The following is a 66,321-nucleotide window of genomic DNA, read 5'->3' on the forward strand; positions in this document are numbered from 1 at the left end:
ATTGATGGAGAAATAAGATACTTTCATGATAAAGAGCACCTTAGAAACTTCATGAATACCAAACTGGCACTCCAAAAAATTTTAAACAATACCCTAGGAAAAGACAATGAGGATCACAACCCCAGGAAACCCAGCAGAATGAATCCACTGGGCATGACAAATTAAACGCAAAGGGGGAGAATCCAACAAAAAGAAAAAGTCATGACAAGGCTTTTAAAACTTTTAACTTCATCTCCCTAATGAGTGTATAATTTAATCTTGTTATTGTACTGATTAGTATTTTTCTGATTCTAGAGTTGCACACCATTCCTTGTGCTATACTGGCTATTTATCATCTTCTTATGTCTACTTTTTAATTGAGTTGTCTATTAATGAGCTGTAAGGGTTCTTTATATATTCTGGTCATAGGTTATATGCATTGTAAATATGGTCTGTTTAAGGACTACTTTTCATTTTAATGATGTCATTTAAAGTTCTAAATATTGATGGAATCTCATTTATCAATTTTTTTCTTTCATACATCATGTTTTTTGTATCCTAGGTGGTTCTTGCCTACCCTGAATTCATAAATATTTTCCCTTATAATTTCTTCTTAAAGTTTTATATTTTTAGGCTTTCTTATTTAGGTTCATAGATTCCTTCAAGTTATTTTCATGTATGGAAAAAAAGGGCTGAGGTTATTTTTTTATATATGGATTCCAGGTGTTCTAGTGCCATTTGCTGAAAACGCTATCTTTTCCTCTGCTCTTGAATTGAGTTTATATTCTATAAAATGTTAATGTTAAATAATCTTTCAAAACTCAGTGGGTCATATATGTGTGGTTCTTTTTCTAGATTCTCTGTTTTATTCCAATGATCTATATGTCTTTCCTTACACCAACACTGCCTTGATTACTGTAGCTTTAGAGGAAGTCTTAAAATTAGGTATTAAACATCTTCCAACACTGTTTTTATTTCTTTTTCTTTTTACTTTTCTAGGTCCTTTGTACTCCTACATAACTTTTAAATTTCAATATCCACTCCTTCATTTATAGCAAGTATACACAGACCTGAATTTTTATATATGCCTTGTGTTTTCTAATCCTGCTAAATTCAAGTACAAGTTCTAGGGGCTCCTAGAGATTTCTTAGTATTTTCTCTGTAGATGATCATTTCATCTACATATAAAGATTTTGCTTCTGCCCTGCCAATCCTATCCTAGTTGTGTCATTTTATTGCCAGACTATTTTGGTTTAGGCCTATGTTTCAAAGTTTAATGGACAGATAAAGAGTAAGCGTATCTGCCCTTGTTCCCCACCTTAAGGAGAAAGCATTGTATCTTCTCCATTCATATAAGGCATTCTCACTGGAAGTATGGAGTACATGTCTTTAATCTGTTGAGAAGGTTCTGTTCTACTTCTAGTCTCCCGATAGCTTTTACCATGAACAGCTGTAGAATTTAGTCCAATACTTTTTCTCCAACTACTGACAGGATCATATGTCTTTTTCCTTTCCTCTGTTAAAATGATGACTTTTGGGGGTGAATCTTCCCATGCTGAACCAACACTGCCATCCCTATAACAAAACCACTTTCTACATCCTGCCAGATCTGACTTCTAATAGTTTGTTTTGTTAAACAAATTTCTATCTATGTTCATACTTTTTTCTTCTATTATCTTTATCCAATTTTAGGACTAGCACAATGTTGAGTTCCTAAAATGAGGGGAGAAATGTTCCTTCTTTTTTCTGCTTTAATTGTTTGATATAATTTATCAGTTAAAATGTATATGAGCCTGCTGTTGTCATATAGGTAGGTTTACAAGCTAGGAATATACTTTCTTTAATAGGTGCTATTCAAATTTTATATTTCCTCCAGAGTTAGTTTCATTAATTTGTCTTCCAAGGTACTTCTTAGAAGTTGTCAAATTTATTTCAAAAAAGATTTTTGTAATATGCTTTCTATATCCTTTTAAATTCTGTAAAATCTGTGGTAATGTCTCCTAGATCTTAATATTGTAATTTAAAAAATGTATAACTGATATTGTGTAACACGAAGAAAAGGTCTAAAAGAGCAGGGGAATTCTGAGGGGTAGGGGAAGGGAAAAAAGGGAAAGGAAAAAATATGAGAAGAGGAAAAAAAATGGAAAGAAGGTCTTTGCAAATAGGGAAGGGTGGAGGGCCTGAAGGGAGGGCAAGGGAAGGGGAAAAAAATAAGAACCAAGAGACTCATGTAATGGTACAAGATCCCAATGATGGATGTAACTGTATTTTATACCTAAAATGTACCAATAAAGTTAATGGGGGAAAAAAATGTAGGTAACAGTGTCCAAAACACAGAGGAATGGATTGAACCCAGTGTTGCCAACTCTTCTGAGAGAGGTTGGAAATCAGGATCTTTAAGTGGTAGTTCTTAATTTTTAAAGGTGGCCCACTAATTTGAAAACACACACACACACACACACACACGCAAACACTGAACAGGCTTAAACCAGTTTGGTACTGGAGGTGATTTGCTTTCCAGGGGGGACATATGTGGTCATCACAACTGGAGAGGTGGTACTATTAGCACCTAGTAGATAGAAGTCAAGGATGCTGCTAAAATTGCACAATGTCCAGGACATCCCTACTCCCCCACTCATGATCTGGCTCAGAATCTCAGTAGTACTGTTGTTGGGAAATCCAGCTAAACCTACTGTAGCTGTGGATGGAACCTACTGATGGCATCATCAATTTCAGGGAAAGAGCAGATGGACTGGAAGCTCCAGGATGCCCTCTTTCCTCCATGCTTCCCCAAATGCCCATCCACTTCCTTTATGTACTAGCAGACATGACTTTTTACTACTTGCCTTACAGCCCACCTCATTAAATAATCCACAGCCCTCATTTTCATGTATGTAATCACCCAGGTATAAAAGATGCCCTCTTCAAAGAGGCAGGTGGAGACCAGCCAGTCACAAGGGTATTGGAGAAAAATGGGATGCCTTTCTCATCTTGTCTCTGCGGGCTGCATACCTGGGTTGGTGAGTTTGTGTCTAATCAGTCCTCACCCCCATGACTGCCCAGCCTGGTTCTCTAATTCTTGCCAGCTGAACACAATTTCCCCCTCTAAATGGAAACATGGCATCAATGAGTTCTAAGCAGTAGCAGTATACACCCTGTGCATGCCTCATTCCTACATGATTATAGGAAACACATTTCCAAAGTCTTTACCTCATTAAAATGATTTGAAAGATAGGTAATTTTGGATCAACCTTTGTTGTGTTGTTATATGTCAAGAGCAACTGTTTTTGGTTCAGTGAACTAGAACAAAGTAAAAAATGCCTACAAAGCCCAGGCAGGTAGTGGGATGGTGTGACGCAGGCTACTGAAACAGAGAGCCAGAACTGCAGTGAACTGGGTTAGGTGTATGCTCCTTGGGTCCCATCACTGCTGTGGAAGGGAAGGTGGCTCAGTGTGCCAGCATCTTCTGCCATTTCACTAGAACTAGAAATCTAAGTTTTTAAATAAATGTATGAGTTTTACTACACTGGCCAAGACTTCTCTAAGACTGCTCAAGTCATCCAGATACAGTGTGTGAGTTATTAGATGGTGGTCTCTGTTTATATTCTTGGGACTCATCTGCTTCTTGTACCTGAGAGTCATTCAGCCCAGAAAGTTAAAAATGAGCCCATGTATTACTCTATTTTGCATTACTGTAATGAAATTCCCAAGGCAAGCTAACTTCATAAAGAAAAGAGGTTGCTTCAGTTCACAGTTCTTGAGGTTCAAGACTGCAGCATCTGCATTGACTCAGGTCTTGTGAGAAGCTCATGGTGGGCAGTAGGACCAGAGGGAGAGACTATCTCTCACCCAACAGGGAGCCAGAGAGATTGGTGTCCCACAGTCAGTTCCAAAGTCACCCTCGCAGTTTTCCTAAGGTTGCCCCACTATGCCTTACCTTTAAAAGGTTCCCTGCCCTCCCCACACTGACATTCTGGGGACCAAGTTTCCAACACATGAAACTTTAGGGGACAAAAAATATCCAAACCATAGCACCCATGACAAGAAGGAAAGGGAGGATGGTTCAAGGTCTGCCATTTTTCAGGAAAAAGTGATTTCACTACCCCCGAAATAAATACTCCTGGTCCACCTCATCAATATCATAATGATCCTTTGTATGTACAGAATCCTGTGTAAGAACCTGATCATGTCACTTTGCCTGCTTCTCACAACACCCTGGGGAGCATTGCCCTCTATGTGCAGGTGAGAACTCTGAGTCTTGGTGACTGTGTGACTGACAAAACCAGCATTGGAGTCTGGGTTGCTATGATCCCATATTCTGAGTTTTCTTCCACTGCCCTATGTGGAACATGGATATAGTTTGGAGACATTTTTTCTTTATAATATGATGACCCTCAAGAGAGCTGAAGATGTTTCTCTATCTTAGAAAGAAATTTTTACAGTTTTGAGAGAGATCAACAGTATAGTGAATATTTAATATTTTAAAATTTTATCACAGTAAAAGTTACATTGCCATTAATCACCCTCCAAAATACTTCCCCTTGCTTTGATTACACTTATCCCACCATTTTTTCCACTTCCTGAAGCAGTTCTGGAAGTCCTTTCATGAGTGTCTTTAGTCACATTGTTGTGGCTGCCTCAATGTTCTGAACCACATCTGATGAACAAGGTGGATGAGGCACATTGTGATGTTTTTATAGGCCAGCCTTTCTGTTGGATGGCACTTGGCAGCAGCATTCACTGTTTTTTGCTCACACCTCATCAAGACATTCACAAAAGAGGACTTTGAGAACTGCTTCTGAAAGTGGCAAGAATGACGGGGTAAGTTTATTTGAAGAGAGAAAGAATCTCTTGATGGGGAGTAATGCAATGTGTCTTTTACTGTAATAAATTTTAAAAAATTGAAACATTCACCATTCATCATATATTTCGATCACCTCTTGTAGAGCAATAGAATCGCTCCAATTGGGTGGTCATATGATACCCAGGAAAGGCAAAGGAACAGCAAGTACAGAGCTAGTCAGTGCCCCATTTTCCTGAGTGTCTGTCAACCATGACTGAGTGGAACTTGTACAAAAACACCCCAACTCCCTCGATCCCAATTCTTGTGGGACCTCTGGATTGAGGCCCAGTTGAGCAAGTAGGATATCAAAAAGTAACTTCTTTGATAATATCCTGCATTGTCTTCTTTCTTCCCCCATCTTATTATGTTCACCTCTCACATCAACTCTGCATATGTGAATTCTTGTCTCAAGCTCTGCTTCTGGTAGAATGCACACTAATACCCAAGGAAACCTTCAGTTCTTTGGAATTTTGCTCAACTTTGATTATATTTGCTTTTATTTGAACTCATCTGGTTATGCCACCCACCTGAAGCCATTTGCATTTATTTTACCAAGTCTTATGAAATTATTGTGTGGATTGTAACAGAATTTGGCACTAGTTTTAATTCAAATTCAGTAGGAGAACAACACAAAAACAGGAAGGGTGGATGATAAAGATCAAAGAGATTTGAGCAAGGTGAAGATACTTGTGCTACCATAATCTCTAGCGCTTTCCTGTTGGTTGAAATATGATTGATTGTCTACAGAAAACTGTTGGCCATGATAAGGGGCTTTTTTCTTTCATCTTCTTGTTTCATTTTCTTTCTAATAACTTTAAAAGAAGAATTCTTTGGCACTGAAAATTACTTGGGATTGTAAAAAAAAGATCCAGGACCTTTTTTCTATTTCTTTTAATAGTCATTCGGGGGCATAGTGTAATTGAATTAAGACACTTTCAGGGAGTGAATTATAGGATAATAATTCAGACTTTTCCATTTAATAGGATCTGGCCTGTGGCCTTGGGTCCACTAGATCTGAAGGGTAAATTGCTGCTCCATAAGTCACCAGCTTCCATTTACAGGGACTCTGGTTAAAGAGAATTAACATCACCATCCAAGTCAGGCCCAGGCAAGCCGAGACTTGAGAGTAAGGGATGAGGGGAACACAGAAATGGATTTGTAACCTAGGCTTCTCACTTCAAAGAGGTCAGACATCAGAGAATAATGTCTGACCCTTAGTAAAGACCAGTGGCCTCTCAGTGCAGCAGCTCTCTGAGTGTTTCTCATCAAAGAGTGGCATGCATGAGCAGAAGTCTCAAGCATTCCATCCTTTCAGACCTGATCAAACCACTAATTAAGATTTAAACTGAGCCAGAATGTGAGCAGAGTTTGATCAGGTCCCTGTGTACCGGAGGGAGAACGGACAGTGCCGTCTAAGAGGAATCTGTGTGTCCCTCTTTCTCACTGATGTCTGAAATGTCGCCATTTGCAATTTGTTTTCTCGTGTTAAATGTTGACATCCTTCTATTTCCTCTTTAAAAAGTGGACACTGGACGCAAGTTAAGCGTTCTGGTCCTTAACCTAGACGTAGATTTGAGTTCAGATCTACACTTCACATTGTGTAAAATGTGTGAAATCTTGAGGGCAAATTGCTTTCTCTTTCTGGGTCTCAGGTTCCTCATCTGTAAAATGGGAATTAAAATAATGCCAAATTCTTAGGGTTCTCATGAAGATTACATAAAAGGACATGACACTGAGTAAAATACCTGGTGCCATATAGATGTCAATAAGGAGTAAACGTTACTATTGAAAAATTTCCTTCAGAGGACAATGTACATGCCAAGAACTGCATAATTGACTGTTCTTTCTTTAGATTCTACAGTGTGTTGTTCTAAGAAAATAAAAGGTAATTAATTCAATATGGGCCCGTAAGTACCTTTTTTTAGCATGACACTAATGGATAGTTTGCTGCCTCTGGGGTAAATCTAATTTCTCCGAATTTCTAGAACCCTAGAGGCAATCACCTCAAATCCTGAGATCTCATCAAATTGAGGAGGTCATTACCAGCTGACAGGATGAGTTTCCATTTTCACTTCCTCTCAGACCTCTTGCCTATCATTTTCCAACCTTCTGCTATCTGTCCCAAACTTTTACCAAAAGATACAAAGAAAATGCTTATAATTCATTACAGTTCATTAAAATGAAAATAAAATTTATTTTGCATCAAAATGAAAAAAATATGACTCATTTATTATTAGCATATAAATGGCATTTTTTAATGTCATTCTCCCTCAAAATCACTTACATTTTCAGTGATCACAGCACACAAAATTAATTTTTGATAGCCTTTTGTGATTTGGCTGAAATTCTTATTTCTTTTTGTGCTTTAAACAGCAAACTGTATCCACTGCTATTCATAGCAAATTTTAGATAATGAAGCAATTAAAAATACATGGATTTAAGATCTTATCTCATTTTTCCTTTGGCCTATTTCTGCTTCATTATTCATGAAGGGATATGTTTAATTCAGAGTTAGTAATTGCAGATATATCTAGTATAAATTGTGCTTCACATTCTTTACCCATTTCAATTTATTTTAGCAAATAGATCTCTATTTGACATAAAGTCAGAGAGAGAGGAGAGTATGACAAAAATGCAGAAATCTGTGTGTGTATATTGATTAGCATATCCAAACAAGATCTCAAAAATGTTAATAACTACCTTTCCCTGGGATTTACTAGGAGCCAGGCACTGCGCTTTTATTATATATGGAGTTTCATTCACTCTAAAGAGCAGTCTTAGTTCCAAGGAAGTAGTTAATGCTCCCATTTCTTAGCTATGGAGACTGAGGCTCAGAAAGTTTGTAAAACAGGCTGGAAGTCACACTTTTAGAAATGACAGAGAATCAGGATTGGAACCCGTTTACCTGCTCATAGAGCTTGCGTATCGAGCCATTCCTCATCTTTAGACTGTAAGACTAAATGATCAGAACCTCAGAGAGGCTTATCCAAGGCTGTTGAAATCGTCCCTCTGTTCCAGCTGACAGCTGTCCTAGTTCATAAAATCTCTGGTCTGCAGAGTCTGTGACTTATTTGGTTTCTATGAACCCTACCTATATTTTAGTAATGTAACCTAGAGAAATAACAGGACAAATATTAAATATTCAGTTTCTAATAGTAAACTTCTTGTGAAATTTTATATGCTAGTAAAAGAAAAGAAAGAAAAAAATAAGGAAAAGAGGTAGAGAGAGAGAGAGAAGAAATAGCCTTAAAAATTTCTATCATAGGTTAACTACATTCTGATGCACTTATTCAGCATTGTACTTTGAAGTCATCAAAAGTTATTATGGAAATCTTAATTTACTAATAATTCCAAAAATGTCTGTAGCCCATTGTTAGGCAAAGATAGCAGGTTTATAAAACAAAAGGTGCACTGTACTTCTATTTTAATAATAATAATGACATATATATATCTACATATATATGTCTATTTGGGAGAAAGGGAACAAGAGCAGTTAAGCCCAATAGAAATATAATTCCAGTTCTATGGTATTTAAATTTTTCTAATAGCCATATTAAACCAGTGAAAAGACAAGTGAAATTAATCTTAGGGATCTATTTTACCTACCCCTCCACCAAAATCTTACCATTTCAATATGTGACCAGTCTAAAACTGATTGAGAGGTTTTCCTTTTTTGTGCCAAGTCTTTGGAACCTGCTGTTTGCATTATACTTCCCTGTCAGTTGGGACTGGCCACATTTCCACTTGTGTCAGCGACTCACACATGGTGCCAGCCAGGCCTAGAAGGTTGTACATAAGCTCACACATCTTTGGCTATGTGATGATGATGATACGTTTTTTCTTCCTTCAGCATTCTTGTTAAACAGCATTGTTGTTAAACAAAGCAGATCATCGATACAGCAATATGACTATTTCCAAGAGGGAGAGAAGTATTCTCTACATCAGATAAATCGCTCTCCACAGTCACACAGCTAGGGCTGTGGAATGAGGATTTAAATACTGCACTGTAACCGTGGAGGCTGAACTCTTTGTCACTTTGTCACTTCTGTCCTAAGTGGCAAAAGGGTCATGACTCAGGGAGTGTCACAGCCTAGCTCTCTCTACAGGGCTGGGACCCTCAGCCTCTCGCCTCACTGCTTCCGCTCCAACTGCCAGGCCTCGGAGCCCTGAGCGCCCCTGGTCAGGGCTGACTGCAGTCTCCTTCCTGGTCTTCTCTAGGTGCAGGTCCCAGGGTCTGCCCCAGTCAGTGTAATACTGCATGTTCTGCTTCTCTGTAGCAACCATATCACCCTAGTGACTTCATTGTACTCTGAGGCAGTCATGAGGACACTGTTCCTGGACAGTGAACTTGAATCAGCAGGGCAGGGCAGTACTTTTGCTGATTGCCTGACGCCATCATCAGACCACACTGATGCCCATGCGGAGCTCCTCCACACTAGGTGTGGGATGCAGTAGAGGGCAAAATTGACAGGGCAGCCTCCCCGGCTCATGGCACATGGGTTCTGGTTGTGGAAGCAGAGAAAAGGCACATGGATATGCAATATGTCAAGTAGTAATGAGAGCTACAGAGAAAAAGGAGGAGAAGACAGACCCAGGTGTTGCTAGATAGGATGATAGGGAAGGTATACATATCACAAGGTGACGGTGTGTACAGGCATGATGAAAGTGAGTGGACTGTGAAGCTATTGGAGAGACAGTTATCTAGCAAGTCCCAAGGCCCCGAGGCAGGAATGAGCTTGGCATGCTTGAGGGGCCACAAGGGGCCATGAAGCAGAGCTTGTTCCACCAGTTCCAGGAGTACAGAGTTCAAGTAGAGCAGAGTCGTTTCTACTGTGCAACCTCAGGGTATTGCCATTGTTGGGACAGAACCCTTCTTAGTCCCCTCAAAGCTCTGATGATGACAAATACATTGGACAATGTAAAGAGAGGCTGACTTTTTCTCTGGTTTAACACAGTGTAGACAGAAGAGAAGAGCCCTAAGAGATAAAATGTGAGTGGGAAGGCAAGCCCCAGAGGAGCCCAAGCTAGCTGGAAGGGGGAAATCCCCAAAGGAATGCGATCCCTGGGGAATGCACAGTCTTTGGGTGACACGGGGTGGGGTGCAGGCTGCCTTTAACTTCTTAATTTGTTTGTTCTTAGTAGATGCGTCTAGTGGTTTAAAGCTAATTTTCAATTTAAAAAACAATCTGTACCTAATAATAGATAGCCATACAAAGTGAAAGAATGCTTTCACGAATGGGCTTTTTCAAGTAGTGAATTTCCTTGGTGTACACAGACCACTACCTGGATAGAAGAAAGCTTGACTTACACCACCTCCTAGACCAGTGCAGAATCAAGGTTGGTCTTTTGTCCTCACCATGTGAATGATCATTTCCAGCATTTCTTGTCCCCCATTAATTTTATTGGTACATTTTAGGCATAAAATACATTTACATACATCACTGGGAACTTGGACCTTATATGAGTATCTTGGTTCTTATTTTTTTCCCCTTCCCCTGCCCTCCCTTGACCCCCTCCACCCTTCCCTATTTGCAAAGACTTTGTTTCCATTTTTTCCTTTTCTCATATTTTTTCTTTTCCCTTCTTTCCTTTCCCCTTCCCTTCCCACTTCCCCTGCTCCTTTAGACTTTTACATCCTCTACAAAATATCAATTATAGATTTTTTAAATGCTACTATCAAGATCTAGGAGACATTACCACAGATTTTACAGAATTTAAAAGGATATAGAAAGCACATTACAAAAATTGTTTTTGAAATAAATTTGACAACTTCTATGAAGTACCTTGGAAGACAAATTAATGAAACTGACTTTGGAGGAAATACAAAATTTGAATAGCACCTATTAAAGAAAGTATATTCCTAGCTTGTAAACCTACCTATATGACAACAACAGGCTCATATACATTTTAACTGATAAATTATATCAAATATTTAAAGCAGAAAAAAGAAGGAACATTTCTCCCCTCATTTTAGGAACTCAACATTGTGCTAATCCTAAAATTGGATAAAGATAATAGAAGAAAAAAGTATGAACATAGATAGAAATTTGCTTAACAAAACAAACTATTAGAAGTCAGATCTGGCAGGATGTAGAAAGTGGTTTTGTTATAGGGATGGCAGTGCTGGTTCAGCATTGGAAGATCCACCCCCAAAAGTCATCATTTTAACAGAGGAAAGGAAAGAGCCATATGATCCTGTCAGTAGTTGGAGAAAAACTATTGGACTAAATTCTACAGCTGTTCATGGTAAAGGCTATCAGGAGACTAGAAGTAGAACAGAACCTTCTCAACAGATTAAAGACATGTACTCCATGCTTCCAGCGAGAATGCCTTACATGAATGGAGAAGATACAATGCTTTCTCCTTAAGGTGGGGAACAAGGGCAGATATGCCTACTCTTCTTCTGTCCATTAAACTTTGAAACATAGGCCTAAACCAAAATAGTCTGGCAATAAAATGACACAGTTAGGATGGGATTGGCAAGGTAGAAGCAAAATCTTTGTATGTAGATGAAATGATCATCTACAGAGAAAATACTAAGGAATCTCTAGGAGCCCCTAGAACTTGTATTTGAATTTAGCAGGATTAGAAAACACAAGGCATATATAAAAATTCAGGTCTATGTACACTTGCTATAAATGAAGGAGTGGATATTGAAATTTAAAAGTTATGTAGGAGTACAAAGGACCTAGAAAAGTTAAAAGAAAAAGAAAACAGTGTTGGAAGACGTTTAGTATCAATTTTAAGACTTCCTCTAAAGCTACAGTAATCAAGGCAGTGTTGGTGTAATGAAAGACATATAGATCATTGGAATAAAACAGAGAATCTAGAAATAGAACCACACATATATGATCCACTGAGTTTTGAAAGATTATTAAACATTAACATTTTGTAGAATATAAACTCAATTCAAGAGCAGAGGAAAAGATAATATTTTCAGCAAATGGCAATAGAATACCTGGTATCCGTATATAAAAAATTAACCTCAATCCTTTCTTTCCATACATAAAAATAACTTGAAAGGATCTATGAACCTAAATAAGAAAGCCTAAAAGTATAAAACTTTAAGAAGAAATTATAAGGGAAAATGTTTATGAATTTAGGGTAGGCAAGAACTTCCTAGGATACAAAAAACCATGATGTATAAAAGAAAAAAAATTGATAAATGAGATCCCATCGAAATTTAGAACTTTAAATGACATCATTAAAATGAAAAGTAGTCCTTAAACAGACCATATTTACAATGCATATAGCCTATGACCAGAATATATAAAGAACCCTTACAGCTCATTAATAGACAACTCAATTAAAAAGTAGACACAAGAAGATGATGAATAGCCAGTACAGCACAAGGAAAGGTGTGCAACACTAGAATCACGAAAATACTAATCAGTACAATAACAAGATTGAATTATATACTCATTAGGGAGATGAAGTTAAAAGTTTTAAAAGCCTTATCATGACTTTTTCTTTTTGTTGGATTCTCCCCATTTGAGTCTAATTTGTCATGCCCAATGGATTCATTCTGCTGGGCTTCCTAGGGTTGTGATCCTCATTGTCTTTTCCTAGGATAGTCTCTAAAATTTTTTGGAGTGCTGGTTTGGTATTCATGAAGTTCCTAAGGTTCTCTTTATCATGAAAGTATCTTATTTCTCCATCAATTTTGAAAGATAGGTTTGCAGGGTACATCAATCTGGGTTAGAGGCTGTTTTCTTTAGGTCTTGAAATACATCACTCCAAGCTCTTCTTGCCTTGAGGGTTTGCATTGAGAAGTCTGCTGTGATTCTGATGGGCTTTCCTTTGTATGTGATATGTTTCTTTTCTCTCACTGCTTGTAGAATTTTGTTCTTCTGTTGGGTTTCTGGAATCCTTACTATTATATGCCTATGTGTAGATTTTTTTTGATCAAGGCTAGTTGGAGTCCTATATGTCTCACATCTGTATGTTGAGTTCTTTTCCCCTGCTTGGGAAGTTTTCTGCCATCACTTCTGTGAACAGTTTTTAAATGTCATCTGTACGGTCTCCTCTTTCTTCATTGATGCCAACCAATCTTATGTTATTCTTCTTTGCAACGTCTAGCAGCTGCTGGATTGATTTCTCATGTTCCCTTACAATTTTAAAGCAATTTTTCTTTTCCTGGTCACTAATTGCAATCTTATCTTCTATATGTGAAATTCTATCCTCACATTGGTTCATTCTGCTGCGTAGACTTTCAATGGAGTTTTTAATCTCTTGGAAATCTGTTTGCATCTGTTTTATGGATTCCATTTGTTTCCCGTGTTGGGATTCCATCATGTTCCTCAGATCCTCAATTTTTTTTATCTGTGTCCTCTTTAGATTTATCAATCATGTCTTGCACTATGGGCACAGTCTTTGCTGTTATGTGAGAAATTATTTCTGATTTCATTTTTTTCCAAATCCTCTTTTGTTGCCAGTTCAGGGAGTCCAGGTGCTTGAGTATCAGATTGTTCCATCTCATTTCCCTTTGGGGTTGCTGTAGGTGATCTGGAAGTCTGTTTTTGTGGCTTGTTTACTTGTCTTTTCATTTCCATGGGGGAGGGGGGGTATACTGCTGGCACCCGTGCGGCTCACTTCCTCTGCCCTAGGAGCAGTGGAATGGTGGTGGGGAGCCTCCTCCTGGGCGCTGGGATTGGCTCACCTCCTCTGCCCTAAGAGTGGTGGGATGGTGGTGGGGAAGCCTGCTTCTGGGCACTGGGATTGGCTCACCTCCTCTGCCCTATGAATGGTGGGATGGCAGCAGGGAGTCTCCTCCTGGGTGCTGGGATTGGCCTCCAGCATTTCTTTTGAGGAAATAGATCTTGGCTATAGGAAGGATGGTATCCAAAAAGTAGGTGTGGTTTGCTTTGTATACCAAATGTCCACACTGCCAGAAAACTATGCCAACCAGATGTCATCTGATATCCTCCCTCCTTCACCCAGAGTAACTCTCTGTTCCCATGCATAGGAATTATAGCATAATAAGTCTGGTCACTGACTAGTGTGGGAAATTTACTGTACATCCTTAAAGTCTCAGTTTCCCCTACTGCAAAAGCAGGGAGAATGAAGATAAATACGATTGCACTGAAAATCAAATGAGAGAATGCTTAGCAGAAAATCTGGCCCACAGTAAACTCCAAATAAAGGTTAATATTCAATACATGAAAACATCTAGACCATTGGCAGAGAGCTACCTGGATTTTGTTTTATTTCTTTCCTTTTTTTTCCTACAGAAAAACGACAGGGATCCACTCTCCTAGAAATTACACTGTGTTCAATGACGTCCCATCAGGAGTAGGCAATGTTCCGCATCCTGCCATTGGTATCAAATGGTTCCATGTCAGACAAGTCATGGCTTTTAATCTCCCTTTATTTGCCATGTCTCCTGTCAGTGACCTTGACTGTTGCCAGCTGCCTTCTGTTCTGCACTTGCCTGATAAGTGTGTTTACAGCTTTTGAAGTCGTGTCTGCTGAAAACCACATCTGGTTAGCCACCTCTCCACAGACACACAATGAAATACGAAGGCTAATTCAGTGGCGTACACCAGCCATGTCTCTTTCCTCAGAGAATTCCAGTCAGAGAGAAGTCAGCCGATGATCCTGGGGAGGAGAGGAATGCCCAGTAGGACTGTAAGTCCTCGTGAACCTGGCAAAGATATGGAGTAGGAGAGTGAATGAGGGCCCAGGATGGGCTGAGACGCTTTGAGCATTTGTACTTTTCTGTAGGTTCCATCAGACCTTTCTGTGTTGAGCCAGGTTAAAATTTCTTAAATTAAATAACTTTTCCAAATTTTGTTGTCTCTACTGGCAAATGTGACATGTATATTGATGTCGCAGAAAGTTTAGCATCGTGAGAGGAATGAGAGAGACATTTTATACTTGTGACTAGCAACACCATTATTTAGGTACCAAATAAAAGTACCTGCTTCCATTTGTCGAACATCTACTATATGCTAGGTACCAGTCATAAGTGTTTTACTTGCCAGGCTATCACAACTTGATGTAGCAGCTTAGCTATCTGTCCATTTTATAGATGTGGAAATTAAAGCTCAGAAAGGTAAAGTAACATGTCCAAAAATGGACAGTCCTTGTCCTTAGGACTTGGATTGTTCAAAATTTTTGAATATTATATATGTGAGAGGGCTACACCTTCCTATTTAGTTTCTGGGTCATGGGCTGCTTATATGTGTGGCTGCTGGATATTGTCCACCTACTGATGTATATCAGTTTATTCCACAGCCAAGCAGTAGAGCCAAATTTGAAGTTGGATCTGGTTGATTCCAGCTCAAATGTTTTTAATCACTGTAATGTCTTCAACCACAGTTTCTGATATAAATAATAGGGTCTTCCCAGGAAACTTTTGCTGTGGCAAGAGGAGCACTTGGCTATAGAAGTGCTTTGTTTAATAAACATTTTATCAACATATAAAATATGGACCCAAAATGCATAAGTCTCAAGGGAACAGCTCAGTGATCTTTTGCAAAGTGATTGCTCCCAGGGAAACACCACCTGAGACACAGCGTATTGCTAGGTCCTCTGGGACCTATGCTCCAGCTTTGTTCTTGTCCAAGACTACCTATGCTCCGCTGACCCTTTGCATTTTTACATAATCACGTAGCCATGTTTCACTACAAAAACCTTGCTGAGATTGTGATTGAGTTGCACCAAATTGATAGATTAATTTGAGGATTTTGTTAAGTGGGTTTTCACTTCCCTAAGCATTAAGGAAAACTCACTGGTGTGGTCTTTTGGGCCTGTAGTTGTGGTGTGTGCATGATGATGGGGAGGGTATGTGTGTGGGAGAGGGAGTGAGAAGGGATGGATTATAATATAGATTCAATTTTTTGATTACTTAGAGTATTCAGATTTTCTGATGTTTAATGTATCAGTTTTGCTAAGTAGTTTTTAAAGAAAAATTTCTGTTTCAACTACATTTTCTGATCCATTGGCATAAGGCTGTTCTGCAATACTTGAAGGAATTATATTTTGTGTTGGAAATGTTCTACATCTTGATTGTGGTACTATTTACACAGGGGCTTAAGTCACTAGGTTGCCCAGGCTGGGCTTGAACTTTCAGTCCTCCTGGCTCTGCCTTCCTGAGTGCTGGGATTACAAGTGTGCATCAAGACTCAGTGAATTGTGCATTGAAAATGGGTACATTCTCTTATAGAAATTATACTTCAGTGAAGTTGGATGAAAAACATACAATACTACCATTTTTCACCTATAATTTTAGAAAAAATTAAAAGTCCAATAATATCTAGTGTTGTTAGTATTGTACTATGTCCTCTTTACTATATCTTATTTTAGGATGTGCTGCAAGAGAGGATATACATTGCACAACCAACTGGAGGAAGAATCTAGAAATATCTTTCAGAAATGAAAATGTACAAACTCTGTCTCTTAGAAATGTCACCCACAGGTACACACTGGAGGGAGACTGTCCCACGTACACTCAAGGAAATAGTCTAGCATTTATTGCAGCTCGGTTTGGAAGAGAAAGAATATTACCACCACTCAGATGGAAAACGGTGATAAACATACCTGGCATAACAGCTCTTAAATATAGCAAATTAGAACCATGCATTTGAACTTGGACAAATCCCCTGAACAAATCAGTTGGGAAGAAAGTTGCAAAAGAAGAATTGCAGTTGATGTTACTTAGATGTGATTTTTAGAAAGTGCTATTCCCTTACTTTTTCCCCATTGTAATAAATATTTTCACGGGGAGCGTGGAAATCCAGAGTAAAGATGTCCTTGCAGCTAGATGCACCCGGTCTGTGCAATGTCAGTAGGAGGGGAAGTGTTGGCTGAAGTTCCCAGGGGCCTTCTTAAAGTACCGCTGACTTCCCAGCTTCTCCACCCCCTCCTTCCCCTTTTATTTTGCGTTGGTTTCCTGTGGCTTCTGTTACAAATTAACACAATCTGGGTGGTTTTAAACAACAGAAATGTATTTGCTCACAGCTCTGGGAGATTTAGAAGTTGGAAAGCAAGGTACCAGCAGGGGCATTCTCCCAGGCGGCAGTAGGAGAGAATCCATTCCCTGTCCTCCAGCTTTTAGGGTTGCTAACCGTCCTGGGCATTTCTTGGCTTGAAGACAGTCCCTGGGATGTCTGCCTTCAATGTCACATGTGCTTTCCTGGTGTGTCTAAGTCTGTGTCTCTTCTCTCTATTAAAGATGCTAATCATCTTGGGTTAGGACCTACTCTGATTCAGTATGGCCTCATCTCAACTTGATTGCATTCAAGACCCTGTGTCCAAATAAGCTCACATTCCCAGTTACTTGACTATAGCTTTCAGGGAAACACAATTCAAACTGAGATGCCTTCCCTTCCTTCCTCCCTTCCTCCTGCCCTCTGTTCCACCGTCCCTCCTTTCTTCCTTCATCTCCTCTTCCCTCTCCTGTTTCTTCTCTCCTTGGATCCTTTCTGTTGGTTGGAATGTGGATGTGATGACAGGAGCTAAAACAACCATCTTGGACCACAGAGAAAATCTGGAAATGAGTCCACACAGGAAGGAGCTACAAGATCAAAGAAAGCTGGCTAAGATTATAAAGAAGCTGCAGTGGGTCTATACTATCTACCAAGACTTTTATTTTATTTTTTTTCCTAAATATTTTTATTGGTACAATTTAGGTATACAATACATTTGCATTTCTCGTTGGGTGCTTGTACCTGTACATGATGTATCTTGGTTCTTATTTTTTCCCCATTCCCCTGTCCTCCCTTCCCGAATTACAAAGCCTTTGTTTCCATTTTTTCCTTTTCTTATAATTTTTCCATTCCCTTCTTTCCTTTCCCCTACCCCTCCCACTTCCCCTACCCCTTTGAACATTTTCTTCCTATTTCAAATTATCAATTATTCATTTTAATCACGTTAATGCTTATTTACACTTTCAGCTTCTCACACCAGAGAAACTATTTGGTATTTACTCATGTGTGTCCTGTTTATTTCACTTAAGGGTATGGCCTCAATGTGCATCCATTTGTTTCTTTTTTGAAATGTACTTAATCATTTTATTTGGCAAAGTCCAACATCCCTTCATGATAAACTCTAATGAAAATAGGTACAGAACTCTGATAAAAGCCATACATGAGGTGTTAACATATACAGTGAAAGATTAAATTTAAAAAATTGTGCTAAAAGGCATATTGCTTTTAATCCCCCTTGAAGTACTTCCCCTTACTTCAAAAACATGTATGTCATCATTGTTGCCACTTTCCAAGCAATGTTGGAAGTTTTCTTTTGTATCTTTATAAGGTCTGATCAAAGATATGGTGAATGCTGTTTGGGTGTTCCTCTTGAAGACAATATATAATTGAGTCTCTCTTTTTTTTAAATGGAGTCTGTGTCTTTTCATTGAAAAATAATCAAGATGTATTACATATATGTACCAATTCTCCAGTGTGAATATAGCTATTAGGTGTGTAAACATACACTAATAATAATAAAAAATTTAACCATTTTGCATTCATAGATGATACGCTTCTGGTGTAAGATGACCTAAGATGACCGATGGCCAGTTTTTGGCCATATGTCACTCTCTGTCTTAGTCCTATCTGGACTTACTGAACCAGGTCATGTTTCAAGTTGCTGTTTACGTCTATGGAGGCTTGCATTCCTGGCTATCGTGTCTCCATCTTGAGCCCCTGGCGCTCTTCAGATTTCTCTTTAGTCACAATATGGATGTTATTTTCATCATCTGCACTGACCCCTCAAGGACCCAGTCACTGTCAGACTGTCTATTAATTTCTATCTAATTTATTTATATTTATTTATTTATTTATTAATTGGTACATTTTAGGTATACAATACATTTCCATTTATCATTGGGTGCTTGTACCTGTACATGATGTATCTTGGTTCTTATTTTTCCCCCATTACCTATGAGCCCTTCACCCCCACCACCCTTCCCTATTTACATAGACTTTGTTTCCATTTTTTTCTCATAATTTTTCCTTTCCCTTCTTCCCTTTCCCCTTCCCCTCCCACCACCCCTACACCTTTAGACCTTTTCCACTTTCAAATTATCAATTATTCATTTTAATCATTTTCATCTTTATTTACACTTTCAGTTTCTCACACTAGAGAAACTATTCAGTATTTACACGTGTGTTCTATTTATTTAACTTGAGAGTATGGCCTCAAAATGCATCCATTTAGCTATAAATGACTCTAGTTTCTCATTCTTTATGGCTGAGTAGTACTCCATTTTATAAAAAAACACATCTTCTTTATCCAGTTTCCAGTCGATGGGCACTTGGGCTGTTTCCAAGCTTTTGTTATTACAAACTGTGCCGCTATAAACATAGGTGCACATATATCACTGTGGTATGATTCTTTTAATTCTTTGGGGAAGATACCCAGTAGGGGAATAGCTGGGTCAAATGGGACCTCTAGCCCTAGTTCTTTGAGGTATCTCCATACTAATTTCCACAGTGGTTACACCAGTCTGCACTCCCGCCAACAGTGGAGAAGGGTTCCTTTCTCTCCACACCCCTGCCAGCATTTGATATTGGTTGATTTCTTGATAGCAGCCATTCTTTGTGGGGTGAGGTGGAATCTCAGTGTTGTTTTCCTCTGCATCTCTCGAATGACCAGTGATGTTGAACATTTTTTCATATATTTATTTGCTGTTTTTACTTCTTTGTCTGAGAAATGTCTGTTCATTTCAGATGCCCATTTTTGAATTGGGTCTTTGAATTTGGGGGTCTGATTGTTTTCAATTCTTTATATATTCTAGATAGTAGACCTTTGTCTGAGGTACAGCTGCTAAATATTTCTTCCCCACATTGTAGGTTGTCTCTTACCTCTGTTGGCAGTTTCTCTTGCAGCGCAGAAGCTTTCTAATACGATTCTTTGTGTTAGCTCCCGCGGTACTGAAGATTTGTTCATTAAGTCTTTTCCTATGCCAATGTCATTGAGAGTTCTACCTAACTTATCTTCCAGCAAGTTTAGTGTTTCTGTCTTGATATTTAGATCTTTAATCCACTTTGATCTTAGTTTAGTGCATGGTGATAGGTATGGGTCTAGTTTTAATCTTTGGCAGGTTGAAATCCAGTTTTTCCTACACCATTTATTGAACAGGCTATCTTTTCTCCAATGAGGGTGGTTGGCTCCTTTGTCAAAGATAAGGTGGCTGAGTATGTTTGTTTCTGCATCTTCTAATCTATTCCACTGATATTCAGGTCAGTTTCTTTGCCAGTACAATGCTGTTTTTATCACAGTAGCTTTGTTGTATAGTTTCAATTTGGGGATTGTGATACCCCCAGCCATGTCTCTGTTGCCTAGAATTGCTTTTGCTATTCTAGGTTTCTTCTGCTTCCAAATGAATTTTTGGATTGTTTTCTCTAGTTCTGTGAAGTATATTGTTGGAATTTCAATTGATATTGCATTAAATCTATATAGTAGTTTGGGAAGTATGGCCATTTTCAGTATATTGATTCTTCCTACACAGAAACAAGGGATATCTTTCCATTTCCTTATATCCTCCTCGATCTCCTTCTTCGGAGTGCTGTAGTTTTCAGTGTAGAGGTCTTTTGCTTCCTTTGTTAGGTTGATTCCTAGATATTCCATTTTTTTAGATGCTATTGTAAAAGGAATTATTTCCCGAAATTCTCTCTCAATGGGTCTGCTATTTGCATATAAGAAGGCTATTGTTTTTTGAGTGCTGACCATCTACTCTACTGAATCTGTCAATTAAACCTAGAAGACTTTTGACTGAGTTTTTTTGGGTCTTCTATGTAAAGTATCATATCATCAGCAAATAATAACAGTTTCACTTCTTCCTTTCCTATCTTTATTCCTTTTATTCCTTTCTCTTTTTCTAATTGCTATGGCTGATGTTTCCAGAACAATATTGAACAGGAGTGGTGATAGTGGGCATCCTTATCTTGTTCCTGATTTTAGCGTGAAAGTTTTCAGCTTTTGACCATTTAGTATGATGTTGCCTGTTGGTTTTTCATAGATAGCCTTAATCAGGTTGAGATAAAGACCTTCTATTCCAATTTTCTGTAGGGTTTTTATCATGAATGGGTGCTGGATTTTGTCAAATGCCTTTTCTGCATCTATTGAGTTGATCATATGGTTTTTGTCCTTGACTTTGTTAATATAGTGTATTACATTTATTGATTAAGTATGTTGAACCATCCTTGCATCCCTGGGATAAATCTGACTTGGTCAGGGTGTATGATCTTCTTGATGACCCTCTGTATTCTGTTTGCCAGTATCTTGTTGAGGATTTTTGCATCTATGTTCAGTAGGCAGATTGGTCTGTAGTTCTCTTTTTGGGTTGGTTCTTTCCTTGATTTTGGAATCAAAGTAACATTTGCTTCCAGGAATGAATTTGGAAGCCTTGTTTCCCTTTCAATTTCCTTGATGAGTTTAAAGAGTAATGGCAATAGTTCTTCTTTAAATGTCTTGTAGAATTCAGCAGTGAAGCCATCAGGACCTGCGCTTTTCTTTGTTGGTAAATTTTTTGTTACATTTTCAATTTCACTCATTGTTACTTGGGTGTTTAGAATTTCTATATCTTCTTCATTTAACTTTGGCAATTCATATGTATCTAGGAATCTGTCCATTTCTTCTGTGTTTTCCATTTTATTAGAGTACAGGTTCTCAAAATAGGTATTGATGATCCTCTGAATTTCTGCTGGATCTGTTGTGGCTTCACCTTTTTCATTCTTAATTGCATGGATTTGAGCCTTTTCTTTCCCTTTTTTGATAAGGTTGGCTAAAGGTTTATCAATTTTATTTTTTCTTTAAAAAGAACAGCTCTTCAATTCTTTGAATTTTTTGTATCATTCCCTTAGTCTCTATTGTATTGATTTCTCCTCTGATCTTTATAATTTCCTTTCTTGTATGAGCTTTGGATTTGTTATGCTCTTCTTTTTCTAGGAGCTTGAGGTTCTGCATTAGGTTGTTTAACTGAGTTTTCTCTGTTGTCCTAATATGGGTATTCACTGCTATGAATTTCCTGCGTAGATCTGCTTTCATTTTGTCCCACAGATTCCTGTATGTTGTACTGGCATTATCATTTACTTGTAGAAACTGTCTAATTTCTTCTTTAATTTCCTCTGTGACCCATTGGTTGTTCAGGAGGGTGTTATTCAATTTCCATGTGTTTGTGGGTGTTTTGCGGTTTCTTATGTTATTGATCTCCAATTTTATTGCACTATGGTCTGATAATATACAGGGGATAACTTCAATTCTTTTATATTTACTTAGATTTGCCCTATAAGCTAACATTTGATCTGTTTTGGAGAATGACCCGTATGCAACTGAAAAGAATGTGTATTCTGATTTTGTGGGGTGGAATACTCTGTAAACATCTATTAAGTCCATTTGTTCAATAGCTTGGGTCAGTTGTAGAATTTCATTGTTAATTATTTTTCTAGATGATCTGTCTATTTGTGATAGAGGGGTGTTGAGGTTCCCCACTACAATTATGTTATTGTTTATTTAGTTTTTCATGTCTATTAATATTTGTTTTGTATAGTTGGGGGCATTCATATTTGGTGTATAAATATTTATGATTGTCATCTATTCCTCTTGGATTGTTCCCCTCACAAGGATGTAGTGACCATCTTTGTCTCTCTTAATTAGTTTTGGTTTGAAATCTACTTAGTCTGCAAATAAGATTGGTACCCCTGCTTTTTTCTGGGTTCCTGTCATGTGGAGAACTGTTTTCCATCCTTTTACTTTCAGTCTATGAATTTCCTTTTGAGTTAGGTGTGTTTCTTGTATACAGCATATTGCTGGGTTTTGCTTCTTAATCCATTCTGTCAGTCTGTTTCTTTTGATTGGTGAATTGAGGCCATTAACACTGATAGTTATAATTGAGAGATATTGACTCATCCTTTCCATGATGTTTTATTGTTGTTGGCTCTTTTATTTCTTATTTTTCCTCCTTTCCCTTTAGTGCCTTACCTTGCATAGTGTCTTCTCTCTGTTGGCCCTCATGGAGTTTTGACCTTCATTGTCTTTTTCTAGGATATTGCATAAAATTGTTTGGAGTGCTGGTTTGGTGTTCATGAAATTTCTCAGGTCTTCTTTGTTGTGAAAGTATCTAATTTCCCCATCGATTTTGAAAGATAATTTTGCAGAATACAACAGTCTAGGTTGAAAGTTATTTTCTTTTAGGGCTTGAAATACTTCACTCCAGGCTCTCCTTGATTTGAGGACTTATATTGAGAAATCTTCCATGATTCTGATGGGCTTTCCTTTGTAGATGATTTGTTTCTTTTCTCTAATTGCCTGTGGAATTTTATTCTTCTATTGGGTTTCTGGGATCTTGACTATTATATGTCTAGATGTAGATTTTTTTTGATCGTGGCTAGGTGGCATTCTATATGCCTCACTTATCTGTATGTCGAATTCTTTTCCGCTGCTTGGGATGTTTTCTTCCTTCACTTCTGTGAACAGTTTTTTTATGTCATCTACACTCTCTCCTGTTTCTTCATTGACTCCAATCAGTCTTATGTTATTCTTCTTTTCATCATCTATCATCTGCTGCATTGATTTTTCTTGGTCCCTTACTCTTTTAAAGAAATGTTTCTTTTCCCGGTCACTAATTGCAATCTTATCTTCTAAATCTGAAATTCTGTCCTCACATTGGCTCATTCTGCTGCATAAACTCTCAGCGGAGTTTTTAATCTCCTGGAAATGTTTCCATCTTTTTAATGGATTCCATTTGTTTCCTATGTTGGGATTCTTTCATTTTCCTGAACTCCTCTCTAGATTTATTAATCGTGACTTGCACTATGAGCACAATCTCTGCTGTTATCTGAGAAATTATTTCTGATTTCATTTTTTCCAGATCTTCTTTTCTTGCCAGTTCAGAAAGTCCAGGTGTTTGAGTATCAGAGTGTTCCATCTTGTTTTCCTTTGGGGTTGCTGTAGGTGATCTGGAAGTCTGGTTTTGAGACTTGTTTAAGTGTCTTCTCATTTGGACGGGGCCGGGGGTGGTGCTGCTGGCACCTGCACAGCTCACCTCCTGTGTGCTGGCAGGGTGGTACAGTGGCATGGAAGCCTCCTCTTGTGTGCTGGGAGTGGCTCACCTCTTGTGTGTTTGTGGGGATCTTATATCATTTTCTTAGTTTCCATGGCATTGATTTTTGCTCTGATCTTTACAATTTCCTCTCCTGTATGAGCTTTGGATTTGTCATGCTCTTTATTTTCTAGGTGCTTGAGGTTCAGCATTAGATTGTTTATTTGAGCTCACTCTGTTTTCCTAATATGGTCATTCACTGCTATGATTTTCCCTCGTAGAACTGCTTTCATTGTGTCCCATGGCTTACTGTATGTTGTATTGGCATTATCATTTCGTTGTTGAAACTGTCTAATTTTTTCTTTAATTTCCTCTGTGACCCATTGGTTGTTCAGGAGGGTGTTATTGTACTTCCATGTGTTTGTGGGGGTTTTGCGGTTTATGTTATTCATCTAAAATTTCATTGCACTATGGTCTGATAATATATGTGGGTAACTTCAATTCTTTTACATTTACTTAAACATGTCCTATAAGCTAGCATGTGGTCTATTTTGGAGAGTGACCCATGTGCAGCCAAAAAGAATGTATATTTAGATTTTGTGCTGGAATACTCTGTAGACATCTATTAAGTCTATTTGTTCAGTACCTTGGTTCAGTTCTAGAATTTCATTGTTGATTTTTTGTCTAGATGATCTGTCTATTTGTGACAGTGGGGTATTCAGGTCTCCCACTAAAATTGTATTAGTGCTTATATGGTTTTTCATGTCCATTAATATTTGTTTTGTACAGTTGGGGGCATTTGTATTTGGTGCACCTATATTTATGATTGTCAAGTATTCCTCTTGGATTGTTCCCTTCACAAGGATGTAGTGACCATCTTTGTCTCTCTTAATTAGTTTTGGTTTGAAATCTACTTTGTTTGCAATAAGATTACTACCCCTGCTTTTTTCTGGGTTCCAGTCACATGGAGAACTGTTTTCCATCCTTTTACTTTCAGTCTATGAATTTCTTTTTGAGTTAGGTATGTTTCTAGTATAGTGCAAATTGTTGGATTTTGCTTTTTAATCCATTCTGTCAGTTGACTTCTTTTGATTGGTGAATTGAGGCCATTAACACTGATGGTTTTAATTGATAAATATTGACTCATCCTTGTCATGATGTTTTATTGTTGTTGACTCTTTTATTTTTTATTTTTCACCCTTTCCTTTAGTTTATTCCCTTGCCTGGTGGCTTCATTCTATTGGGCCTCATGGAGTTGTTAGCTTCATTGTCTTTTTTTAGGATATTGTTTAGAATTGTTTGGAGTGCTGGTTTGGTGTTCATGAAATTTCTCAGGTCTTCTGTGTTGTGGAAGTATCTAATTTCTCCATCACTTTTGAAAGATAATTTTGCAGAATACAACAGTGTAGGTTGGAAGTTATTTTCTTTTAGGGCTTGAAATACTTCACTCCAGGCTCTCCTTGGCTTGAGGGTTTGTGTTGAGAAGTCTGTTGTGATTCTGATGGGCTTTCCTTTATAGGTGATTTGTTTCTTTTCTCTAACTGCCTGTAGAATTTTGTTTTTCTCTTGGGTTTCTGGGATCTTGACTATTATATGTCTAGGTGTAGATTTTTTTTGATCATGGCTGGTTGGAGTCCTCTATGCCTCATTTATCTTTATGTCCAATCCTCTACCTCTGTCTGGGAAGTTTTCTACTATTACTTCTGTGAGCAGTATTTTAATGTCATTTGTAGTTTTTCCTAATTTTTCATGGACTCCTATCAGTCTTATGTTATTCTTCTTTGCATCATCTAGGACCTGCTGGATTGATTTTTTGTGGTCCTTTACCATTTTTAAGAAATCTCTTTTTCGTGATCACTGACCACCATCCTGTCTTCTATCTCTGATAGTCTATCTTCACATTCACTCCATCTGCTGTGGATACTTTCAAAGGAGTTTTTGATCTCCTGGACATCTGTTTGAATATGAGTCATGGATTCCATTTCTTTCTTATGCTGGGCATTCATGGCTTCCAGCATGGCTCTGAGTTCATCTATTTTTTTAATCTGTTTCTGCTCTAGAGCCTCTAATCATGTCTTTCACTCTGCTCACCATCTCTGCAGTTATCTGGGAAATTATTTCTGTTTTGAATTTTTCTAGAGCCTCATTTATCTGTTTTGTTACTTCCTGTGCTATCAGTTCAGGGTGTCTAGGTGGTTGATTACCAGACTTTTCCACCTCATTTCCCCCAGAATTTGCCTTTGGTGGAGTGGAAGTCTGGGTTTGTGCCTTGCTTAAATGTCTTCTCACTTTTGTTTTTGGTACTGTCCTTGGTTTGATTCCTACCAAGACTATTATGAGAGAGAAATAAATATTTATCTGAAGAAAACTTGTCTTCCAATTATTCTTTTTTTCGCTTGAAACAGGACATCTTAAAGCACACAGCACTCACACTTTTATACATGTAACTTATTGGACTGTAAGTGTGAGCATACTACTCTGAGGGAGGGAGGGAGAGTCAAATGAGAAAGGGTTCTCAGAGGAAACTTTAATTTTTTTCTGTCATATTGTAGTTCTTTAATTAAGAGATAAAGCAAGGACCTGGGATTTATCTCAGTGGTTTTACCACCTGGTGTGCAAGTGCAAGGACCAGAGTTCAATCCCTGGTACCAAAAGAGAGAGAGAGAGAGAGAGAGAGAGAGAGAGAGAGAGAGAGAGAGAGAAAGCAAATTGAATGAAAGTTTAAAAGCTGTGAATTGTAGAAGGTGAGATTCATTGTCACAAATAATGATAAAGTTAATCTCTAAATTCTGACTGTTTAAAATGTGTCCCTCAGAACTCCAGAGAGGATATTTCTGCACCTGTTACTCCACATCACATGAATCAGGGATTTCCCAAAGGCAGTGGCTGGTGTTGAACATCTCTGAAGATACTGCTTCCACCTACCTGGCAGATCCTTCTCCCCTTTCCCCCCCAGACACTTCCTGTGTGTCCCTGGCCTCAGTCCAGAGGTTACTGTCTGATGAGCGGTGTCAGTAAATATTTAGAAATTTGGGGAGAGTTAGACTCTTACCTATCAGATTCCAAAAGAAGAGCCCAATGGAGGATTCACTTTTCATGCTTGTTTATGTTACAAAAATATTACTTTCTGTTGTAAAACAACAACAACAAAGACTAATACTATAAAAGTGTATAAAAGTAAAATCTCTGTCCTTTATTGACTCCATTTCATCCCAGAGGCAAATAGTTTAAAGACTTCAATATGTTGAAACCATACTATATTATACCAAGATAAATAATAAACATCTACTGGTAGGGAAGGAGTTTCTTATGTGGAACTAAAGATAGAAACTATGAATAATGAGATTGATTTCTGTCTGAGAAAAGACTTTCAACTTTAAAATTCTACATAAATGAAAAACTGGATATATATTCACAACATACGAGATGGACTAGAATGACAATATCCTTAATATGTAGAGATATTTCAAAGGAAAAGGCACAACAGGCAATTTTAAAAAGAAAAAGTAAGTATAACTGATACACAAAATTAATAATAACAATAATAATAATAATAATAATAAATTGACAGAGAATGGTAGAAGAAATTTGTACATTTACATAGTGCCAGTAAACTGAAAATTGCCATGTCTTTTTGGGAGAAAAATCTGGCCTTGTATAGCAAAAGCTTTAAAAAGATGTTAAGATTGTGAGTTGGACTCAATGATGAAACTTCTGGGAATCTATTCTTAGAGAGTCATGATATAGTGTGCACAAAATTAGCTATAAACATTTTCATCGCAATGTTATAGTAGCAAAGAAAATGTTAAATAACCTGTGCCCAAATTAGAGTCTTCATTAAGCAAATTATGGTATATTCATGCAACAGAACAGTATAAAGATCATTAAAAGTATTTAATTTCTTAGGAAGATGTTCACAATATATTAAGAATAAAATGAGCATATTTAAACATTGTATATATTATACTTTACGACTTTTAAGAAGGGTATACATACATTTATGTCATACAGACAAATCGTGGGAAGAATATACATCAATATATATAGTTGTGTGTGTGGTTGTGTTGTGTGTGTATGTGTGGTTGTGTGTGCATACCATACTGTGTGCATGCATGGCTGTGTGCATACCCATGTGTGTGTTTGTGGTTGTGTGTGCATGCACAATTGTATGTATGTGTGGGTTGCTTCAGCGTGCAGTTGTCCTCCCTTATCTGCAATTTCACTTTGCATGGTTTCAGTTACTTGTGGTCAACCATGATCTGAGCATACTAAATGGAAAATTCTAGAGATAAATAATTCATAAGTTTTAAATTGTGCACCATTCTGAGTAATGTGATGAAATCTTGTGCTGTTCTGGCCTCTTCCATGTAGGGCATGAATCATCCTTTTGTTCAGAGTATCCATGCTGTATATACTACCTGTCCATTAGTCACTCACTGGACATCTCAGTTATCAAATTAACAGTCAAAGTATCATTATAATGCTGTAATTGCTCTATTTTAATGTGAGTTATTATTATCAATGTTTTGCTGTCTCTAGTTTATAAATTAAAGTTTACCATAGGTATGTATTTCTAGAAAAAGGCATAGTATTTATAGGTTCTGGTACCATCACAGTTTCAAGCATCCAGTGGGGATCTTATAATGTATTCCTTGAAAACAAAAGGGAATTACTGTGGTGGGATTATGAGTGATTCTCATTTTCCTTTTCTTTGTCAATATGTTTGCAATGAGGATAAAGTTAGAATGGGTCAGAGTTGGGGCACGTTGTCCTTGGGGAAGCCTTCCTCTTCCGAGTTCCTATAAATACTCTCCGAATGTTTTACCCATGCACATCTCAGGAGACCAATAAGCTGAACCCTAACTATGTTTCCCTGTCTGTTTTTTCTTGCTGGACTGAAAATTTCTTAAGGAAAAGAGATGTCTTGCTTCATGCCTGTAATCTCAATTTGTAGTTTAAAAATGTTAATTGAGTGGTGAATTAAGAATATCCTGCAATTTGATCTTTTAAATAACATTTATCAGCTTCCCACTGTTGAGTCAATATTTTCCTGAAATTGAAAATCATAAATAAGCTGAAATGGGTTAAGTAATTTCCTCAAACTCTGAGCTTGCAGATAGAGACTGAGGTTGGGAGAGGGTGAAGTGAGGGCCAATGTCACACAGAGGCTTAGGGCCAGGCCAGGGCTGGAGCAGCCTCATTCCTTTCCTTTTAGAGTTTTCTGTCACACTGGGTTGCTTTCTGAGCTTCCGGGTTGCCTTTGCTATGTGGAGACATCTGACAGTCTAGAAAGGGTCTAGGTAGGGCAGGAATGAGCACTGAGAAAGAGAGAAATTTGGATGTCAACAAGAAGCAAAGCTCAGAGATAGATTTTATGATGCTGTGTGTGTGTGTGTGTGTGTGTGTGTGTGTGTGTGTATACTTTATTTGGAAGAAGATGCAAGAAAACTGCACTTTAGGCTGCGCAATGAATTCAGCCTCTCTCAGAAACTGACCTCAGCCTGCTTCTTTCCTCTCCCTAATGTGCCTTGATGCTCTCCTCCCACCTCCTGAATTTGCTGGGTCACTGCTTCTCTGCTTCCACTTGGTTTCATCTGAATAGCCACTATGTTAGCAAGTGAAGTCAGGCTCCCATCTGGGGGTCCCAGTCAGTTGGTTTCTGAAAATGGACCTGTCTTCATACTTAATCTAGTCTCTGTGTACACAACCTCTGTGCAAACAGCTGGAAAATGAGTTGAGTCAACCGAGAAGCTAATCTGTACAGAGGTTTCCATTTGACACATATTTTCTTATTTAATCCTCACAACCATTCTGTGAAGAAGAGCAACTATCCCCATTCCTCAGCGGAAAACACTGAGTCTCACAGAAGAAAGACAATTTACTCCAGGGTGGCTGAGGCCAGCTGGGAAGCTGAGTGTCCCAATTGCCAGGAACTTAAATTTGCCCTCTACTATCTGGCAGGTAGGACTTAAGATACACTTTGGATGCCTGACTTGGAAAACGTGAGTTTGGTGTTTCCAGAACACTCAGGAACAAGTAACTAAAACTGAACCTGCCTCTCAGCCTTTTCTCTAAAACTTTGATGAGAAATCCAACAGCAGTCATCCTTAGGAGGCCCTTGGCCCCTCTTGGGGGATTTAAAAAAATAAGGCAAGACACGGTTCTGAGTTTCCTGAAGGTGCCATTGTTGATCACGCTTTCTCAGCTATGTCACAATGCTGTGGCCCACAGATGCTCTCAGAAGTTGTCTTTGTGGACCCTCGACTCAGTTACACATCTCCACCCTGACGCTGATAGAGCATTTTCATCAGCTCAGAAAACCCTGTATGTCCTGTCCCATTGTACTTCCCCCCACAGATGGAGCCACTGTCTGACCTCACTCACTAGTTACAGGCTTTGCTTCTTTCTGACATTCACATAAATTCAATTGTGCAGCAGATACTTCTTTGTTTCTACCTTCTTTTGCGCAACATGTATTTGAAAATCATCTATGTCATTATATTTTACCACATTTATTCTTTTTTTCGATGACTAGTATTGCATTATATGAGCATACACAATTATTTCCTCCCATATTCATAAAGCTTGGCATTGTTTTCAGTATAGGACTATCATACATTAAGATTCTATGAACATTCTTATACAAATCTTTTTTGGGGCCATATGTACTCACTGCTGTTGAGTGTAATCCTAGGACTGAAACTGGGATTATCATCTTATTTAATTTTATTGGAAACTGCCAAATTTTGTTCTTCAGAATAATTGAAGTATTTGACACTTGGGCTGGCAATGTATGGGAGTTCTAGTTGCTCCACATCCTTACCAATATTTCTATCCTTATTTTTAATTCCAGCTTAGTCCACAGAAAAACAGAACACTTAATTTTTTCATTAGAGTTTTTGTTTTTGCTCATTTGTTTCAACTATTTCTACTGATGACATATACAGCACTCAAAATTTTAGTTATGGTTTTCCATTTCTACTCTGTATTTCTCCCTCTACTTCTCCTTCTACCTTACGCCAAACCTTGTTCATTTTAGGACTGGTTGGAAAAGTAGAAAGTAATATAAATCAGGTAGCTGACTCCTATGACATTCAAACTAAAATGTGTAGTTGAGAAGTAATTATCAGAAAGACTTAATTGTAAGGCCATGTTGTACAATGGAAAATTCTGAGACACTGAACTTGGATGGAGCTGTCTCCTATTATGTGACTTTAGACAAACATTTGATATCACTGGGTTTCAGATTTATTGACTATGAAACCCAGATAGTGAAAATTAAATGGCATTAAAGGGTGTAGAAAGATACACCACAGACTAGATATTTCCTCTTGAGTACATTTCAGTCAGGTTTGGCCGTATAGTGCTGTAGAAACAAGCAGCCTTCAAATCCGAGTGGCTTAGCACCCTGGAAATTGATGTTTTGCTCATACTGTGTGTTGAAAGTTGGTTGTTGGAGCTGTCTCATCTGTCACTTAGGAACCTAGGTTTAAAGAAACTTCACCTTGACCTCAGGCTGCACAAATGATAGCACTGAGTGTTAGCTGGGGTAAGTTCAGGTTTTAAGTCACTTCTTCAATAAACTTGTGCAGTGGGAACTAACTGGAGCTACAGGTACAGAGATACTGTCTGTGCTTCCAGGAGTTCACAGCCTAATAATGATGACAATGACAGTAAGAAGTGCAGCAACTAAGAGCTGTCAAGCACAAAGCCAGTCTTCGAATTAAGAGTGTTTTATGCTACATGTGTTTTCCCAACCACAAAACTCAAATGGGCGAAAACAGAACTTTATTTTCCTATAACTGAAATTAATTTCACTCTCAAGCACTCACCTCAACTCTGCAGCAGAAAAGTGAATCAGAGGGATGTAGTCACTTGTGGTTGTAAAATGCAGCCTCTCCTGGATACTGTTCTGTTGGCCCTTGCATTCCTTTTCACCCTTCTCACCAGGCTGGGGTGACGTTCCCCGTGTGAAGCGGAAGCTGAAATACTGGAGCATACCAGACTGTGGGGAGAAGTATCGTCTCTGTCCTTACTGTGTCCACCTGATGGAGCTCTGTGTCCCTTTGCAACTTCTGCTGCTGACCATGGCTCTGTAGAAGCATTTAGTTTTCATGTAGAAGCATCGACATCCTCAACCTCAAACCATGAAAATGTTTTTGATCTCCTGATTCTTACAGCTACTTTTGTTCCTTTTTCAGAAGCTTGAGAACTGCCTTCCTGGCGTCACACTGGTATGAGCAGGATACACAAGGCTGCCGTCCATCCTATCCATCCATCAGTACCCTTAGCCATTCCTTCCCAGTGGTTGGGCACCATGCTGGATGCATAGCTTCTCTATAAATCTCATAGACCGCAGGGATATGCATCAGTGTCTCTTCTGCTCCAGGATAATCCCTACTTATCAATGGTTCCTTTCACTGTCCCAGACCATATTTATTGTTAATTTAAGGTCAATATATAGAATCCTAATGGTTTCAAAAATTCTTTAAAAAGATTCTCTTTAAAAGATGAACCAATCAGTCAGTGTTCTAGCTACAGATGGAAAACAATCAATACTGTTTTGTAATATGGATAATAGCTGTGCAAATTTGGGACTGAAATATCAGTAAAGGCCTGAAGCTAGAATCAATATGAATTAGGATTCTGTGTCCATTCATCACAAAGGCTAATCAGTTGTTGGCTTTGAGCAGAAGACTCATACCTTGATTAGATCTGTCAGTGCTAAGGAGTAAATTAAAATCTGTTTGTGCTCCACTAGTGTGTTTGAATTTCAAATGATCTGAAATCCTGGTATGATGAACCTAGAAGTTTTCTCATATTCAAAAGGAGGGCACTGGAACAGATAGCTTTTTTCTCCCAGCTATGCAGTATTCTCTTTGATAATAAGGAAGTAAACAGAATCTTAATTCATTTCTTTATGACTTAATTTTTCTGCATCAGGAAGGAATCACAGCCAGTGCTCAGTATTTAAGGAAAACATACATCTATAATTCATCTATATTCAGTCATATACTTTATAAATGTGAATCCAAAAGATACTCCCCTTAATAAGCAAGGAGGAATTTATGAGCTTGTTCTCACTCACCTCACTACCATTATTTATCTCATATTAATGGCTTTTCTACCCAGCATACTGTCCTGAGCCTATTAGCTTTTCTTTTAATGGCATCTTTCAGATTTGAGGCAAGGCTTTGGGGCTCTCAGTGCATTTGTAATTTTTCCATTGATTATGAATACCATGATTTATGTTATGGGGATGTTATGGATCATTTTGAGTCTAGTTTTGGCTCCCAGTTGGATTCAAGGTATCTGAATATGTCTTATGGATTCTACAGCATCTATGTAGATGAACCAATTTTCACGATGGGATAGAGTTGTAAGAAGCACTCGAGAAGAAGGTTTAAAAGGCTGTTATGTTTTGGGAATAGACATCCCTAGTCCCGCTCTCTCCCTCTATGGTATTGAGCCGGTTCCTTAAACTTTGGGGGGCTTGTTTGCACATCTACAAAATGAGAAACAAATATTATCAATGTTTTGAGGGTTTGATGTAATAGTGCATGTAAAGGGACTCAGCATGCTTCCCTGTACAGAGCAAGTGTCCAATCAAACTTAGCTTCTGGTGTAACATCTGCTCCATACTTGATCCCATGACCTTGTACCCAGGCATTCCATCAAAGACAGCTGCAAGAAGAACCCCAAGGAGCTGTTTGCACAGTGGATCATATGAGATGTCAAGGTGAGTCCTAGAGGTCCTGGAACCCAAGGGCCAGGAAGATATGAGTTATTACTCTTCATGATCTCATTTGTCTCTCAGACTGGTGAGATTTAGGAGAGCCCAAGGGACACATATTTGCTTCTCAGTACTCATACTTTCCCATTTCCTGGTGTTGTCCATATTGATAGAATGCCCCAGGGCACCCCACATACTCTTCAGTAAGACTAATAGCTGACATTTGTGAGCATGTACTTGGTGTCAGGAACCATCCCGAGTGCTTTATATGAACATTTCATGGAATCCTCACAATCGTCTTTTGAGGGAGGGTATAATTTTATAGACGAAGGTATGAAGGTCCAGAAAGGTGATATCACTGGCTTAACATCACATAGGCATAAAAGAGGGAGCTAGGATTCACATCTTGCCTGTGTATAGCATTCTAACTCAGTCACCCCATTGTTGACCTGTCCCATGCCCCCAAAGCTTCCAACTTTCCACCAGCTAGTTCTGCCAATGAATGGAATCCACTCATATTTGATGCTGCAATTTCAATATTCCAAATGTTCTAACTTACACAGGTTGTGGCTGCTGAGGCCATTACTACATCCACACCCAGCAAAAATGCTGGAGAAACCATACTTTGCTGTTCCAAAGTCCTTCACGTGTCACATCAGCATTAGGGCTCCCCAAGAGCAAGGATTTATAAATGATATATTCATCCACTAGTTAACACATCTCATCTTTAACTGAGGCATCTTTTGCTACCTGACTTTTACACTCTGCTTTTGCAACCTTACCTGGTATTCAGGCAATGGCTATTACCCTCCAATTACCCTCTACTGAAGGTTCTAGTATCCTCATCCTGGAAGAAAAAGCTACTGGGAAAGAATGCCCTTTGATGGTGACGGATTGCCACAATGATGGTTTCTATTCACCTGCACTGGATGGATTTTCCTCCACCTGCTGGAAGAAGTGATCTCATTCTGCAAATGCACTAATGATGCATAATTATCATCGCTGCAAGCCTTCTACACATCTGGGCAAATGGCTCCAGCTTCCATGATGATTCTCCTATTTTACCCAATTCTGTGTTTGAATGGTTCCATACTGCCCCTGGTAGCAGTAACAGTTGGCTTCTAGGTAAATTTAAATATCCTGGCTTGGTACACCTGGCTTATAACATGTGAAGATATTAGCAATCACCATGTAAGTTTCAATCATAACTTTGCTCACAGGAGGGAGATATTCTTGGTTGAATATTTAATTCCATTTTGTTAAAACTTGAAGTCATCTTAAAACAGCCCTGCCTGACAAAAATATCAACATCAGGAATTCATGAGCAATGGGACCCCAAGGTCAAGAAGAGGGAATGTGTAGTCAAATCCAGCCTTGCTTGTCACAGCAGAGTGGGGCTTTGGGAATCATTAAGCAGGCTCTGGGAAAAGTAAAGGAGATAATGCTCTTTGTATTGAAGTGATTTTACTCAATGCAAAATGCTTTTGGGAGACCATATTTGGTAATTTCCACCCATTTTGCATGTCAAATATAAGCATCCAAGTCTTCAGATGTAAATATGAAACACCATTCTTTATTTTCTGTATTTCAATTCAGTTTCACCCCAAGACCCCAAATAGCTAGGTTGGTTTTTTAAAAAAAATCTTTATTAATGAGACTTCCTTATCCCTAGGAGTTATTTAGGACTTACTGAGATGAATACTTGAAGGGTCTTTCTGTTGTGACGCACATGGTCTGAGATCAAGTGGACCCTCTTGTAATCTAAGCTGGGAGCCTAAGAGCTTAGTTTTCCTGGATCACATACTCCTCATCCTCAACTCCCTTCCTATCTTTGGAGTGTGTCAGGGGACAAATCTCCACCTCTTTCTGCCAGTTCCCCCTCCTGAGCCTGGTAAGTACTCTGGTAAATATAGTTCATCTCTTTCACTCTGTAGCCTGCTCCAGGCAAAAATTTACAAAATTTCTTTGGGATAAGAAGACAAAATAGACAGAGAAAACCCACACAGATTAATAATTCAAAAAGTTATCTGCCACAGGTAGAAAAAAATAAAATCAAACCATTAATTTCCCTCTATACTTTCTGCTGCAGCACTGAATACCCAGACTCGATGGTAATTGGAATAAGACTCACAGAGCTGCCTTCCATTTTTTAATTGGATCATTAGTGCTTCTTCAACCATCTTATCTCATGGGTATCCACCCTGCCTTTTATGGTTGAGGTGGGTTTTTTTCTCTCCCTCTTAGATCTTAATTTTGCAAATAAGACTGAGAAGTGGCATTAAGATCAGCCTCATTATCACGTTTCAGTTTGGCACTGTATTCCTCTCTCCATCTTTATTAGCAGCCTCTCTGATTTTTAAGCACATTTGCATAATTCCTAACATCCTGGGTTTATTTGGGAAGCCCTTTGATGAAGGCATCAAGGTCTTCTCTACATCGAAGGGCCCTTCATTAAGACACAGTGAAACACAGAACCAGAGAACACAGACTCTGCAGGCCGGCGAATTGCCTGAGTTGGATTCTGCTTAGCCCTTCATGGTGACTTGCGCAACTTCCTTGGGCCTCAGTTTGTCCATTTGTGACAGGGGGACGATGACAGCAGCTATCAGATACCACTTACCTCATGGCCAATCTGAATCAACCCAAGAACAACACAGTGTCCTGTATATACAACTAGGCATTGTCCTTTTCTCTTCTTACTGGAGAATGACATACACATGGGGCAGTGCCTGCATCATAGGGTAAAGCTCAAGGAGTCAGAAAGACACGTCTGAGAAATCAGAGCCCAGGGCAACAAGCCCAGCACCAGGAGAACTGCAAGAGTACTTTGATAACATTTTCTTGCCATTGACCCCTGTCCCCCAAGGAGTGGCACTCTAGTAACTTCTACCACCTGTTTTTGATCTTTATATAAATGGAGTCAGACAGTGTTTTCTATTTTTATCTGACTTCTTTTGCTTAATATTTTTGTGAGATCTGTTCTCTGTACTAGTCCCACATTTCTTTGTTATACAGTGCAAATTCCACATTAGGAATATGCTACCATTTGTGTATCCATTCCACTTTTGCTGGATATTTGGATTCTTTGCAATTTCTGGCTATAAAGTAGAACAATACACCTGAAGGCATATTTTCAGTAATTTGTATATGAATACATTTTATAGGTACATGGTTCAGCATAAAACTGCTGAGCCATAGGATGTAGATCTATTCAACTTGGGTAGACACTGCCAAAGTGTTTGTCTACATGGATATAACAACTTTTAATCCCAACAAGAGTAAAAGCGGGTTCCAGTTATTCTACATCCTCACCAATGCTTGATCTTATGAACCATTTTTTATTTGGTTATACCACATTGCGTTTTACTCATCAATTATCTAATATTTTAATTTCAACTTTTCACTTTGAAGTAATTTCAGAGATATAGACAAGTTATAAGATTAGTACAAATTTGTAGGCTCTTCACCTATATTCACCAACAATTAATAATTTTCCACATTGGTTTTATTTTTGTCTCCATATACAGATATCTGTTGTTTTTTAAAATATGAAATGCTTCTGATATCATGCCCCATTTACCACTAAATATTTCAGAATGTGTTTGCCAAGGAACCAGTTCTTTCAAAAAACACAATATAATGATCAAAATCAGAAATTTCAACATTCATGAAACTTACACTTGATCTTAGCCAAAAGGCTGAGAAGCGATGAAACCTTTGTTTCCATTTTCCTCTTCTATTTTCTCTCTCTCTGTCTTTGTCTCTCTCTCTCTCTCTTTTTTGTAATACCAGGGGTTGAACTCATGACCTTGTGCTTTCAAGGCAGGGGTGGCACCACTGAGCTAAATCCCTGGCCCTCATGAAACTTAATTATGTAACCTATAGACCTTATTAAAATGTCCCCAAATGTCTCTATAATGTCTTTTATAGTATTTTCTTTGTTTTTTCAGGCTCAGAGTTCAACTCAGAGGATGCATTGCATTTTGTTTTCACAACTCTGTAGTATCCTTTCTTTAATCTGGAGTGTTTCTTCAGTCTTTCTTTGTATTTCAGGATAGTGACATGTTTTGAAGAGTGTGAGAATGTGTGTAATTTTTGTTTATCTGATATTTTCTGATGAGATTTGAATTATATATTTTTGCTGGATCATTACGTAAGTCATAAGTCTTAGTGTCTTTTTGTAGGTATTGATATTGGTTTGTTCAGTCACTGTTGATGTTGACTTTGGTCACTTGATTAAAGACTGACACAGTCCAGGATTCTTCATTACAAAGTTACTTTTATCCTTTTGTAATTAATGAATAATTTTAGGGGATATATTCTCAGGCTATGTAAGTATACTATGTCTCATCAAATTTTTACTCACTCATTTTAGTATCTATTGATGATTCTTACTTGAATCCATTATTTTTATGATGGTTGCAAATGGTAGTTTTCTAATTCCATGATTCCTTCTTCATTAATTAGTTTGCATTCTATGTAAGAAAGTGCTTTCCCTTCCCTTCATTAATGAATTAATCATCACCATTAAGAACTAAGGGCATCAGATTAGCAAAAGCAATACTGTCATGTATGCTGGGATAGTGGATGTGGCAAAAAGAGGCATTCCAAAGAAGCAGCACTGGAGACCTGAAAAGTCAACTAAGCTAAGCTACCAAAGGAAGACCAGAAAGAGCAAGGCAGCGGGGAAAGCAGGGGTAGAGTCTGGGAGGTGAAGGAGAGAAATTCGGTGCAGCAGGTGTGGGGAGGTGGATTGGGAAGATGGACCAGAAGCCAAGGCAATTGGGCTCCCCTATGTGGAGGCTGTCCTACAAGGTCTCCCATCATGCCTGTCCTTACTCAGATTCCTACCTGTTTCTTTCAGCTATTTGTTTTAAACAAATAATGCCCAAATGTAGTGGCTTAAAACAATAATATTTTACCATTTTTAAGCTTCTGTGGGTCAGGGATGGGGCAGGGTGCAGCAGGGTGGTTTGCCCCCCCCCCCCCATGAGGCTGACATTCTCACTTGGTCGCTTTCTTAGGGGAGTGGATTGGGATTGGAAGCTTCCTTCACGTTTCTGGGGCCTTGTAGCTTCTTTACTCTCTCTACATGTGATCGCTCATGGATTCAAGCCAAGCATCGTGGCGGATTCTTAAAGTGAAACTAGAAGCTGCCAGGATTCATAGGAGTTAGTTTTAGAATAAGCACGATGTCACTTCCATTGCTTTCCATTGACAAGTTATTACGCCGACTCAGATTTCACTGGGAGAAAAAGTGGATTTTATTTCTTTATGGAGAGAGAAGAGATTCCTGAGAGGAGCTTTGGAGGACTAGTTACCGTGTCACCTCTTCCAGGAAGTCTTCCCTACTTTCTCCCTGGCCCCTTTCTGCCAACCATTAGCAATGATTGTTTTGAGGCCTTCAAGTTCATTTTATATAATGCTTTATGCTGCAGATGTTTCCAAATTTTTATAAGGGTCAATATTTTAGCTTCCCTGATCCTCAGAGTAGGTCCTAATTTACTTAATTGAATCATTAATTAATTTAGGCAATAATAATCATAGGATGGCATTTGTTAAAAGATAACCAGGTGAGATACTTTGCATAATTTGTTAGGTTCTATCTCTTGAAGATACAACCATCTCTATTTTTTAGAGAAAGAAAATCAAGGCCCAGAAAGGAAATATAAATTGCTTAAGATTGTCCAACAAATTAGGAGCCATCACCCAGGCTTGTGTGATTCTAAAAGTGTGCTGCCATCTCTCAACAAATAAAATAATCATTTATTGAGCACACACTATGTGACAGCCCCTTTGCTTAGTGTTAGGGATCGACATCCAGAAATGTGTAAATTCCTGGCCTTGGTTCAATGAAGAAGACATACAAACAAGTAACGACAGACAACACAATGATTAAAGTTACAAATATTAAATCCTCATAGAGGTCTGAGACTCCAGATAAAGGGTCTCCAACTCTGCCAGAGAAAGCAAGGAGAGACTTAACTGTGGCAGAGACATTTGAATGGGCCCTTGAAGGATAAATACAAATTTCCTAGGTGGGGTCAGGGGAGACTGATGGGAGATGAAGTTGGAGACCTGGGTCGGATTGCAATGGTGAAGAAAGGGAAGGAAAGGAAATCCGTGCAATTGAACTTCCACTGTGAATTTTCACCTGCCTTGTGCCATTGTCTCTTAAAAATATCTCTGTAAAGGATTTTATATTCCCATTCTTAGAGAGAGGGAACTGTGGTTCATAGAGGTCAAATCACATACCTGAAGCTGTATTAGATACACGGGTTTTATCTGGTAGGTATCAGGAAGCCAACCGAGGTTTTGTAAACCAAGGAAAGCCCGACCTGACCTGGTGGAGGAGTAAATGCTGGTGCTGTACAGGGGTGGTCACAAGGGGACAGAGGCACGGGGTAGAGTCCAGGGTTAGGAGACAATTACTGAGGACCTTGATGAATCCAACGGCAGCAGGGTGGAGCGGCGCTGACTCCAGGGTAACGCTTACAGGGGCACAAATCATGGGACTAAAGGATGAGTAGGATAGAGAAACAAAGAGAGGAGAGTCAAGGACAGCTCCAAACTTCCCGTTTGAAAGGCTTTCTGGCTGACACTTTTCTTCCACTGAGATAAGGAAGCAATACAGTTCACCAGTTAGCAGATTGAGGGGTTTGTCTCCTGGCTCCACTCCTTACTCGCTTCACCCTTAATCTCTCTGACGCTCCCTTCTCCCTGGATGGAATGGGGATGATACTATTACCTGCTTCCTTGGCTGCATTAAATGTGCTAACCCACGAACAGAGCTGAGCACAGAGCTTGCACACGGGAATCTATGCTGTCCTGTATTTATTCATTCACAATATTCAGTGAGGATTTGTCGCACATCTTCCACAGGTCAGGAACTCTCCTGGGTTCTGGGGATACAGACCATAAGTTAGACAATGTCCTTGTGCTCATGGAGTTTACATTCTTATACACAAGATGTGATCAAAAAGTACGGTGAATGGTTAAAAAAAATTTTTTCTTTTTTTTGTACAGCAAAAGACACATTGCCATTAATCCACCCCAAAATACTTCCCTCGCTTCAAGTACACTTATCCCATCATCCCTCTCATTTTCTGAAGAAGGTAGGATGTCCTCTTTTATGAGTGTCTTTAGTTGTGCGGTCATGGCTTTCATGGCTGCCTCAATGTCTTGAGTCAATACAAAATGTTCACCTTTCATGGTCATTTTGAATTTGGGAAATAGCCAGAAGTGGCATGGTATCAGAACCAGCAAATAAGGTAGATGATGGCACGACATAATGTTTTTATGAGCCTGCATTTCCATTGGAAGGCACTTGGCAACAGCATCCACCATATTTTTGATCATACTTCATAAAGATACTCATGAAAAGAGACTTCTAGAACTGCTTCAGAAAGTGGCAAGAATGGTGGGGTAAATATTTTTGAAGGAAGGAGTATTTTAAAAGAGGTGAATGGCAATGTATCTTTTATTGTTATAAAATTTTAAAATGTAAACATTCCTCAAGTTTGATCACATCTTGCAGTATTATATAACACATAATAATTCAAAAGTTAATTGCAGAGAGTGCTAAGTGTACGAAGGAAATCAAAAAGGTGAAGAGACAAGGAACAGCTGTTTGGGAACACATTAGATGGGAACGGTTCTCAGCTGTAAGTGATTTTCCTCACCCCCAAGCCTAGGGTACATTTGGCAATGTCGAGGCATTTTTGGTGGTCACAACTTAGAAGGGCATATTATAGGCATTTAGGGTATAAAAGCCAGTGCTGTTAACCAACCTACAATGCACGAGACAGCCCCCCACAGTGGAGAAAGATCCAGTTTGAAAGGTCAACAGTGCTGAGTTTGAGAACCCTCAAGATGGGCCCATGAAAGAAAGCCTTTCTGAGAAGGGTATTTTTGAGATCAAGGATGAGAAGGAACCAGTTGCAAGAGGAAATGATCAAACAGCAACTGCATAGCCCAGGGGAGGGAAAGGGCATTTTGTATTTAAGGATCAGAAAAGAGGCAAAGGGCTTAGGAACCTGTAAGGAAGAGATACGGTATGAGCAGAGATGAGAGAAGTTAACAGCCAGCTTATATGTGTTCCTGCAAGCAACATAATGAACTTGTTGTTTATTCTAAGAATCCTGGGGAAGCCACTGAATGCATTGAAACTAAGACAACACCTGTTAAGGTGTTTTAAAACTTGACATTTAAAAAAGCCCACACTGGTTGCCAAGTGTATTGGAGAGGGGCAAGGAAATCATCAGAAGGCTGAGGTAGTAACTCATGCAAGATATGGGGGCACCAACACTACAGGTCTTTGCAGTGGAGATGGAGAGACGTGGACAGATTAGAGATAAGTCTGGAGGTAAAGCAGACAGCGCCGAAAAACACCAGATCCTTGGGGTGTGGGAGAATGAGAAATCAGGGAAGATTCTGAAGCTTTAGCTAGAGGCACAGAGTGGGTGGTGGTGGTGTTTACTGAGTTGGAAAAAAATCAGAAGCAGCAGTTTGGAAGTTGTTTTGGACTTACAGGTTGAGGATGCTGATTCTTTCCAAGTGAACATGCAGATGGGCAGCAGATGCACAAGGTTGAAGCCGTGGAGGAGATCAGGGCTAGGGAAGGGGGTTTCGTTCCCACTCTGCCTTATAGAACATTTTACAGTAGACTCCCTTCTTGCCGAAGTCCTCCTGCATATCTTCATGCGTGCAGGTGTCTGAAGTCTCAGGGAGGCATTTTCTCAGAATCATCACCAAGCCCAACACTGTGATATTTTTAAAGTCTCACATCTTTCATACTCCTCTTTGAATCCAGGCACACATCTGATTAAGTCTCCATGAGCAACCGCAGGAAAGGGAAAAAACATCCTAAGGAACAGATCCCTGCCAACAGAGCACTGGGTTAGTCAGTGGCTACCTGTCTGCTTCTGTCTCATTCCCTTTTTCCTTCCCTCTCTCTCTTCCTTTCTCTTTCCCTTCCTTGTCATTTCTCTCTTCCCTTGCTCCCTTGCTCTTCCTCTTTCTCCTTTCTTCTTTTTCTTGCCTTGTATCTGCCAAGAACATGTCCATTCTCGAGTCCCAGTGAGCTCTGGGGACAGGGCTCCGTGGTGGGGCGCAGTGAAAAGTACTGCCCTCCAAAGCCGTAGACACTGACTGCTGAAATGAAGAATGGCGATTCTGGAGACTCGCATCCTCAGCTTGCCCTGAGCATCCTGGCTGTGTGACGTTGAGTGAGGCGCTCAGCTTCCTGTTCTTCGTTCTAAAAATGAGAGATGACAGCCCCATCACAGCCGATTCCTTCACGGAAACTGCATTAGTAATGTGTCTGAAAAGCCAGCACTTCCTGCCCCCTCCATCCATCGTGTGTCTCAGTGCTTGTCCCTCTCATGTATCATCCAGTCACCCTCCTGGCTGCTCTCTGTGGTTTTGTTCTTGCCTGTATCTTTCCCAATCCATTCTTAATACAGCTATAATGATGCTATAAAAATGTAACTCTGATCCAACCTCTTCTACAGCCTCACCTCCCACCCGCAGTGAAACTCAGAATCTCCTGCATGCCACTCCCACTTTCCTGACCGAGTGTATCCTCTTTTCCCACCTTGCTCAATCCATATCAGCCACTGAGCCTTCCTTGTATTCCTGGAACACACAAGGCAGAACCCTGTCCCAGGGCCTTTGCACTTCCTGTTTCTTCTGCCTGGAAAGTCCCTGATACTCACACACTTCCTCCCTCATCCCTGCCAGGTCTTTAGTGCAATGCCTCCTCCAAAGGGAGCCTTTCCCTAATCACCCTAACACAGATTTCCATCCCTTTGCACCTCCCCGTTCTGTCTCCCATCCTCTGAGTAACACGCCTTACACTCCAGACATTTTCCTTATTTCTCCTGTGTATCATCTGCCTTTATCTCGTGGACTGTAAGCTCAGGCAAGGTGGGGAATGTTTTTTCCATTTTGTTCTTCACCATGTCCTCCTCAGCACCAAGAAGGGTGCCTGGCACCTGCCGGAGTTGAAGGTGATCTGTCTTTCCTCCATTCCTCCCAGGCAGTGCAAAGAAGCCAAAGGTATCTGAGCACCGTCTGTTGAGTGGACGGACTCCCATACAGAGATACCCGGGAGTCCGAGCGAGCCATGGGAAGGGGCTGTTGGTGAACAACTGTGAGCGCGCTCCATGCCTCCGCGCAGGCCACTTTCCGGGCTTTCAGTATCTCCAACCTTTGAGCTCAGGCCTTTTCAGGTCATTTGCGGAGTATCCTGTCACTGCAGGAGGAGTAGCACCTGCCCTAGCCAATGGGAGTAGAGATAATACCCCTGGTCCCACCCCTTGCCAAGATGAGTGCATTCATGAGCTGCTGAGTCTGCAGTCTTTGCAGCATGGCGCCCACAGGCCAATCCGGGAGCTGTGCTCCACGCAGGCTCTCGCGCTGCCTCGGTGTCCATCCTGCCATCTCCCTTTCTTACTCCTGGCCCTAGGCTAACTATAACATTACCTGCACCTCTGTCAATGTCTCAGACTGCTTTCAGGGGAACCCAAACTAAGAGTGTTTGCAAAGGAGTTGAAAGTTTGGACCCAGCTAGGTCCCAAGGTTCAAATCCTGCCAATTTGGCCTTGTGACAAGAGCACAAGGAGCTTAACTGGCTGACTTCCCTGCGAGTGGAATCACCAAGATGGACACCCCTTCTTCTGGGAGGAGGAAGGAGGCTTGCAATGCTGATCCCAGGGCGGGGCAGGTGACGGCTATTAAAAAGTGGAAGCTGATGTTACCATGTGGCTAAATAGACTCTTATTACTCGTCTTTGTCATTCGAGGGAGGACCGGAGGACGAGGGAAGGGCAGGAAGGAGGCAGGGCCTGGACGAGGCTGAGAGACCCCTGGATTCCTCCAGTGTCCAAGCTGCTGTGGTAGGGAGTCCCTGCTTCGTGCTGTCCTCATCAACTCCTCAGTATCGCACCTCAGACACGTTTTCTCCACCTGGTGGACTGATATGGCTTGTATTCACAATGCATGCACACACAGAGCTTTTGATGTGGCGGACACATACGACTTCTTTATGCAGTTAAGTTCTTTTGACCTGTTTCACAGATGAGGAGAGTGAAGCTCAGAGAGGTTGGCTAATTTTCCCAAGGTCCTAGAGCCAGGAAAAAACAAAGTGGGTTTAGACTTAGGTGTTTAACAAGCCCATGCTCATGACTTCTCTGCTCTATTGCCTCTTGGAACAAGCTCAGCAGAGGCTAAGCAGGAACTTGGCTGCCATTCCAGCAGACGAGGGAAAAAAGGCATCCCAGATTCTGTATTTGGTAACTTAATAAATAATGCATTTAGCATAAACTGGTGAGGTGCTCCCACAGCTCCAGCCTCCTTTGCTCTCTGCAAACTCCAGAGGCTACTTTCTAATGAGGCCAGGATGGTAATAATCTCCACCTCTGCTCAGATATTCTGACTCCCAGTGTCTTCCCATGGCCAGCCGAGCCTCCCCAGAAAGAGCACAGCGATGATCTTCCTGTGGGGGAGAGCAGTTATTTTATAGAAGAGAATGACGGGGAGCCATGGAGTTTCAATTATCAGGCTGCTATACTCCCACTGCCAGGCAGGTGGAGGGAGAGAGAACTCCAGATGGGCAGGCTGCCTGTTGTACAGCAGCTAGAGGTCTCCTCTCGTCAATGTGGACTTAACGTAAAAGTGAAGTGGAAAATGGGAATTTGCAAATTACAGGCAAAGAATGGCAATTAGTTTAAATAAGCAAAAAAGATGAGTTTGAAAAACCCAACATTTTGCTAAATAAGTCAGTGCTGGGGAACAATTTTACCAGGAAGTAAAAATAAATGCTAGTTTGTATGCATTATGGAATGTGTTGTGTCTTTTCTCCAGCATGATCTACCATAGGGTAATTGTTAAGGGCATTGTCCTTGACTTCAGGCAAACAATACTGTAAATTTTCACTTCATTCCCTAATCCTGGACAGTAACTTAATCTCTCTGAACCTCAGTTTTCTCGGCTGTAAAATAAAGATAATAATAGTCCCAGACCCAAGGAGTTGAGTATGAATTAGTTAAGATAATGTATGAAAAACATTTTATATAAGAACTGACAAATAGTATAATTATTACAAACATGCATACGTTCATGGCTTCTTTTCCCAACTCTCTTAAAGTTTAATTGACAGATTACAAATTGTATATATTTATGGTGTATCTTGTGATTTGATATATGTATGCATTGTGAAATCCTTCCTGCAGTCAAGCTCATTAATTTATCCTTCACCTCTCACACTGATCATTTTTTGTGACAAGAACACTTAAGGTCTACCCTCTTAGCAATTTTCAAGTAAGTAATACATGATTGTTAACTATAGTCATTATGCTGTATGCTAGGTCTCTAGAACTTATCAGTTCTTACCAAGAGATTTTTTAATATTTATAAAAGTTTCATAATTAAATTTACCTTAACTGATATATAAAATTCATTAAAAGGGTAATATGCTTTTTCAATATGAGTATACATTGTGTAATATTTAAATCAAATTTAACATATTGATCTCCTCAAACATTTATCATTTCTTTATAGTAAAAAAAACTCTCTTAAAATCCTATCTCCTATATTTTTGGAATGTACAGCACAATATTTCTATCTCCGGTCACCGTGCTGTACAGTAACTCGCTGAACTTTGCACTGCTCTCTAGGGCATGTTAGGACCCACTGAACATCCTCTCCCCAGCTCTCGCTTCCTCCTGTTCTCCCAGCCTCTGGTTCTCACATTCCACTCTCATCTTCTATGAGATCAGCTTTTTTAGGTTCCACATGAGTGAGATCATGCGATACATCTCTCCCTGTGGCTGACTTATTTCTCTTACACTAACACCTTACAGGTTCATCCATGTTGTTACACGTAACAGGATTTTTTCTTTTTAATAACATGGTGTGTGACACTTTCCTTGTCCATACATCCATCAATGGACACTTATGTCAATTCTATATCTTGGCTACTGTTAATAATTCTTGTATGCACATGGGAGTGCTGATAGCTTCTTCAATTTCATTCCCTCTGGACATATACTACCCAGAAGTGAGATTATAGGATCATGCAGTAATTCTATTTTTAACTTTTTGAGGAATCTGTATACTATTTTCCATAATGGCTGTACTGATCTACATTTCCACCAACACTGTACAAGGGTTCTCTTTTCTCCACATCCTTGCCAGCACTTCATATCTTTTGTCCTTTTGATAATACCTATTCTAAAAGGTATGAAATGATACATCTCATTGTGGTTTTGATTTGTGTTTCCTAGATAACTGATGATGTTGAACATTTTTTTCCTGTACCCGCTGACTACTTATATTTCTCCTTTAGACCAATATCTCTTCAGGTCCCTTGTCTATTTTTAATTGAGTGGTTTTCTTGATGTTGAGTTATTTGAATGGCTTTTAAAATGTATACTTTGTATAGTTTGCAAATATTTTATCCCATTCTGAAGGCCATTTCTTCATTCTGTTGATTATTTCCTTTGCTGTGCGTAAGCTTTTTAGTTTGAAACAATTTCATTTGTTTATTTTTGCTTTGGCTGCCTATGTTCTTGGAATTATATCCAAGAAATCATTTACCAGGTCAATGTCCAGAAGGTTTTCCTCTTTTTTTTCTAGTGTTTCAGGTGTTAATGCCTGTCTATAATTCACTTTGATTTCTGTATATAGTATGAGATGAGGATCTAACTTCTGTCTTCTGTAGGTGGATATCCAGTTTTTGTAACGTAATTGAAGAAACTAACTTTTCCCTATTGTGTGTAAGTCTTGTCACCTCTGTTGAAGATCTGTTGACCATAAATGCATAGTTTTATTTCTGGGATCTCTGTTCCCTTCCATTGGTCTCAGTTTGTTTTTATACAAGTACCATAGTGATTTCATTACTGCACATTTGTGATATATTTTGAAATCATGTAGTGTGATGCTGCAGTTTTGGTCTTTTGGCTCAAGATTGCATTGACTACTTGGGATCTTTTGTGACTCCAGTAAATTTTAGAGTTGGTTTTGATTTCTGGGGAAAAGGCCATTGGAATTCTGATAGAGATTGAATCAAATCTAAAGATTGTTTGGAGTAGCATGAACATTTTAAGAGTATTGATTCTTCTGATCTATGAATACAGGAAATCTTTTACTTGGGTCTTCTTAAATATTTTCCTCAAGGTTTTATATTTTTCAGTGCACATTTCTTTCAGCTACTTTGTTAAATTGATTACTAAATAGTTCACCTTTTGGTTGTCATAGGTGGGATTGTTTTCTTGATTTCTTTTTCAGATAGTTCATTGTGAGTATATAGAAATGCTGCTAATATTTGAATGTTGATTTTGTATGCTGCAATTTTACTGAACTCATTTATTCATTCCTACAGTGTTTTGGTAGACTCTTTAGGGCTTTTTATATAGAAGATTACGTCACCTGAAACAGACAATTTTGTTTCTTCCTTTCCAATTTGGATGCTGTTGTGGCTTGTATCTAGATGTCCCCTCCCAAAGCCTCATGTGGTCATAGGCGGGGCTTTTCAGAGATGGCTGGTTCTTGAATGTGTGATGCTGGGGTTGATTCATGGTGCAATGCTAGTATTAAGGCTGCCCCTTCCTGGGTGTGAGCTATTCTAAGGACTGGTAGCCTGGATAGAATATAAAAGACAGAAAGAGACCTTCTGCTGTCATTGTGGCTTTGCTGCTTTGCTGCCCTCCTACCTTCTGCCTGCTATGGACTGTTTCTCCTCTGCGATGCTCCTCTGCCATGCCACTGAGCCTTGGAGTCAGCCAACAACGGACTGAAACCTCTACAAACTGTGAGCCAAATAAACCTTTCCTCCTTTAACTTTGAGTGTCGGGCATTTTGTCTCATCAATGAGAAAAGTAACTGAGACAGATGACTTTTGTTTATTTTTCTTGCCTAGTTGCTCTGGCTAGAACTTCCTGTACCACACTGAATAGAAGAGACAGGAGCAGGCGGCCTTGTCTTATTTCTGATCTTAGAGGAAAAGTTTTCATTTTCCAGTATGATATTGGCTGTGGTCTTGTGATATATGTCCCTTATGTTGAGATACATTCCTTCTTTCCCTACTTTGTTGAGAGGTTTTTAAAAATCATGAAATGATGTTAATTTTTTTCAATGCTTTTTTTGCATATATTGGGAAAATTGTATGAATTTTAGCCTTCATTCTGTTAATGTGGTGTATCGTGTTTGAAATACAATTAAGAGCCAGGAAAGAGCAGGATAAAAGCAACAAGAGGAGGGGGTAGAGGAAGTTAGCATGAGAACAGGACAGAGATGAAGGAAAAGCTGAACAGTGAACAGTGAACAGTGCAGGGCCCTGTTGGAGCACCATACTTTGGGGTGGCCCTGGAGCAGCAGGGGGTAATCAGAGAGGAAGAGAAGGAGAAACCTGCTTAGTCCAGAGCCTAAAGGCCCAGGGTTGAGCTAAATATACCTCCTTTCTTTGTAAGGTACTCAGCCTGTTTCATTTTTTATCCTTTCCCTCATTTCCTTTCCTGCTCCTAGCTCTCCTTCCCTCTTCTCCTTGTATTTGGATCTTTCTCTCCTGTCTCTCTTCCTTGATCCTCCTGAGTTCTTCTCCACTTTTTTCCTTCCTTCATCTCTTCCTTCTTGTTTTTGCTTCCCATGTATTTCTCTATATCAACTCTATTTCTCTCTCCTGTAACTGTCTCCCATCTGCTTCTTCCCCATCTTTTTCCATCTTTCTCCCCATCTCTCTCATCCTTCTTTTCAGTCTGTCTCTCTCTTCCGCCTCCATCCTCTGTCTGTTTATTGTACTCTCTCTTTTTGTCGCTTGCTCTCAAGTGTGTCGGTCCTTTTCTCTCTTTGACAATGTCTTCAGAGAGTGGAGTTCCCTGATGTTTCTAAGTATATTTTAAACACTTTATATGGCTTGATTTAAAGGAAAATCTGATTTCCATAGTTTGTGCTGTGGGACCTCAAGGGACCTGTAATTGGATTATGTTCTGGGAAGTTGGTGACAAAGCTCTTCCTCTAGGATCCTTGGGAGGCATGGCCCTATGGGCTTCAGCTGCTTCCTTCTGGGTTGTGAGGGTTTGTAGGGACGCAAATGTCCTCAGGCTCTTTGCCTCATAGTGGGGCATCAGCTTGGTTAATTGTCCCCAAACTTTAACATCCATATCAATCACTCAGTGATCCTGGTTAAACTGTGAGTCCTGACTCGGTTGGTCTGATATTTCATATTTTAACAAGTTGCTAGGTAATGCTAATGGAGTGGATCTACTATGCTTTGGGTTTAGTGTGTGTCCCTCAAAGTTTCATGTGTTAGAAGCTTCGTTCCTAGTGTGGACATGTCATGAGGTGGTGGAACCTTTACGAGGTAGAGACTAGTGGAAAATTGGTAGAGCACTGGGGCACTGCCTTGGAAAGGATTAATGTGGTTCTCTTGAGACCCTGGTTAGTTCCTGAGAGAGGAGATTGTATAAAAAGAGCAAGACTCCCCCAAATCTCTCCGGTTTCCTGTCTCTTCCTGCAATTGTTCTTACATGTGTTTTCACCACTGTGACACCCTCTGCCAGGAGGCCCTAACCAGAGTTGAACAGATGCCAACCCATGCTTTCGAGCCTCCTGAACAGTAAGCTAAATATACCTTTTTTCTTTGCAATGTATCAAGCCTTGGGAATTTTGTCATAGTAACAGAAAAGGAGCTAATACAAGATCCACGGACCACACTTTGAACATTTAGGATACAGTGCATGTTGTCACTTGGAATACCACTTCTGCTTTGAAGCCTTCTAATTTCTACTTAGCAAATGGAGTTGCTTCTGCTCTGTACTCCCATCAAGCCCACAAAAACATTCTGTAGCATTTCTAACAAAGTTCTGCCGATCTTAGAGTCCAACAACCTCTGTGTTTGTCTCTCTTCAATTGAACGGAGTGCCACTCTAGGGTTTACCCTGAGAGAATGAAAGACAAAATGGAATATTCCAGGCCAATAAGTATGAGGTGTTTTCTCCAAATACAGTGAATGTTTAATTTTTTTAAAAGTTTACAGTAAAAGACACATGGCCATTAATCCCAAAATTGTCTCCCTAACTTTGAACACACTTATCCTACCATCCTTGCCACTTTCTGAAGTAGTTCTGGAAGTCCTCATTCATAGGTATCTTTCATTGCACAGTTGTGGCTGTCTCAAAGTCCTAAACTAATTAAAAATATTTACCTTTTATGGCCATTTTTACTTTGGGGAAGAGCCAGAAGGTGCAGGTAGCAGATGTGGTGAATCAAGAGGATGAGGACACATAGTAATGTTTGTGTGAGCTGCCTTTCCGTCGGATGGCACTTGGCAGCAGCATTAACCATATTTGTGACCACAGCTCATAAAGATACTCACAAAAGAAGACTTCCACAAAAGAACTGCTTCAGAAAGTGGCAAGAATAATGGATTAAAAAAGAATAATGGGATAAGTGTGTTAAAGCGAGGAGGAGCATTGTGAAGGAGATGAATAACAATGTATTTTTACTGCAATAATTTTTAAAAATTGAAACATTCGCGATGTTAAGTCTATTATGATGCTGTGTCATAACTGTATTCTCCCTCTATTTAGCATCACATAATGCTGTAAAAAACAGCATTAAAAATTTGCAGTACCTAACACTCGGAAGCCACTGGAGAATCCACTGACAGGTCAGCAGATAAGCAAAATGGGATTTGTCACATTGTGGATCTTAAGTGTTTCCCAAATGCCCGTGTGTCGAAGGCTTGGGCCCCAGGTGATGGTGCCCTTGGGAAGTGGTAGAAACTTTAGGAGGTTAGACCTCACTGCAGGCAGTAGCGCGCTGGGGGCGTCCCTTGACGTGTACGTTGGGGCCTGGCCTCTTCCTCTCTCTCTTCTTGTTTCCTGGCCCCCGTGAGGTGAGCAGGTTGCTCCACCACACAGTCCACACTATGATGTTCTGGTTTACCACAAGTCCAAAGTGATGGGCCCAAGCAGTAATGGACCAAAGCCTCTGAAACCATGAGTAAAAACAAACGTTACTCTTTTAAGCTTTTTATCTCAGGTGTTTTGTAATTGTGATGCAAAAAACAGTAACGCGTAGTTTATCTGTACAGTGGAATATTACTCTGCCTTAAAAAGGAAGGAAATCCCAACACCTGCTACAACATAAATGAACCTTGAGAACATTACACTGAGCGAAGTAAGCCACTCACAAAAAGGCAAATACTGGTTCCACTTATGAGGAACAGACAGACAGAAAGCAAAAGGATCCCATTGCCAAGAGGCTTAGGGAAGGGGAAATGAGGAGTTAGTGTTTCATGAGTAGAGTCCCAGCTGCGGTCACACATGCCTGCAATCCCAGCATTCTGGGAGGCTGAGGCAGGAGGATCACAATTTCGAGAATAGCCTGGGCTACACTGTAACAAAGCAGGACCCTGTTTCAAAAAAAAAAAAATTAAATTTAAAAAGGACTGGGGCTGTAGCTCAGTGCAAAGGATCTGGGTTAAATCTTCAGTATCACAAAATGTTCCAGATTTACAAGAAAAGAGGTATAGAGATAGAGAGATGGTGGTGGTGGTGGCTTATTATACGTGCATTTGATACCATTGAGCTATAAACTTAAAAATGGTTAAGATGGTGAAGATTGTTTATGTGGATTTTACCAAAATTTTAAAGATGAAGATGAAAAGCCGGGGCTATCTATCCATCACTAGGCCACAGCCTGGCCTGGTCTGGCAGTGATATGCCACAGTGGGCGCCTGGAAGTCCCAGCTGGCCCTGAGTGCAGGAGACTTACAATTTTCTCCTTGGACTTCAGATGAACGCATGGTCTGTGCAGCTTCTTCTGCTTTCTGTAATCCATCTCATCTTGCTCTGAGCCCCTCCCTGTCTGTGATGGGGTACCGGAAAAACTGGTTCTGCACCCAGATTTTCCATGTTAACTCAGTTTTGGCAAAGAATCAGTTGAGATCCAACTATTTCCAGAGTTATGTATCGCCTCTGTCCCGTGGGACTTTCCGCCTCTCGGAGGCAGAGTCAGGGCTCATATTCTATTAGGTATTTTGAGGTGATGAACAGTGACCTCTGACTAGGGGCTGTCTACTCCTGGCTTCTGAGTCTCCATTAGACCCTACCTAGATGGCCCGTGCTGGTGTCTCCTGAAGAGCCACTGCCCCTTCCTGGTGCCTTTTGGGTGTGATGCTGATGGCCACTGCTGAAATCACAGCATTCTGCCACTGGTTCTTCCCTGACCTTCCCTTACTCCACGATCTCCTTGTTCTAAACTAGGCCTCTTCTGACCTATCTGTTCTAAGGGACTCTGGGCCTTTCTGGAAGGAAAACAGTGCGGTATGTTGTCTACTTTGTATAGGATGGGCCATGCCAGGGTAACACTATAATTTATTCAGGGGCCAACAAACTACAGCCCCAGAGCCTATCATTTGCGTTCTGTAAATAAAGCTTTATTGGAGCACAGCAATACCCACTTCCATGTTTCCCACGCCACAGCACCAGGCTCGATAGCTATGCTAGAGATTGCACAGCTCTCAAGGCCAAAATATTTGCTATCAGGCCCATTCTAGGGAAAGGTTGGTGACCCTGCTCTCTGTGATGAGGTGCAGGGCATGGCTTATGTGGCTGCCTGTGATACTCAGGCTGCAGTGAGAGCCCCCTCAGTCACAGCTAACCCTAAAGCTAACTTGCTTGAGGCTATTCTGCAATGAAGTGTTTCTTAGATCTAAACGTTTTCTCACAACATTTGGGATTTCTCTCCTGAAGCTGAGGGACCCAGCTGGGTCTCCAGCTCACCTTCTTCCCCTCAACACCCCTCTCTCTCATGGCTTTCCTCTATGGCCTCCATCCCTTGCTCAGGGCCAGAACTGCTTCTTGCATTTTAAGTGGTAGGAATTCTCCCAGTGTCTTCTCTGTGTTACAGCTTGCAATATGTGTCTATGCTCAGCCCTTTAGGCTTGCTTCAGAGTTGTTTTAGAATTCAGAAATATGCCTTTCTCTCTCAGTAAGGCCTGGATTAAGACTTGTCTTGCTCTGGGCCTTATTTGCCTATTTTTGGAGTCAAAACTTGCCCCTTCTCTTTGAGTTTCTCCCATAACTATTCCAATGGTTCCCAAGGCAATGGATACAGCAACAAAGAAGGAGAGCATTCATGTATTTAAAGAACACTTCCCTTTGAACAGTTGTAATGATATCTGGTGCAGTGCCCGAACAGAGTAACAGATCAATAAATATGATCTCTTTTGATCCCTGCATAGATTAACCAGAGAGCTTCAACATCTACAAGCTTTGATCCAATATGCAACCCACCCAAATGGGCTGAGATGCCCTGAAGAGTCATTCTCCACAGCTGGAAACAATTCCGCCTTTCAGACTGAAGCCTGGATGTGAAAGGAGCCCATGACCGCGGCATCTTCCAGGTGTGGCCAAGCTGCTGTGGAGCTCCAGGGCAGCCCAGGCACAGCCACACCTTCCCACCTTTCCTTTATTTGTCATTCAGCTACTCGTTTCGGGAGTAACCTCTTTCACTTCCATCACTGCACCCAGTCTACAGCATTTGTCTCTCTTTGACATTAATAGCTTTTTAGATTCCTGATTGTCACTCCTGCTTCCTGGAGGCAGAGCCAGCAGGCATGCCACATGGTTTATTGAATCTCCAGCTGGGACCTCTGAGGGATACTGAGAGGCCTCTTCCATGTCAGCTGCCTCCTAACCCTCCACTGTGTTGTGGAATTCCCCTTACGTCCCGTGAATGGACCGGCAGCAGCATATCTCCGGCCACCTGGGCTCCCCACTGTTCCTGGCCCTTGCAGTCAACAGATGTGTTGTTCAGAGACGGCTGGCCAAGCTGTGGATGCGAAGCCTTCCCCAGGCTTGGCTCTGGAAGCTCCAACTCAAAACTCTGAGCGGGAGCATCTGAGGCTCCTCCAGGAAACAGGTTATACAAATCTTTCTTCTCTATCACTCAGCTCATGCATATTCATAAATAGAACTCCGGGCTGAAGATAATGATTCATGCAGGAAGCACCATTCTGAACATTATTATCTGGGAGTGACAAATGAATTTCTAATTTAACATGTGTATTGCACAAATAGATCACAAGAACTTTAAAGTCAGAAGCATCCTTTGGAGTCATGCAAACTTCTGTTGTACCATAAAATGATAGAGAAAGGAAGAAGTCTCCCACCGGTGGGCGGTACATAGTGGTTCCCATCAAAGCAGAGGAGAAATGAAAGGCAGTGAGATTTCAAACACTGCTTGAGTTTACAATAGAAGACAATAATAATGACCAGGAATAAAAGAACAATGGCAAAAACAGAGAGCCAGCCAGTAGCACAAGCAACGCCATGATTTCTAGTTATTACTTGAGGATGAACAGAATTCTCCCTTCCCCCACCCCCTGCTGACAACAAAAATGGAATGGAGGTCAGTTGAGTTCCGTGGTTGTTCAATAAGAATCAGAGGGCACCAACTGCAAAGCAAGCCTGCAGAGGGAGGGGTGGAATTGATTTGAGCTGCATTTCAAGATCAGTTTCATGCTGGAAAGCTAATTTATAGCATGGTAATGTGATAGCTACACTACTGGTCTATCTGCAAAGACTGGCTACTTCCAGCTTGTCAAAGTCGACAGTCAAGCCTGAAATGGCTACTGTCAAGCAGTGGCAGCTCTTTTAAGACTAGGTCTTAAGCCATTTCTTCAAGTTCTATATTCCTGTCATCACTGTCCTTCACTGGCTCAATCCCTTTTCCTTTGTGAATGGTAGAATAAACTGACTTTCGGTTCCCCTGCCTACTGCAGCATCCCTCCAAAGCCCATGGAACTCATCCTCTCCTAGAGCCTGGATACTTGTGTATTTTGGATGTTTCTTTTATTGAACTTACAAACACGCTTCTCAATTTATGATGAGGATGTGGCTTGATAAATCCATTGTAAGCTGAGAACATGTGAGTTGAAAATATAATGCACCTGACCTGCTGAACACCCTGGCTTAGCAATGCAGTGCATTGTGGAACATCGGCTCTTGGTCCTTGGGATAGTGGGGGCTGCATTTCACTGCCTTTGCCCAGCATGGACAGAGAATATCCAAGTTCAATATCTACAGTAGGATTTCCACAGGATTCTGCACTATTGTAAAGTGGAAAAATTGTAAATGGAACTGTCATAAGTCCAGGGTGCTTTAGAATGTTCACTAGGTACCAGGTACTGTGATGAAACATGTTACCTTCAAGAACTTATTAAATTCTCAGGACCAATGACAAAAGTGCTTAATGTTGTCAATTTACTGATGGTAAAACTGACGCTCTGAGAGGTTAGGTCACTTAGCGTGAGATGAGCAGAGGCAGGAGGGTGGAAACTAGGTTTGCCTGATCTCAGCAACCACTGACTGCACTGTACAGCTTTAATGTTAAGGAGGGGTATCTTTTTAAAGAAGCTTAACCAAATCTTCACCAAACAGAACTCCAGTGAAGGGCCTTGGTTAGACCGGACAACTGATTGTCATAACTTCTCATAACTTCCTCCAACCCCCTTCCACTTGTGGGATGAAGTATTGGCAGGCCCAGAGAATATACACATCTGGGACCCCTATCCTCTCTGTGTCATCTTCTGGGGGAGCTTGGCTTGCTCTCGCCCAACAGAAAGCTTTCCCCTTTCTCACTAGAGTTTCACTTTGATTGTGTCACCTGCTCATAACAGCCAATCACCGAGGCCAGAGAAAATGTAGTACTCTGATTGGCCAGGCTGAGTCACATGGCCTCTCTTGAAGTTGTAGATGAAGTTATCACTATGTGAATGCAAGCGATCTGAAAGTGGGAGGAAAGTCAAGATACCTCTCAGAACAATTAGGGTGATGTGAGCAGAAGAATGGAAAAAAGGGGCAAAACCTATGTTGATAAGTTCCCTGTACTGGTGAAGGCCCTGTATCTCTTAACTCTTCTTGTTTTTTGAGGGTTATTGAGAAAAGGGTAGCTGGAGGAGAGCACAGAAGGCAACAAAAGATAAGAGGAAAAGAGAAAATGATTCTTTTGGAGATGTTTGCTCAGAAACAGAAACACAGACTTAGAGAATAATGAGAGAAATTTCCCTTCAACTCCTCAAGATAGAGAGAGATCACTTGGGAGAAATACTCTAAAAGCCCAGATCCTTCTGATTCCCACACTGCAGAACACATGGCACAGTGGTCTGTCTTTTTGTTCTGCAGGTACCTAAGGTTCTTGGAGGATTCCTCAGTGTCCTTTACAGGGAATGGGGGTAAAATTCAGGGGGAAGATCAGTGAGTAGAGCTCAGACTCCTCCTGGCTTCCACCAGAGCATCATCTCTTTTGTCTCCCTTTGCTGAATTTCTGCATTCTGCCTACGACCTCACTTGGAAAAAATTCTCATTTCCTAAGCACCACTCTACACTAACATAGTGTCAAGAATAAAATCATCTTGTTTGTCTCCATCACCCAGAAGGCTACCACAGTGCCTGACACATGGTAGGCACTTAATAACTATTGAACTGCTAGATGTGACTAAAAATGCTGAATGATAACCAGGGATGAAAATCTTAAATCATAGGAAGTAAGCTGGGGGAATTGGGGGGACATGGAGAAATGATGTTGTCCTTCATGATGGTGTGACTGTACACAAAGACTTGTGTAGGACACCATCTGACCCTTTCCTGTTCTCTTTTTGGGTCTGACACAACTCTAGCTAAACAGGTTAATGTTTGTGATAGGCCACTGGTTAATAATATATTTGTGCATTACCTCATTTAAGTCTTATAATGGCCCCATGCGGTGGATGCTATTATTATTGTTCTCAGTTCACAGTCTGGAAGAGATTAAGTAACTTGGCGAAGGTCACGTGCCTCTAATAGGGCCAGGCCAGGGGATAAATCCACCTGTCTGATTCCAAGGTTACAGTACTTAAGCACTCTACTGTTTGCTTGCTAGAATGTAATGGTGTTGATCCTGCAAAAACATCTTCTAGTTTAGAGATCAGGCAACTCAGAGAGAGCACTGATAAGTATCTTAGATGGTTGCAGTGGAAGTAATGGAAGGGTGAATGGAGAACATTTGTAGAAAATGAGTCTATCTATCAAGAAGAATAAAAGATGCCCAGGGAATAATAAGCCCCTTTAGATTTCTTAAGGGCTATTGTGGAAACTGGGTATTATAATTGTTTTGGATTGTTTCAGGGGAAAACTAGGAGCAAACTGACACCCTTTCTAAAGTGACAGATTTCCATGCAATATGAAGAACAAGCTTTCTAGAACAGTGCTTCTCAAATGTGCATGAGTATCACCTGGAGAGCTTGCTAAAACACAAATTCTCATTCCTCCACCCCTGCAAAGAGATTCTGATTTGGTACACTTTGGGTAGGGTTGACTGTTTGCATTTCTTAATATACTGCCAGATGCTGCCTGCCATTCCCAAGCCTATCTTTAAGTAGCAATGCCCTAGACCAATGTCAACAAACATTTTCTGTAAAGATCTCAATACTAAATATTCTAGGCTCCTGGTAACTCTTCCATTGCCATGCAAAAGCAGTTATAGACACAATACAAATAAATGAGTGTGTGTTGATAAAACTTTATTTACAATAACAGGGAGCTGAGCCCTTCTGCATCAGTTCATGTAGCTGCCAGTGACAGAACCACTGGCTGGCTTAATGTGGAAAGGAATGTTTCAGTGCTTTCCCGTGGCTGGCCACCACTGAGTCTTGGGCCTTTGCCTAGCTCAGGGTTATGCTGCTTTGAGAACACCTTCACCTCCTTTCTGCCACGTCATCCCTGATGTCCAGCTTGCATCTGTGGTCTCAGTCAGAAGAAAGCTAAAAAGGATCGGTTCTTTCCCTGCACCCTCCTACCTGGTGAAGGAGACATGTGAGTAGCTCTCTTCTGAGGCTGGAAGATATCTGCACACATATAAGCCACAAGAATCTAACGATGCCACAGGGCATTTGCATCAGCCTGAGCTCAGTGTTTCCACGCACACCCCCCCCACACACCTGTTCTAGAGTGATGGGTCCAGAGAGATATGGGAAGTGCTGGGACCTGTCAGCCAATGCATCTAGTCTGGTTGAGGAGCACAGGCTTGAGCCCAAGTCAGGGCCAGACTCCATTTCCCAGGAGGCCAGTAAACCCTTATCTCCAAGAAGTGAAGCTCTATCAAATTTAACCATTAGTTTAAGATCACAGTGGCTTAACAACACTCTCTTGGTTACGGGGCTAAATGGATAAGAGCTGGGACCCATTTCATGGGGGAATCAATAAATATTCTCTCTCCAGTGAGGGTCTCGGGCCAGTCTCATTCCATTGATCTCTCTCTCTCTCTCTCTCTCTCCCATGTATGCATGCGCACACACACACACACACACACACACACACAGATTTTTACTTAAGGATATTTGTTGCATACACTTACAGAATCTTCAGAGAACCTGGATCCCAGGCTGTGGGTTCAAGGAATATTGTGGAGGTTACATGGCAGCCCTGTACTGAAGAGCTGCCACCCATGACCGTCCTGGGCTATGCACCCTGGTTCAGCTGCTGGCTCTGGGCACGGACTGCTGTCACCAGGATCCCTGCCTTTGTTCCCCCCAGAAGCTGAGCGTTCCTGTAGTGCTGTCCCTCCTTCCAGGGGGGATGCCTCTGTGGCAACCAGCTTCTGTTTCAAAGTTTTGCATGCATTGGTGGAGCCTGGGTCACTTGCATGCTAAGTTTCTGCTTCAATTAGAGAAATCTCCAAACCAATAAGGAACATGCAAAGGAGCAGAGGAGCCAGAAAGAACTTTGAAATGCTCACTGTACCACTAATGACAGCTTTTTCAAGTTAGCTTCAATGTATCTAGATCCAGTCCTCCTTCTACTTTTTCTTCATTTTCAAATTAACTTCAAGTTTCCACAACCCTCTTCTATGTTCTTTAGTCTTTGATATGTTGAGTCACCAGCCACTCCCCACCACTGGCCCTTCAGGAAAAGCTTATTTCCTCACAAAAAGGAACCCTGATTATCAGTCATGCAAAATGTGTTTTCCTCATTCTTAGAGAGACAAGGTCCTTTAATTTTTTAAAAACATATGACTGAAAGCAAAATTTTTTAAGAAACTGAGAGAGTGTATGAGTAGAACAACTCCTATGAGAATGTTGAAGTTAACTTCAGCTTGCTTAAGAATCAAAATTGCAAACAAATTAGTTTGAATTGCAGCAAGACAAGCCTTCTGGTTTTTAGGCTTGTGGTGACACGGACCTCCTTTCTGGGAGGTCTGTGGGGAATTATCTGGATCCACCAAGTTGGCTGGCATAATTATGACATCGTTGGGTGTGGAGATCGAGAATTAGATCAGACAGCTTTCACATGTCCCTGCTAGCCTTGCCTGAATGCTATTAGTGTGCGATTCCTGTGTGGAGGGGAAGAAGTGGGAGCCCAAACATTCCAGTGAGTACGGGCACTCAAGTTATGTGTGTCTGATGGGAGAGGCAGGTTCGACTGGAACCAGGAGCAAAAGACTGAGTCTCAGTTTGGGTTAACTCCTGCCTATTCTCCCCAGTCCAGCCCTAATAAGTTCTGCAATTGCCAGAGACAATGGCAATTGCCAAAGAGAAGTGGAGCAGCACTCTAATATTTTCTCTGACTCTTACTTAAACATGGGCAACTTTTCTGAGACTATGATTTGGGGCCCAGTCATTTCTCTTTTTGTAGTCTATGAAAATTAACTCAGTCCGCAGGGGCTGCAATCACGGCCAGAAAAATTCCAAGTGTGGGCTCTTCCTCCACACTGACAAAAATAACAGTTAATTAGGCTGCAACACCCAGGGGAAAGTGAACTTACACTACCAATTGCAGGGCGGCATGCACAGCGTCGCCATGACAACCGGCATTTACAGCTCTTCAATTTTAATATATCAGAGACTAAGGATAATTTCCCAGCGCGAATACAGGAGGGTGAGTTTCTTCCCCTTCCTCATTCTTTTCACCAGTCTTTTGCCAGTAACGCCAGTACAGAAACTCTACTCCAGTGGCAACAAGTTTAGAGAAAAAAAAGCCTCGTGAAAGCATAAAGCGCGGGGCTTAGTACTTCCCAGGATGCTGTGTACCTTGGAGGGCCGAGGGCGAATAGTGCAGCGTTTGCCTTAGAGTCTGGGCTGGGTGAACAGAGGTCAGAGGGAGGTGCAGAATGAGCTGTCTGTGCCCTCTATTCCCTTTGAACTTTCTCTTTTCATAAAAATCCTCCCTTCCTTCCTGCCTTGCTAAGTGTTTACTCTGTTCCAGGCACTTAACACACACCATCTCGCGTATTCATCTGGACTAAAATTGTAAGATAAAAATGATTCCTATTTTACAGCTGAGGACAGGGAGGTCAGGAGAGGTTGATTACCTTTATCACAAGGTAAACAGAAGAGCTCAGATTGAACCAAGTCAGGTGTTGCAACCCAGGACCTTTGTACTTTCTGTCTTCTCTGTATTATTAATCCTTACTCTATAAATGGAAATAGGTATATTCATTATTGTCAACTTTGCCATGACCATCATGTGTTAGTCAGCTATTGGTGTATAACAAATGTCCTTGAAATTTCAGTGGCGTAGAATTGTAAGAGTCTCTTTCACTCCAGACTCCAGGAGAGGTTGGCTCTGGTCCTCATGTGTTTTTCCCAAGCTGATGGAGAAACGGCTGCCCAAGGGAAGCTGTCGTCTTGGTAATGGCAGAGTCCCTTACCTCATTGGCCAAAGCAGGACATATAGTTGAGTCCAAAGTAAATGATCAAGAAAGCATAACCTGCATTCTGTAGCAGGAATTACAAAGTTTTAAAACAAGGATGTGGAGACAAAGAGGGATGAAGACTTGGGACCCAAAATGTCATTCCACTGGAGTTATTATCACCAATGTCATCATCATCATCATCTCTATAAATCTGACCTTCCTCACTTTGATTTGAGTAAGTAATAAGTGATGGCTTTATAAAATTTGTCAGGAGAGGTGGGCAACTAGCATTCAATTAAAGCAAAAGATTATATTATTTTTTTTAAATTTAATTTTATTGGTACATTTTAGGTATACAATATGACATTCACCATTGGATCTTTGCACCTTTACATCATCTCTCTTGGTTCTTATTTCCCTCCCCTTCCCCTGCCCTCCCTTCAACCCCTCCACCCCTCCCTATTTGCAAAGACTTTGTTTCCATTTTTTCATTTTCTCATATTAATTCCATTCCCTTCTTTCCTTTCCCCTACTCCTCCCACTTCCCCCTCCCCTTTGACCCTTTTCTTCCTAGTTCACATTATCTATTGTACCTTTTAATCCTTATTTACACTTTCAGTTTCTCGCACTAGAGAAACTATTTGGTATTTACACATGTGTGTCCTATTTATTTCACTTAAGAGTATGGCCTCAATGAGCATCCATTTAGCTATAAATGTCTAGTTTCTCATTTTTATGGCTGAGTAGTACTCCATTTTATAAAAAAAAATTTTTCTTTATCCAGTCTCCAGTTGATGGGCAATTGAGCTATTTCCAAGGTTTAGGTATTACAAACTGTGCCGCTATGAACATGGGGTTATATTACTGTGGTATGATTCTTTTAATTCTTTGGGGAAGATACCCAGCAGGGGAATAGCGGGGTCAAATGGGACTTCCAGATGATGATGATGATGATGAAGCAGCACATACTATGCCCTAGGCATTACATTGGGGCTATATCAGTGAACCAAAGATTTATTTAGAGAAATAACTCATGGGGAACAGTAAGGTCCTGTGCCAGGAAATGGGAATGCGGAGAGAAAGCCTAACACATGCGCAAACTATTTCAAATAGTTTATAGAGGAGAATGTCTCATTTATGAGTATACATTAAAAAATCCCCTGCAGGAATGTGTTAAAAATGCAGCTGTTCAGATCCCACCACCACGGATTTTAGCTCATGGGTCTGGGGTAGGGCTCAGGAGTCTACATTTGTGACCAGTCCTCTGTGGACCTAATTCTTAACCCTTTTGACTCTCAACTCGCCCCATTGACCATTTGCCCATCACTATATAGAATAGTAGGAAAACCAAGTCATGAGAAAAGCCTCAACTTTCCATATACTCTCTGCTGTGGCCATTCCTCAGCATTAGGGCTGGATTAAGATTCCCAAAAAGCCCCTCCCACTTGCCCAGCCCCCATCACTAGCTGTAACCGTGACAGGAGCAAATTGGAGCCACAAGTGATGAGGAAGGATGTGAGTTGCCTGTTCCTGTTCCTCTAGAGGGGTTTGAAGAGTTTGGAGCTCCAATTTCATTTGGGGGATTGAGTCAATACTTGCTGAACCCCAAATTATCACTCCTGGTGAACATTAGGATCATCATGTCAGGGCTAGAAGGGAAGTGTTATGAATCCTAGCTTTTGATTGGCAGGGAAGAGACACAGGAGACTTCTGGGATGATGGAAAGATCTGGAATTTCCATATGGGTATGTTACAGAACCACACCCATTTGCCATTTGCCCAAGTAGCTCAGTTCAGAATAGTGGATTCCCATGCCTGTACATTTTAGCTTAAAAATATTGAATCAGTTGGCTAGGGGTGTAGCTTAGAGGTGCTGCACTTGCCTAGGCCCTGGGTTTGACTCCCAGTAGAGGGTAGAAAGAACATGGAAGTTCTGATGAAATAACAGTGACAAAATCTCCACGAATCTGTATAGTAGGTGTGTGAAACTCACTGAGCTATACCGTTCATTGTGTGTATGTTTGAACTTTTTCGGAATAAAACAGTTTTAAAAAGAACTTCATATGTTGATTTATCACAATTAAAAATATTGTGATACTTGTAATTCAATATAATTCTTTTGAATTGCTGTGCATTTTCTTTATGCATCGAAAAACCTATTTTTTATGACATGAGACCTTTAGGCCTCACCAGCTTCAGCTTTCTTTGACAATAAATATTTAAGATTCTGACCTTCTGATCATACCTTCCCTGGCATGAGATTCTGGCTTGTGTCCAAATTATAGCCTTGTGTGTATATAGAGGGCTTTACAGTTTTCAAAGTTCATTTTCCTATCTTCACATTTCATCTGTGGAGCCCTGCAGATGACATACTCAGGACTAAAGATGGGATTTCTAATATATAGTTTGTTCCTTTGTTAATGAGACATCTATCAGAAATTGTGATTATTTCAGTATGTGACTATAATGAATAATCTGAATCTAATAACTGGAGGGTGATCAGTTTTGCTGTGAGAAATGTGGGGAAGTAGACTCTTTTTTTTTTTTTAAAGATAAAAGCTATTTTTCTCTTTTTGTGCATGCTCTAAGGATCTACTTTTGTAAACCTCACCATGTTGAAAATACTCATTTAGAAACCAGGGCTAAGGAAAATCTTGAATTGTAAAATATATTGAAAATGCAAGATTATTTCTTCTGGGCCTTGCTAAGAATACTAAATAAGCTCACAAAATGTTGTTCATTAGAGACCTTCAGAGGTTCTGAGCAGATCAAGATGAAAAGCATCAAAACTGGAATATCAATTTTGTTGACAACGAACAACTACAAAATGTTCTTTAAAAGTTTGTTTAAACATTCCCTTGCAATTTGTTTATACATCCCTGAAACTCAAGGAAAGCATTTATTTGCTCTTTTTTCATAGTCCTGGTTAATATTATATCCCTAGCATTTAGCACAACCGCTGGCAGAGGTACTGTGCATTCTCAATGAATAAATGAAAGAAAGAGGAAAGAGGGCAGGAGAGAAGGAAGGAGGAAAGCAAGAAAAAAAATAAGTGGATGAAAATTTGGGGAAGGGCAAATCCCAGCTCTGGAATAACTAAAATGGCTCAAGAGATGGAATCTGTGAATGTTGCCCTATTTGTGCACAGCTCTGCAGAGAGGGGTGAGGCAGATCAAGAAAAAGCAGATGAAAACAACAGATGAAAATACTCTCCTTGAACCAGGGAGGCACTGGCGCCATGCAATTATTTGTTTTCTCTAATACAATGTGAAAAGTGCTAATGGGATTAGCCTTTTGTGATGAATGCTAATATGATATGAAAACAAATGCTAATATACAATGTGAAATCACTAACAAAGGAGAAAATTGCTAATAAAATTCAATGGACCTCAATGACAAATGCTTCCTACATCTCCCTGGTCTAGGCAGGGCTGTCTCACAGCACAGGAATGAGAACCAAGAGGGAGAAATCACAGCACGTGCGTTGCTTGGTGATAGGTGGATTTCAGTCCCTTCCTCCAAAACGACCCCTGTGTGGGTGGGGCTGGGAGAGAAGGCCCGAGAGACACCTGCGCCCGTGCATGCATGGACTCCCAGCATCTGGAGGCTCCAGCTAGAGGATTTCCATGAACAAGCTAGACCAGGACCCTTTCCACGTTGTAACCCACTTTTGAACTTCTCTGGCACTCTACCCTTTGGCTCTTGTTGGCTTTACTACAGCCTCGAGCAATTGATTGGGCAGACACGTCTATTCTCAGTTACTCAAATGGAAGCAGAAAGCAGTGGCCACAGAAATGGCACAGCTGAAACTAGATCCATAGTCTGAGTCCTTCCCTTTCTCTCTCTCTCCCTGCTCCTGTCTTCTCTTCCTTCATCTCTTCCTCTTCCCCCCCCACTCACCTCCTCCACCTCAATTTCTCCCCTTCTTTCTCTTCTGCCACATTTACCTTCTCCACTCCCTTGATCCATTTCTTCCCCTGCTTCTTCTCCTGCTCCCTTTCCTACTCCTCCGGCACCTCTTTCATCTCCACATCTTTCCCCATCATTTTTTCCCCCCAAACCATCATTATTCTTGTCCAAGTGTCATTTTCTCTAGCAAAAGTTAAGAATTATTATAAAAATGGACTTTGGTTTTGGAGTAGCTCATTTCTGTATGAAAGTTAGAGGGAAAACTGGGCTCAGTTATATACAAATTCTACAAAGATGGTTTACTTCGCTGAGTCTCAGCTTCTCGATCCATAAAATGGGAATAAATTCTATCATGGGAACTGAAATTGCAACTATACCAATGAAGGCATATGTGGGGAAGGACTATGAAAAAACTGAAAATAATTTATTAGGGTGATATTTGCCTCTTTGAAATGTTCTTTAATAATGTCTATGGTTCTCAACCTTTGCAGGTCCAGTGCCCTCTTTTTCAACTAATATTTTGAGACATCCCTACTTTTATGAAATAAAATTTATAAATTATATAAGTTGCCCACACACAATTTGACCTAACAGTATTGTAGAGAATGAAAAGTAAATAATTGATATAAAATAATATGTATTTCAATATGTACACACTTTTCTGTGAATATACAAGAAATGATGAAGTAGGCAGAAGCTGGCGCAACACCTGTGTCTGGAATCACCATGAGTGAGATGCCACAGAGGCTGATTGTTATAGGCGTTTCATTGCTGTCTACAGCACTGTACGTAGCATTACCACCAGGGATGATGGGGGGTTCTGAATTGGACAACTACTGCTTCAGTTCAGAATAAAAGAAAGCAATAAAATGGGTATGAAATACAGTAAAATAGGAGGGATACATCTAATGTCCTACAGCAAAGTAGAGTAGCTACTGATAATTGCAATTAATCATATGTTTTATAAAGAACTAGAAGAGGAGGGTTCAAAGTCTCCAAACACAAGGAAATGATAAATATATAAGAAGATGGAAATATTAATTGCTCTGATATGATCATTATATATTGTATACATGTAGTGGATGATCACACCATACCTCACAAATATGCACCATTATCATATATTAGTCAGTTTTCTGTTGCTGTGATAAAATATCTGGAAAAAAACAACTTAAAGGAGGAATGATTGATTTGG

General features: G+C 40.2%; 1 pseudogene; it reads right to left on the reverse strand.

Annotated features, from left to right (window-relative positions):
• Positions 1-37,089: 37,089 nt before the first annotated feature.
• Positions 37,090-37,250, reverse strand: LOC147828678 (U2 spliceosomal RNA; annotated as a pseudogene).
• Positions 37,251-66,321: the final 29,071 nt, after the last annotated feature.

The sequence above is a fragment of the Heterocephalus glaber genome, unplaced genomic scaffold, assembly GCF_053883595.1.
Source record: "Heterocephalus glaber isolate CG9 unplaced genomic scaffold, H.glaber_assembly_v1.0 deba00000943, whole genome shotgun sequence".
NCBI lineage: Eukaryota > Metazoa > Chordata > Mammalia > Rodentia > Bathyergidae > Heterocephalus > Heterocephalus glaber.